This window comes from Physella acuta, unplaced genomic scaffold, assembly GCF_028476545.2.
Source record: "Physella acuta isolate Inbredline_101_S28 unplaced genomic scaffold, ASM2847654v3 ptg000989l, whole genome shotgun sequence".
Lineage (NCBI taxonomy): Eukaryota > Metazoa > Mollusca > Gastropoda > Physidae > Physella > Physella acuta.
Genome location: NW_026732506.1, coordinates 1 through 72,089, shown reverse-complemented (window position 1 = coordinate 72,089; position 72,089 = coordinate 1). Strand labels below are relative to the sequence as shown.

Below are 72,089 nucleotides of genomic sequence, written 5' to 3'. Positions count from 1 at the left end.
TTAGAAAATTGATTAATATGTAAAAGTGTGTACTTAAATATTTAAATGTGTACTTACGGTTTTTCTTGGTAGCGTTGTGACAGGCTCTACTGGGGATAAACACGGTAAGTGTTCGTGCTTGAATGTATGGTAGGCTGGGATGGTTTGGAACCCAGGACCGTAGCTGGAGCACGGGAATGTGGGAATCTGGGGGGAGTTGGGAATCTGAGGGGAGGTGGGGGCGCTGATGGACGGGACGGGCGTGGTCGAGAACACCTCGTTAGGGGAGCAGGGGGCGCTGCTGGATGCGTGACGCAGGAAACACGGTTTGGTGGTTGCGTCACGTGACCAGGGTGGGATGTGCGCCCCCTGGTGGAGGGGGCTGAGCTCTTGTACGGCCAGTCGCTCAGAGATGTCACGTGGTCTGGGGGACGGCTGGGGGGTAAGGTTTTGTTGGCTCGGGTTTGTTGGGCCGCCCCAGGCCGGGTTCATCGGGTTAATCCAATCCGGGCTAGTGTGGTTAATCCATGACGGATTAGTCGGGCTAATCCAGGGCGGGCTAGTTGACTGGAAGCCTTTAGCACCATCCTGCGATGACAAGCTCATGAAGAGTTGACTTCCGGTTGACCCCTGCCGAGTCACTGCGCATGTGTCGTGACTTTTCAATGTCAGATCCGTCGGCTGCTCATTGGACAACGCTCGCGAGTCTCGTGACGTCATGTAAACATCAGTTGACGACGGTTGAGGCAACGCGGAAGTGACGTCACCGGCTGCTGACGGAGCCTGGTGTTTCTGGTCGCCCTGCTCCAAAATCTCCAAGTCCTTGGCGATGAGCCGTCTCCGCACTCGGCTTTTGGGGTGTCGGTGTTGAGCCGACAGGACCAGACGGTTGGGGTCGGGCCTGGTCTTCCGGTCCTCGTGTTTTAAGCGTTTTGGGGTCGTGGGGACGTCCAGGGATCGCAGTCGGTCTTGTGGGGTTCTGTCTAGATCCGTATGGTGGAGCGGTGAGTCCCTCTTTAAAGTGGGGTCAGACTTGGGTAAATCTGTATGTGACTTTAAAGTGGGATCAGGCGGAGGTAGAGTTGTATGTGACTTGGTGGAGCCGCCACTTCCGGGTTGGTTCAACGTGTGAGGGTTGCCGAGTGGATGTGTGGCCGGGATGTTGAACATCCCACGAGATGTCACCATAGATGTTCGTGATGACATCTGGATGTCACCTGAAAGGTGAGCTGGTGTCACGTCAGTTCCTGCGTCAAGTCCTGGTTTCACTTTGTGCTCCGGTCTCACTTCCGTTTCTTTGTGATCTGGGCGTGGTCTGACTCGCCATTCTCCCCCACCTTCTCTCCCCGGCGCCACCACGGGCTGGCTCAGGCTGCCATCTTTTTTAAACTTTCTCGAAAGTTCCAGCGGGCCTAGACAGTTTTGTGACGTCACGACGCTCGAGTCACATGACGGGAGTCCATGACGGTGCCACAGCTGGTCACGTGACTGAATTTGATTGGTCGGGTATTTGTTGAAAGATGCAACACATGTTTCTAAATGAAGTTCCGGCGATCGGATATCCCCGTGGTCAGATCTTGCTTTAATTTCATTGGTCAAGTCTTGTCCAATCGTATTGTTGCGGGTGTAAGGCATGGCGTTGACCACGTGACCGGCAATGAGGCTACTCCCCCCAGACTTGTTACCATCGGACTCGCCTTTCACCCCGACGCTGCCCGGGCTACACTTCCGATCACCAGCTGAACACATTGAATGAACTCCCCTCTCAATGAAGGGGACGCCACCCAAGCTGTTGAAACAGTTGTCGAACATGGCCTCGCTAATCCGGCCCCATTTTCGCAATTCGTCCTCAGCTCGGTAATCCAGATCTTCCCGCCAATTTATCAATGGGGTCGAGGCTTTGTTGGAGTCGAATTCAATGGAAGCGAGTGGTCGTTTCTTCGGCAGCACGTTAGAGAATCTGTTCACGTGACGAGAGCTGCCAATCACCGCTGTTTGTTGACGTAAATCCTTGTGCTCATCTATGGCGCACCGTTTGATCATATCTGAATAATTACTTGTGATTGAGTCTGAATGTATGAAAGCCACGTCGGGTAATATGTGATCTTTTTGATCTCGTACCTGCATTAATTTTTCACCTGAAAAAAAAAAGATAAAATATATAATTCATAATATTCTATTATTTCTAAATATAATTATTTTAATTAGGCCTAAACCTTTAAATAAATAAATTTTAAAAAAATGTAGAATTTTAACAACATTCTTACAGAACATGAAATTTTTTAATGCACCGCGAGATTGCTTTAATAAAAATCTAAGCTAAAACATAACGTTGACATCTGATCCCGCGAATCTGAAACCAAGTGCTTCGATTATTTTTTTATACACGCTTACACCTACCGGAAGTCGCGAATGTGGAGAAAAAAAAACAGCAGACGACAAACTCAACCGGTGACAAAATCCAACTTTTACCAACGTCAGTGGCACACCATAAAACGTCAAGATATCCACCAGTGATCTGATCAGCTGATTATATTCATAAAGTGATTTACCAGACGTGATAATATTCTGTAACATAATCCGTACTTGTTTGTGTAACCGAAAAAAAAAAACTAAAACGAAATGACTTTCTCCGTTACATATTAAACCAGGACCTACTTTAGAGTGGTACAAATGACCAAGTTCAGGGAAAGCATACAATGACGACAGCGGTCGATAAAATGATTGCAATATATTCTGCAAGTCAGATACAATCGTAAATTTTTTAACGGGGTAATTTAAGTGGGGTGTAAATTTCGGCTATCACCGGAAATGTGGGGCGGGAAAATCAGCACGTGACCGGAAATTAGTTGTTGTTTTTCTTCAATGAGCGAGGAAGTCGTAAAGTAAATAGGTTACATGGTAGAGTCGGCGGGGGTGGGTGGTGGTGGGGGGGTAGGGGGTGCAGGGCTGCAACTGATTGTGCATTCACCGCGTTGCTTGCACCCGGGTAGAATTGAGCGAGGAGTTTGTTGGTGAATGATTTTTTTTTATCAATGGCGTGAATTTTATGAATGGTTGTTGTGGAAAACACGCGCGGATGCAGGTGTTCTGTAGAGGGGGGGGGGGTGAGTGTTATGATTGGGGTTGGGGGGGGGGCGGCGTTGCAAGTGGGGTGGCAGGTCAAGTATAGAGGTGGCATGTCGAGTGTGGGGGTCACATGTCATTTGGGGTTGGCAGGTCAAGTGTGGGGGTTGGAGGTCAAGTGTGGGGGTGGGAGGTCAGGTGTGGGGGTGGCAGGTCAGGTGTGGGGGTGGCAGGTCAAGTGTGGGGGTGGCAGGTCAAGTGTGGGGGTGGGAGGTCAAGTGTGGGGACGACAGGTCAGGTGTGGGGGTGAGTTGGCCCACTACAAAGTATCCCATACACACCTTGTAACCTTCTTCATAGTCTTTAAATTTTACGACACACAAAAGATCACGAGAAAAGATCAAGCGCTTTCATTAAAAAAAAAACTAAAAAATTTCGGCATGTCAAGCACTGTTCGCTCAATCGTCTTTAAGAATTTTTTTTCCAAATATTTTTTAAATAAACATTTATATTAAAGAATATCGTTAATTAATTTTAAAAAATTGCATGTAACAGCCATTTCCAGCCCCGCGCATGGCTAGTTCACAATGCCAGGAATCGCTGTTGGATGTGGGAACCACAGAGCCAAAAGTTGAAACCGTTCTCTCCTCGCCCACCCCTCCCCTGTCCCTAGTACTAGGTCACTTACCCCCTCTGTGCATACACTTGAGTTATATAACAAGGTTTATATCAAAGCCGATATAATTATGATGATATAAAAAATCTAGGCCTAATCAATTTTCTCACGAGAGAATGCCAACAAGTGTGTACAAAGACATTTCAGATGGTTAACCGTTAGAACGGTCGAACTTTAGCCGACTTATCCCGGGCACAAAACGGTCCTTAAGCGTCGAAAAAATGACGAGTCAGTCTCGCAACGCCTGACAGCGTCGTACGGCGTCACACCAGTTGCGTCGGCTGGGGTGGCGTAACTATCGGCGTCATGACGCGGCTGGGACTAGAATTTTTTTTAAATAGTGCCGGGTACTGGGATTAAGCTGAGCAACTTGGGTTGTACTGATAAAAAAAGTATTTCACCGTGTTTATTGGGACTGTCATGTACATCAATACAGTTAAACTACTCCACCTGCACTATCACACGTTCGATGCAGTAAGGTGAAACCTAGTGCAGTAAGGTGAAACCTATACGTGATCCTGCAGCTGTTTTGAGGTCACGTTCGTGACAGCTCATAGACTGATATGCAAATCTATATCTCACCAACACACACACACACACACACACACGCAGACACATACAGACACACACAACCGCGCTCCATATCGCCGCCACCGGATGTCAAACTGGAGCCAAAACGAAACCGCGACGACAACATCCGCTTCCGGTTTACAGCAAGCGATCGTTGCCGCTCCCCTCCCCGTAATAAAACCTTATTTGATGACGAAGTACACCAAAATTAAAGACGCTATCACTTTACGGGCAGCTAATGTCACCCTCTTATATCATAAAATCCCAACGATAAACTTATGAAAAATGTCAATTCGAGAACATGCACTCTGAAATAATAACCATATCATTTTTATACCATTTTTTTAATAACGTACAGCCGCGAACGAGAGCTTAGCAAGTTTTATGAACTGTATTATGTCCCTTGTCACAGTTGAAATAATCACATCCTGCTTGAAACCATAAAACCCACGTTGATATACAAGGATAGAATAATTACAACGTTAAATCTTTATAATCTGATGTATTCGCCGCGAAATATTTGTTTACTACTTGCTATTTAAATGCGACGATCATTGCTCAATTTCCGGTGGGTTAATCGGTATAAGCTGTTTCCAGTAGGTTAGTCAGGATAAGCTGTTTCCGGTGGGTTACTCGGGGTGAGCTGTTTCCGGTGGGTTAGTAGGGAAAAGCTGTTTCCGGTGGGTTAGTAGGGAAAAGCTGTTTCCGGTGGGTTAGTAGGGAAAAGCTGTTTCCGGTGGGTTAGTAGGGAAAAGCTGTTTCCGGTGGGTTAGTAGGGAAAAGCTGTTTCCGGTGGGTTAGTAGGGAAAAGCTGTTTCCGGTGGGTTAGTAGGGAAAAGCTGTTTCCGGTGGGTTAGTAGGGAAAAGCTGTTTCCGGTGGGTTAGTAGGGAAAAGCTGTTTCCGGTGGGTTAGTAGGGAAAAGCTGTTTCCGGTGGGTTAGTAGGGAAAAGCTGTTTCCGGTGGGTTAGTAGGGAAAAGCTGTTTCCGGTGGGTTAGTAGGGAAAAGCTGTTTCCGGTGGGTTAGTAGGAAAAAGCTGTTTCCGGTGGGTTACTCGGGGTGAGCTGTTTCCGGTGGGTTAGTAGGGAAAAGCTGTTTCCGGTGGGTTAGTAGGGAAAAGCTGTTTCCGGTGGGTTAGTAGGGAAAAGCTGTTTGCGGTAGGTTACTCGGGCTAAGCTGTTTCCGGTAGGTTAGTCAGGATAAGCTGTTTCCGGTAGGTAAGCCGGGATAAGCTGTTTCCGGTAGGTTAGTAGGGATAAGCTGTTTCCGTTGGGGTTACTCGGGCTAAGCTGTTTCCGATAGGTTACCCGGGGTAACCTGTTTACACGACGATAGATTTGGCTACTAAAATTTTAATTAGGCACCTAGTGTTGTGTGGGGTGTTTGGAGACGAACACAGGAAGCTGATTATGGTCACGATCACTAATTAATTGGTGCATAAAACAATAGCTCCCTGAAGCTGTAGTTGCATGAATTAATAGTTGCATGAATCAATAGTTTCTTGAATCAATCGTTGTATGAATGAATAGTTGCATAAATGGATTGTTGCATAAACTAATAGTTGCGTGAATTAATGGTTGTTTAAATGAATAACGAATTAGAAGCACGAACTAATAATCACGTGAACTAATAGTTCCGTGAATTACAGCATGAACTAAGATTTGCATGAAGTAATAATTTTTGTAGGACCTATATAATGTGCATAAGTTAATAATAGTTGCACGTACGCAAGAACTAATTGTTCAATATCGTCGCGAAAGCATTGCTCTGTAGCACAACGAGAAAGTGTTTTGATCTTGAAAAAAAAAACGTACTTTCCAATTTACATTATGAGCTAAGTGCAGCCACATGAAATAAAGGGTTAATCCTAACTATGAATTGGGCTACAGACTTCTATGAAATAAAGGGCTATACCCAGCTATGTAATAAAGGGCTACATGTAACTATGGACAAACACAGCTACAGACTGCTATGAAATAAAGGGCTATACCCAGCTATGTAATAAAGGGCTACATGTAACTATGGACAAACACAGCTACAGACTGCTATGAAATAAAGGGCTATACCCAGCTATGTAATAAAGGGCTACATGTAACTATGGACAAACACAGCTACAGACTGCTATGAAATAAAGGGCTATACCCAGCTATGTAATAAAGGGCTACATATAACTATGGACAAACACAGCTACAGACTGCTATGAAATAAAGGGCTATACCCAGCTATGTAATAAAGGGCTACATGTAACTATGGACAAACACAGCTACAGACTGCTATGAAATAAAGGGCTATACCCAGCTATGTAATAAAGGGCTACATATAACTATGGACAAACACAGCTACAGACTGCTATGAAATAAAGGGCTATACCCAGCTATGTAATAAAGGGCTACATGTAACTATGGACAAACACAGCTACAGACTGCTATGAAATAAAGGGCTATACCCAGCTATGTAATAAAGGGCTACATGTAACTATGGACAAACACAGCTACAGACTGCTATGAAATAAAGGGCTATACCCAGCTATGTAATAAAGGGCTACATGTAACTATGGACAAACACAGCTACAGACTGCTATGAAATAAAGGGCTATACCCAGCTATGTAATAAAGGGCTACATGTAACTATGGACAAACACAGCTACAGACTGCTATGAAATAAAGGGCTATACCCAGCTATGTAATAAAGGGCTACATGTAACTATGGACAAACACAGCTACAGACTGCTATGAAATAAATGGCTGTACCCAGCTATGTAATAAAGGGCTACATGTAGCTATGGACAAACACAGCTACAGACTGCTGTAAAATAAAGTCCTACGGAATGAAATAAAGGTTTGGGGTCCCCTTAAAATCGTTTGATGTGCATGTTGGAATTCCCGCACAAAGAAATGAACCAATGCGATTGATTTGAATGACTGAAACGACTCTGAACTTTTGAACCTGTATCTACAGTATGGGATAAAGTATCTCAGGTGGTCTCCCCCTTCGCAACACTTGAACAGGAGTTGCGGCCCGTTGGTCGCGAGGGGACGCTATCAAAAGACTTCCCTAACTGTTTTTTGTGACCTACAATCAGGCGCAGTTACGCGTTCATTCACAAAAAAAGTCGTTTTTTTTTTATAAATGTAAAAAAAAAAAATTAAAATTAAGCAGACGTGGCGAATCAGGTTTTTTTTTTTCTTCAGGAAGCGGCGGCCTGGTTTGTTTTGTTTTTTTCTCTCAAGAGCAGACGACAGAGCCTGAATATGCGCGTCTCGGCTAAAAGAATGATAGACTTCCAAACGAGGCTGGTTTTTGTGGCGCGCAGAGCGATCGAGGCCCTGGCAGGAACAATACCAATCGGGCCTGAATGGCTTGAAATGACCCTGACCTATGTTATGCTGTTCCTCCACATGTTTTTACTCCCGCCCGATGATGTTTTATGTTCGGTACACGACAATGGCGTGGTGGATTCTGGTCGCCAGGTCAGAAGTGCATTGACCTCTTGTTGGTGTTGTACCACGTGATCTACCCGACTAAGGTGGAAATTTCTTTGACGCAAAAAAAGGCGAAAAACCCCATAAATTCTTTAAAATTTTTGGGTTTTTTTTCCCCGCGTAATTGAAGACAGCGAAACTAACTATTTTATAAGAGAGGTATGTAAGGTTCATAGTTAGGATTGGAGTGGGTGTGTGCTTGAGAGTTAAAGGTAGAGTTAGGGTCAAATTTTGCTTAGGTATCGAAACTTTCAATGCCCAGGTCAATTTTAAAGCTCCGACTAACATTGAAGTATCAAACTTAAAACATCAACGCCGTGGAAAGTTTTTGTATAAAATAAGGCTCCTAACGGGCTTAGTATTCTCCTATTAATTAATTTTTTTTTAATCGAGAAAAATCAACGTTGAAACTTCAACTTTTAACGAAATGCATGGAGTCATAAAAAAAAAAGGTTCTAACAGTTTGTCTCCTACAAACAACGTGAAAATTTAAATGGTAATCCGACTCCCCCCACCCCACCAACTCCCCCCCCCCCACCCCACCGACTCCCCCACCCCACATCCGCTTCCTTCCCCCGCCAAAATCTAGATATGAATGCCGGGACAAAACATCAGACATTAACCAGACTTTACGGTGTCAAGGTTTTCTTGTACCCCGTTATAAGTTTGACACACAAACTGACGTCCCGGAGTTTGAGGGTCTGGGTAGGAAATTGTTTTAATTTTAGGGGCGTTTTGGGGGGGGGGGGTGAGTGGAAGAATGGAGATCGATTGATTACAGGAGATCGATTGAAGACAGGAGATCGATTTCTTGTATCAATGGGGTTGGAATAGTGTAATCAAGGGGTACCAAAGATAATTATTTGATTAGGTGGGAAGGTCGGGGTGGGTATAGGTGGGGTTGGGGGAGGGTGTTGGAGGTCAGAGGTGGGTATGGTTGGAGGTTAGGGGTGGCCTAGTGGTAGAGAGCTAGACTGCTAATCCGAAAGCCTCGAGTTCGAATCCGGGTTAAAGTCGATCGTCCCTGAGTCCACCCAGTTCTGATCGGTACCCCCCCTAACTCACGCATGATAGGCATAGTGCTGACTCTATTCACTTGCTCCATAGACCGTCAGGTTTGAAAGGGAACTTTACTATTGGAGGTCAGAGGTGGTTATGGGTGGCAACAGGAAGTGGAGGTTAGGGGTGAGTGTGGGAGTTGAGAGGTTGGTATGGGTGAGGAGATAAATGAGGGTATAGAAGGTGAGGTGAAAAGGGGTGATGATGCTGTATTATTCTAATGTAGCCCAGGTAAAGTTGTATCACGCAACCAATGAAGCGCTAACATGACCTACAAGTGGTTTGGTTTATGATCAGTTTAAAACAAAACTCGTTGAAAACGCTCACAAGGGCCATTAGTGACCCTTGTTTAACGGTCAGGAAATAGCCGGTTGAGAGTCGGAAAAGAGCCAACAAGAGCCAGATAAAAAAGAGCCAAAAAGAGCCAGATAAAAAGAGCCAACAAGAGCCAGATAAAAAAGAGCCAAAAAGAGCCCAATAAAAAAGAGCCCAATAAAAAAGAGCCAACAAGAGCCAGATAAAAAAGAGCCCAATAAAAAAGAGCCAACAAGAGCCAGATAAAAAAGAGCCCAATAAAAAAGAGCCAACAAGAGCAATGTAAAAAAACAAGCCAACCTCCAGCAAGTGTTGGTAAAAGAAAAAAGTACGCCAGCGGCTAGCTAACAACACAAGAAACAAAAACAGCTTCAACGCAGGCTTTGTGTAACGGAAATCGTATTTAAACCTGTGATTTATTTTTTAATCTTGTTTCTTTTTAAATGGTCTAAATTTTGTAAAAAAAAAAAAACAAAAGTTAAGAAGTGGGGACGTGTAATGTTTTTGAATACCCAGCAAAAGTACGTGAGAAACGGAGATAGATTCGTGGCAGTGGGGGGAAAAACACTTTGAAAAGACGCCACAGCGCGTCCCCGCGATCCTTTCCCGTGTGATATCTCTCTGCCCCCCCCCCCCCCTGGAACATCCCCCTCGTGCGGATGAATAGAACATAGATCAGTTGACAGACGGATGGGAACGTAGGTATTACCCCCCTCATCACGTCTTTACATCTGTTTGTATTGTTGCGCACAGAATCTGTAACATAACGCACCTCCCCATACTTCACCCCCCCCCCCCCTCCCCCTAGCTCCGCCCCCCAATATTCTACCTTTGTAAAGCTTGACAAAAAAACGTTTCACCTTAACGTTCTATGCAAACTAAATCCACTTAATAGAAAATATATAATTTTTTTTTAGAAATTTGCCGACTTAACAGACATATGATAATATGTCGAATCTAACATTTTCCCAGGCTTTGATATATTGTCGCTTCCCTGTGCGCAAGGAATATCTTTACCTTAAGTGATATGGTTTACTAAGTATTTGGTTTCTTTGTGGGGGTAGTTTAAATAAAGATGGGGTTTTTTTTAAGCTGGTTTGGGAAATTTTAGTACAGACGTTTTGAAACCTGGTTCTTAATTTATGTTTAGAGGTCACGTGATTTCCGTTAAAAATCAAAACATTGTTTAGTATTTTGAAATACATCTTTGTGTTCTAGGTGCTAGGCCAGATATTAAGTAATACGTTTAGTTAAGCGGTAAGTAATGTAGATGTAGTAGAGTTTACATATAACCTCGGCATATGAAGAGAGAGTGTGGTCAGCATTATGCCCAGCCGCCTTTAGTTTCACGAACAAAAGTACCATTAGAGCTAAGTGGACTAGAGTCCGGGATTCGAACTCTGGACATGCAGGTTAGAAGTCGTACGCTCTACCACCCAACCGTCCCGTTCCACATCGTTTAGTATTTTACTAGTCCCATGTCCTACACCGTGTGGGTCCATGTCCTACGCCTTGTGGGTCCATGTCCTAAACCCTGGATTCACTCCTACACCCTGGGTCCATGTCCTACACCCTAGGTCCATGTCCTACACCCTGGGTCCATGTCCTACACCCTGGGTCCATGTCCTACACCCTGGATTCACTCCTACACCCTGGGTCCATGTCCTACACCCTGGGTCCATGTCCTACACCCTGGGTCCATGTCCTACACCCTGGGTCCATGTCCTACACCCTGGGTCCATGTCCTACACCCTGGATTCACTCCTACACCCTAGGTCCATGTCCTACACCCTGGGTCCATGTCCTAAACCCTGGATTCACTCCTACACCCTAGGTCCATGTCCTACACCCTGGGTCCATGTCCTAAACCCTGGATTCACTCCTACACCCTAGGTCCATGTCCTACACCCTGGGTCCATGTCCTACACCCTGGGTCCATGTCCTACACCCTGGGTCCATGTCCTACACCCTGGATTCACTCCTACACCCTAGGTCCATGTCCTACACCCTGGGTCCATGTCCTAAACCCTGGATTCACTCCTACACCCTAGGTCCATGTCCTACACCCTGGGTCCATGTCCTAAACCCTGGATTCACTCCTACACCCTAGGTCCATGTCCTACACCCTGGGTCCATGTCCTACACCCTGGGTCCATGTCCTATACTCTGGGTCCATGCCCTACACCCTGGGTCCTACTTTACCCATAAGCTAACAAACCAGTATTACATAACATTATAAGATACCCTTAAATTGAATTTGCGCTACTTTAGATCGTAAAACAAGTTTCTGCTCAAATATTTACCCAGCATTTTATTTCCGTCTCTTCTATCACTGTATTCTACTGGGCCTTTCTATCGGAACAGTTCATCTTTCTTACATTCCGGTCTAGCCAGGGAAAAAAAAATCGTTTATAAAAAAAAAAATATAACGGGTCGTCAAATGTCCTGCTATCTCTGTCACTTTAAGCACTGTCTCTTCCCCGCCCCTACGGTAGATTGTCTTTGGCGTAACTCTCTTAGTCCTGACAACCCCCCCCCCCCCCCCAACATCGCCGCCACATGGAACAGCCACTTACGTTGACACTGTAGAGCCGGAGTCTTTATATGTCCGGGATGTTCAAGTGGTGTCTATCTGTTATACAAACATCTTTCTCCGTCTATCTGTCTGTTTTTCTATCTGTCTGTTTGTCTATTTATCTGTCTGCTTTCTATCTGTCTGTTTGTCCGTCTATCTGTCTGTTTGTCCGTCTATCTGTCTGTTTGTCTGTCTGTCAGCCAGCGACAAACTAAGACAGACACCGGAGACTAGGCAAACGACAGGCATTGGCCGAGTGATGGTCGAGTCCTGGGACAGAGGTGGTGCAGCGGTAAGCTCTCATCTGGTTTATAAAACCTACAGGGTTCAGATCCCGGTGTTGTGTACCAGAGATAGAGAACAATGGCCAACGAGCTACCGACTTGACCAGTCGAACTTTTTATATAATTAACAGTGGGTTGTTATTGTGTTTTACAAAGCGAAACATATCCGACTTATATCTCTGTACAACCATGCAGTACCAAGCGAAGAACACCGTCTTCTTTTAATTATAATATTGGGGGGGTGGGAGGGATATCCTCAAACAAAATTAAGTATTACGAGTCAACATGTTATATGCCACATAGCCCGACCACTCCATTTCAGCCTGCTTTTCTTTCTGGATTTGCTTCCATAGTTTTCGTCCACCAAGTTCAATCTTCAAGGCAGACTTTTTTCTCTTTATTCTGAAGGTTTCTCTCCTAGATTGGTTATTCCCCAGCTAACAAACCTTATGAGAAAGAGGGTCTGAACTTTTTTTTAGCAATCATACGCTCTACCGTCCGACCACGCCTTCCCCAGCTTCTAAATGACACCACATTTAAAAAAAAATTATAACAATCGGCTTCTAATTTCAATATGTGTTCCCCACACCAATAAACAGCATGTAAACTAATTCTAAAATTCTTCGCGACATTGATATATCTCCTTTAATGCTAATAAAAAAAATTCATAAAATTACCGAAACAATTGTAGAAATTCAATGTTTAAAAAAAAAAGATTCTTTGGTTTAACAGTCATGCCCGATGCCCTATACCGTTTCTTTTTCTCAACGCCCAGCGATGCTGCACTGACTCCACCAAGCACTTGATCAAACTTAAAAAACGTAAACATCGATGTCTAACTGATAACTGGGGGATCTCTCAAAGTAAACATACCCAGGAGGAGGCTTTGTCGTCATCAGATAACGGGAGACACGTGACAAGGCGGGGACGACTGACTTAGCTCTGGGGACGAGTCATGAAGTGGATGGTTAAATAAATAAAAGTTCCGGGGTGTGTTTTTTTTAAAGGAGGTTCACATTAAGGATGATTCAACCTTAGGCTAGGTCAGAATTAAAGACAAAATTTTAAATATTGAAATATTGTCATTTCCTTGATTTGGGTTTTATTTTTTAAAATATGATACAATAAATAACGTATGAATTTTAGGATTTTTAAAATATTCACAGCAGAATTCTTTAATAAACCGCATAATGATTAGCGACTTGTGGCTATTTAAGTCTATAGGGTTGTGCGATTCTACGTAATCCATGGTCAGAACATATTGTAAGAAAAAGTTGGATTTTGTAAAGAGCTGAACAACATTGGACAGTTTGAAAAATTGGAAGATTAACAGGAAAAAAATTCGAATAAAGAATGCTGGGCAATTAAAAATACCAATATAAAAAGAAACATGGGATTTCTAGATATTCCAAAATGACCAACAAGTGGTTTTCTCTTAAATGAAAGTAAAACGAAAGATTGGCCTCGTATAAATTAACGACAACTGCGATGTGGAATTCTTGAAAGAGGAAGATGCTTTAAAAACAACCAAAGCTGAAGACGACGAAGTTTACAGAAAGCCGAAGCAGAGGCGTAGCGAGGTGGGGGGGGCGGGGGACATAAGTCCCCGGGCGCCGACCTTGGGGGGGGGGGGGCGCCAAAATGGGTTGGAAAAAACAAATCGAAAGTTTGAGGGGGGGGGGGAGTGCAAATCAAAAGTTCGAGGAGGGGTGCAAATCTAAAGTTCGAGGGGGGGTGCAAATCAAAAGTTTGTCCCCCGGGCGCCGGGAAGGGTCGCTATGCCTCTGAGCCGAAGGGAAAACACCTCAATAAAGCCTATTAGTTCGGGGGGGGGGGGGGGAGCATATTCTATTGTTTATTTGAAATAAAAGCCTAAAGAATTGTTTGATGGGTTGAAATCAAACAAACGAACCAGAGTGTATAGGGGAGGTTGAGTTTGTTTGATAGAAAGAGACAATGTTTCTTTAATTTCTTCTTATTGACCTATTCAACAGAATTTGATATACGGAAGATTTGTTTACCCTAGCAACCACGTCAATTTTTCCTGTTATTGTTTTTTTAATGAATAAAACCCTAGCAACGACGTCTTGTTTTGTGTTTCACCTGTTGGGGAATAATCCAGTGGGGTCGGACTTTCCAAGCAGATAAAAAACCTAATCCAACAACGTCAAAAAAAATGTGTATGGGGATTAAAATGTAAAACACGGACAGGAAATGAGATTTTTTTAAATTAAAAAAATATTATTAAAACAAAATGCCGAAATTTTTCTTTCAGACAAGGTTTTGGAGATTTTCAGAACGAGGTTTATCAGTCTCTCCTCCTCCTCCCCCCCCCCCCCCCTCCACGACTTAGACATCCACATACCTCCCCGCACAGTGCTACGAACATGACGACATTGGCTACAGCGGCCAAGCTATTTCTTTATGAGGATCTTAATCTTAATCTCTTTGAAATAATCCCCCTGAACCCATAGCATAATTTTTATATACTAGCATTTACCCGTCAAATATGACGGGCAGATTTTAAAATTGTTCTTTTATTACTTTTTATCTTGCTATTGTTTGTTTTTATTCTTCTATTGTTGTTTCTTTTTTTTTTAATATAATTGTTAAATCTAATTCCAATTTCCTATGTGTCATCTTATATATATATCGTACACGTTAGTTTATAAGCACCATATTATTTAAAAAATATAATTGTTATATCTAATTCCAATTTCCTATGCGTCATCTCATATGTATGATACACGGGAGTTTATAAGCACCGTATGATTATGCTCTAGGGGTTGGCGAGGCTGGGAAGGTAAATCTCATGGTTGCTCAACTGTAAAGTTCCGAGTTCGGGCAGTGAGGCTCAATAGCTGGGGACAGCAACCCACCTAGGAGAGACAACTCAAAAAACAAACAACTGCTGCCTTTTGTTCTTGGTTAGACAAAGGCTATGGAAGCAAATCCAAAAAGAAAAGCAGGCTGAAATCGGAGTCAATTGCCTGTACGGCGCATAACAAGTTGACATATAGTTCTTGTGTTGAAGAAAATCCCGTCCAATATTACAACTAAGAACGAGGAAGAAGAAGAAATGTTGTTGTAAAGTTTCAATCGGTTCTGTTTTTCGCAATCCGATAAAAAAAAGTTGCTCTACGTCAAGATGTGATGTCTTTATAACCGGCATGCTGTACTTGAACATTCGAAACCGGACGTTCAAAAAACACATCCGGTTACAAAAGCCGGCTAAAATTGCCGGCTAAAGTTTCCAACAAGATTCGCACGTTACAAAACCTAATCCGGCAGGACGCCGACGCAACACTGCAAGACGCTGCGTCTATCTGTTTGCGTCACGTGACTCGGGTCACATTTGAAGCACTGATTTCACAATTTCACGAGCAGATGAAATGGAAACTCGCCCCCCACCCCGGGTAGGATGACGGGTGAACGTGCCCGAGGGACGGGTGGGAGTAGTGGGGGGGGGGGGGTACGGGGTTTTTTAGGTAGATCTGTCGTTTGTTTATGTGATGTTATACTCTCATTGTTTGCAATAGCTGGGGTATTGGGTTAGTTAGGGTTCTGGGAAAGATAGGATAATGGTATATAGATGTTGGGATATATGGGTATTTGGTTGGCTGGGGTTTGTGAAAGATAGGATAATGGTATATAGATGTTGGGATAGCTGGGGTATTGGGTTAGCTAGAGTTCTTGGGGGAATAGGTTAATGGTATATATAAGATGTTGGCATAGATGAGTATTGGGGTAGCTAGGGTTTGTGAAAGATAGGATAATGGTATGCTTAGTGTATTTGGGATAGTGTGGTACCTGGTTCGTTATGGTTCTGGGAAAAATAAGATAATGGTATATATAAAGTGTAGGGATAGATGTCTATTTTTTTAGCTAGCGTTCTAGAGAAAATAGGATAATTGCATACGTAGTGTGTTGGGATAGGTGGGTATTGGGTTAGCTAGGGTTCTGGGGAAAATAGGATAATGGTATTGTAAAGAATTAGGATAGCGAAAATATCCCAAAAATATTTAAGATATTTCAGGGTAACCAGATTAATGGAGCGAACGTGGCACTAGGATATGCATGTGATGTATTGGGATAGCCTGGGATAAACTGGATAATAGTATTTTTGATGTATTAGTATAACAGGGGTTTTGGGATAAGTTAATGATATATAGGGAAAGGATAGCTATTTAAGTGAGGTGTGAGAAAAATTAGAGTTATGATAATCTGGTTGAGTATTTGAACTGGTCCATGCAAACCATCGAGATTGTTCTACAATAGACGTCTCTGGATCAGGTGTTAGACTAGACGTCTTAAGTTAAAATGTTAGACGTTTTAGAATAAAATGTTAGGCTAGACGTCTTAAATTAAAATGTTAGACGTCTTAGATTAAAATGTTAGACGTCTTAAATTTAAATGTTAGTTTTGACGTCTTAAATTAAAATGTTAGACTAGACGTCTTAAATTAAAATGTTAGACGTCTTAGAATAAAATGTTAGGCTAGACGTCTTAAATTAAAATGTTAGACGTCTTAGAATAAAATGTTAGGCTAGACGTCTTAAATTAAAATGTTAGACGTCTTAGATTAAAATGTTAGACGTCTTAAATTTAAATGTTAGTTTTGACGTCTTAAATTAAAATGTTAGACGTCTTAGTATAAAATGTTAGGTTAGACGTCTTAAATTAAAATGTTAGACGTCTTAGAATAAAATGTTAGGCTAGTCGTCTTAAATTAAAATGTTAGGCTAGACGTCTTAAAGCTGATGATTACATGATTACACTTTGGCGCAGTGTTGTGTAAGGCTTTAAGACAATTCACAAAACGACAAAAGAGATTTTCTGTACGGCTAAGCCTTTAGCATGATACATGATTCTAAACGGCTTAAAAATCTGCGCGTTTATTTTTTCCCCTTCGATATTACAGAACAAAAAAAGCTCATTCGATCTAACTAGATCTATTCATGCACATTTTTTTTTTTAAAATCGGGTTTAATTTTTTTAGCAGCAAGCTTGTGGGGCTTTTGTCTGAAATTCGTCTAGGGCTCGTCTGTGATTCGTCTGGGATTCGTCTGATCTCCCGTTCGAGTCTAGGTCGACACGGCCCTGACATAGATTTCAAACTTTTGTCCTGACCTGATCACCTTTTTTTTTTAAACGACCTCGAAATCTTGGCCTTTCCCCCGCCGACCTCGACAAAAAAAAAAAAAAAAATTAAAAAAATTAAAATTCCTTCGTCGTGTGAGTGAAGAGACCTCGATCAACCTCCCCCCCCCCCGCCCCCCTTAAAAAAATAACCTTAAATTTTAAGGAAAAAAAAACTCAAAAATTCCAAACGCTTAATCTTCCTGTCTCCAACGAATCTGCCACCCCTCCCCCCGCAGCTTAGACTCGCCTATTGTTTGCTCACCTATGCTCGCAGAGTTTTTTATCTGGCCACTGTTTGATCAGCGGGGGAAAGTCGTCTCGTGTTTCACACCTTAATCCCGCCCCACTTGCCCTAATCAAGCGGATCTAACTTAAGCAGCAATTAACATGTCACTAGCCAATGTGCCCAGTGCCCTTCATAGCGGTGCCCAGTCCCCTTGACAAGCACGCTGCCATAAATCAACGTCTATACCGTTCAAGATTTTTCTTTATCTATCATCAATTTTATGCTCAAATTCTGGTAGTATCAAGATTACTCGGGGTAGTATTGGACGTTTTATAAGTTTGGATATCATAAACTCTCCTGTAATATACGTCTAGTGTATCATATTCAATTTTATCTTCAGGTCTTGTCTTACACCTGTACTTGACCATGTGCTTGTACAAGTTAGACCTAGAACTTCACTTAAAGTCCTCCTCTCAACAATATCTACAGATCCTCCCACAACTTGACCTAAAGGTCATCCCACAACTTGACCTAAAGGTCATCCTCCCCACAACTTGACCTAAAGGTCATCCTCCCCACAACTTGACCTAAAGGTCATCCCACAACTTGACCTAAAGGTCTTCCCACAACTTGACCAGGTCCTCCCCACAACTTGACCTAAAAGTCATCCCCACAACTTGACCAAAAGGTCCTCCCCACAACTTAACCAGGTCCTCCCCACAACTTGACCAGGTCCTCCCCACAACTTGACCTAAAAGTCATCCCCACAACTTGACCAAAAGGTCATCCCACAACTTGACATGCTTCGACAAAGACAAACCTTCTAGACTACTACTGGTCCCCGTTAAATAAAGACAAGCAACTTAAGCAACAAGAGATCAAACGGATATGACGTCACTCACCTTCTCTTAACGGAAGTGTTTGATCGATGACGTCATCACACCGCGTCACGTGACGTTCCCCAGCAACTTGACTGGTCCGTCCTGGGCCCGTGACGCTCTCATGTGACAGCTCGTGACGGCCTGGCTCATTTTCTGCGCCATTGTTGTGAGCCGACAGCTGGCTCTCGGCGCCAGGGTCAAGAGCTTCAAACCTCTTTTCAAACTCGTCGTCTGCTGATTCTTGTGGTTCGTCTGCTGATTCGTGTGGTTCGCCGCGGCGCTGGATGCTCGGGTTAGATACAAGCCGCAGGTCATGAAGTGACCCAACCGCACTTAACGGTTGGTGCGACGCATTAAGTGGTTGGTGCGCAGTCGACGGTGCGCAAACCGAGTCTATTTTTAGGCTGGGTCGGGGTTGAGGGGTGAACTGGAACGCGTCGTTGTAGATGTTTAACTCCTGGACGCTGAGGTTGAGTTTGTTGTTGTTGTGGTGGTTTCCAGGGGGTAGGGCTTCCACGTTGTTGCTAGGCAACCGCAGACTGGCCCCCGCGGGAAGACAAATGAGCGGCGCCCGGTAGAGTTTTGGCCAGAGAAACTTGGCGGTGTCGCCCTGGCGCCCGGCACCATTGTCACGTGACATCTGAGAATTGTTGTTCCTGTCACGTGACTTGACGTCCTCTCTGACGTCATCCTGCGTCATTAGATCTGCGTGCGCCGGCGGCCGGAAATAGCTCTGGTACAACGGCTCGTACTTCCGGCTGCAGCTGTTGACGTTTTCTTTGGCCTGCTCCGGGCTGGTGGCGTCATGGTCCGGCTGCGTGGAGCCGTAAGCGTCATCGACGCCGTCGCTGTCTGACTCTGAGAGTTTTCGCTTGACCATAAAGCCGCGCGGCATGATGGTGGTGGTCTCTTACATCTGTAAGCTGCTGATGGCTGTAATCAGTTACATCTGTAAGCTCATGCTCGTACCCTTTTGCAGACAATTACATCTGTAATCAGTCTTTTGTTTACCGTGAGTTGCTTGTGGTGTCCTGCTATTCTAGTCTATCTGTAATCAAGTGTATCTGTAATCAAGTATATCTGAAAATTAAAAACACATTGAATATAAATGTGTGCTGTTTCAACATTAAAAATAGCATCACTCGATGGGTTTCTGCGACCTGTCGAGGGCTGTTAACAGTAAACGGGGTACTCCGTACTCCGGCCAAAATAGTACTCAGTACTTCGGCCAACAAAGTACTCAGTACCTCGGTATTCTCACTATCCTGGCTAACAACTCGGTACCACCAACAAACAAGTACCCTGTCCCTATGCCAATAAAGTACTCAGTACCCCTGCGTACTCAGTACTTCTGCATTTTCAGTATTCTGTGTAGCGAATTCAGTATCCTGGCTAACAACTCAGTACCACCAGTACTCTGTCCCTAGGCTAATAAAGTACTCAGTACCCCGGCTAATAAAGTACTCAGTACCCCGGCTAATAAAGTACTCAGTACCCCGGCTAATAAAGTACTCAGTACCCCGGCTAATAAAGTACTCAGTACCCCGGCTAATAAAGTACTCAGTACCCCGGCTAATAAAGTACTCAGTACCCCGGCTAATAAAGTACTCAGTACCCCGGCTAATAAAGTACTCAGTACCCTGGCTAATAAAGTACTCAGTACCCCGGCTAATAAAGTACTCAGTACCCCGGGCTAATAAAGTACTCAGTACCCGGGCTAATAAAGTACTCAGTACCCCGGCTAATAAAGTACTCAGTACCCCGGCTAATAAAGTACTCAGTACCCTGGCTAATAAAGTACTCAGTACCCCGGCGAATAAAGTTCGCTGTTTTCCTAAGGCCATATGCTCCAACAACCCAACGAAACACTGGAATAGAAAATCTTTTTCCACTTTCACTTGGGTTTTCCAAATTTTCCTCCATTCATTTACTTTACAAAACAACACACACGCACACACAGACAGACAGACACACACACACACACACACACACATACACACACACGATACTTGTTGCATTTATCGATGACTGAACAGAGAAGTAGCCAGGCCGGAAATGACGTCCCCCCCCCCTAGCGGCAGGTGAATGAGTGTTTTGAACCCAACCCCACCAGGCCCACAATCATGTTCAGCGGCCGCAAGCACCTGATTCATTGCATGTCCACAAACCAAAGATTGGCCACACCTGATATGGGAAAATGGGAATCGAAAGTTGGCCCTGATTTCTGATTGAAGAAATAGTATCGGGTGGCCTGACTTGCAAAAAGAATCGAAAGATGGCTATGCAGTAGCGTAGCCAGGATCGTCTCATGGGGGGGGGGGGGGGTTCAAATTTTTACGGGGACAAACTTTCGATTTGCACCCCCCCCCCCTCAAACTTTCGATTTGCATCCCCACCTCATACTTTATACATATACCGAGGGGTCTATGGGGGGGGGGGGGGGGGGTTATGACCCCCTAACCCCCCTGCCTACGCCACTGTGGCCATGGTTTCCTATTGAATCAAACTCTTTGATGGCCGCACCCGCAATGTTAATCAAAAAATGGCCCTGGTTTCTGACTGAAAAATAACAATACACAGATGGCCCCGACTTATAATAAGAATCGAAATATGGTCCATGTTTCTGATGAAAAAAAATTGCAACAAAAACGCAATTTTTTTTTCGGTTGCCGGTTGAAGTAGTTGAGTTGTGAAGAACTATCTGACAACGTATTCACTATCTGCGTCAATTTTCAAACAGATAAACCTACTGCATGTGTGTAAGTTTAGCTTTGTTTCTGTATTTAGACCAACCAGTATCACTTCTGCGATCAGGGGTAGGACAAACTCAGGTTGGTCTAAACCAAAACAAAACACCAAATGCCTTTTCAAGCCGGATACAAATACCTAAGCAAAAATGCCGGGTGAAATGTTTGTTTTTAATTTTATAAGAAGCGGCGCAGACATGATCAAAAGATTCAGTGACAGTCTACCGAAATTAACGAATAAAAACATTTTTTTTAAATGTGTAATTACAAAAGAAACAAACACAATTGGATTAAAACTTCACCGGGATAATTTGTTCAATAATAAAAAATTTACAGACGCTTATGTCAAGACTTTTTTCTCCGGGGGGGGGGGGGGGGGGGGAAGGGGGCACTTGATATTTTCGGGGGAGGGGGGCACTTGATATTTTCGGGGGAGGGAGCAGGGGGCGGTCAACATTTCCCGGGGGGGGGGGGGGGCTGACACTGGTAAAAGTATATGTTTTTTATATAAATTACATGACTTTCTCCGGGGGGGGGGGGGTAGACTCTGAGTGACGTACCGTTTCCTCATGACTTAAATTCTAGCGCTAAAAAAATTACTTTGTTCAACTCCCCCCTCCCAACTCCCCCCCCCCCCCCCCCCACCCCCAACACACCCCTTCTTCCCCGGGTCTAGTTCACCCTTTTCACCATGTTCTACTTCTGCCGTGTCTTGCACTGACCTCTAGAACCCTAGCCACTTACTTCCGCCAACTTGGACATGCGCTGTTAGGTCCACGACACAAAAGGTAAATAACCGGTGTCCTTTTCACGGTGTTGTGATAAGTAGCGACCGGTGTCGTGGTAGATAAAGTCACCGTGTCAGTTAGCCGTCCGACAGAAGAAGTCACTAATCGGAGGTGACATTCGTGTGTCACGAGTCACGTGACGGCCCGTGTGACACGATAATGACAGCAGACGATGCTCACACTGAAGGTCTTGATCATCTTTGTCAGTGGGCATTAGCTTTGGGCTGTTGGGGATGGGGTGGGGGGCTGACCGGGCAGTAGTCAGGGCCCCCAATACTAGGGTCTTGATTATTTTTTGTCAGTGGGCATTATCTTTGGGCTGTTGGTGATGGGGTGGGGGGCTGACCGGGCAGTAGTCAGGGCCCCCAATACTAGGGTCTTGATCATTTTTTGTCAGTGGGCATTATCTTTGGGCTGTTGGTGATGGGGTGGGGGGCTGACCGGGCAGTAGTCAGGGCCCCCAATACTAGGGTCTTGATTATTTTTTGTCAGTGGGCATTATCTTTGGGCTATTGGTGATGGGGTTGGGGGCTGACCGGGCAGTAGTCAGGGCCCCCAATACTAGGGTCTTGATTATTTTTTGTCAGTGGGCATTATCTTTGGGCTGTTGGTGATGGGGTGGGGGGCTGACCGGGCAGTAGTCAGGGCCCCCAATACTAGGGTCTTGATCATTTTTTGTCAGTGGGCATTATCTTTAGGATGTGGGGGATGAAGGGGGGTGGGGCTGCCGGCTGGTAGTCAGGGAACCCAAGTCTAGGCCCCCAAAATAATGAATTCAATGCTGCAGCAAGCCAGGGCTATCATTGTGCTAACGACACCGGAACTACAGCACAAGACAACGACGGATAGTTTCAGTCAGGGTTATAGGAATCTCACGTACAGGGACTGGACCGCCGATACAACGGGAAAATTCTCAGTGGGCCGCCAGGAAAACTGTTGTAATTGGTCTATTAGTGCTTTGCTTTTTAGTTAAATCTCTTTATTTAATGTGTCTTTTTTTTAATTGTATATTGCAAATTTGACCCGTGGCGATTACAAATTAAATCTAGAAAGGCCGCGGTTATAAATACCCGGGCCGCTGTGACATAGCCAGTCCACACCCCAGTTCAAGTGTGTGCTAAATATCGTATCATCTTTCCACCATCAGCTGATGGAGATGAAATTAATTAGCTCGAAAAAAAATTGCGTCAAGCGTGAGTGGGATTTTAACTTCTCATCAACGTAAATGTTAAACAGATGTGAGTTATGCATAAAATGGTAATGGGGGGGGGAGAGAGAGAGAGAGACAGCGCATCTTTAATGTCTTTATCGTTAACAGATTAAAGATAAACTGTTACTAAACCATGGCAATAAAACTTAAATTACTGCTGTTAGTCAGGTCTTATTTATAGGTTAAAAAAATCATGCTGTATTATATCATGTAAATAATAATACGCTTTTGAAAAAATTACTAAACTTTTTAAAAAAAAATTAAAGTTTAGATATTAAAAATTAAACAATGTCTAAATGGTGAAATGGAGAAGACAAATAAAAACAATTACTAAACTTAAAAAAAAATTAAGTTTAGAAGACAAATAAAAACAATTACTAAACTTAAAAAAAAATTAAGTTTAGAAGACAAATAAAACATTTACGAAACTTTAAAAAAAATAAAGTTTAAAAGATAAATAAAAACAATTACTAAACTTTTAAAAATAAAGTTTAGAAGACAAATAAAAACTTACTTGAGCAAGAGGCGCGCATCCCAGTCCGTTGTTTACATCCCGCGCGGTGAATGATGAGAGAAGTCCGCCACGAATGATGGCGCACAGGTTTTCATTCACAACCACACGACCCCCGCTTTTTCCCCGGGTCTAACGGGACAGTGGGATGACATCCCATCCTGGTGTTATTGGGGCAAAATATTTTCATCGCTAGGGTGGATTACCCCCCCCCCCCCCCCTCTCTACCTACCACTCCCCCCTCCCACCCCGGTAAAATTGTGTTACCGTTGGGAACTTAAATCTCCCTTCTTCTCGTTAGAGTTCGCGTCGCGCCAACCGTTGACAACGCTTGAAGTGAACCTCCACCCCCCTCCTCCTCTTAAGAGCCCGGATAACGCGTCCCTAGCAACGCCGCATAACTCCAGACACGTGAACCGCTTCACCAAAACCATAAACTTGTTGCGATTCTCTCCCCTGGTTTAAAAAAACCCGAATTGTCTCCCTTGATTGTAAACTTTTAAAAATTATTTCGTAGATTGATTTATTCGTCTAGATGAGATACACGAATCGCCTTAACACCTGTTGATGTTGTTAACATTGTTTCAACATTCCTGAATCGTGACAGGACATATACAGGACATCAGGACATATACAGGACATAACAGAGGACATATCAGCTGATCAGAGGGACATTTGTAAGATACGGGTGGAAATTTCAACTTCCGGGTACAGTGTTGATGTATCACTCTTACACTGTGAAGTGTATCACTAAAGTCTCCTTAACATGACGGTCCATGGGGCAAGTGAAGTAGAGTTCACCTGTTTCTGTGTCCTCAGCCTTTACTTTCCCTAACTTGAGTTAGGTACCTATTAGAGCTGGGTGGACATTATACGAACTCAATACTTTCGGGTTAGCACTCTACCGCTAGACCACACATGTCTAATGTATCAGGAGCGTGGTTGTAGCGTTGCTGTAGCTGTTGCTGTTGGGATGTTGGACACCACCCTGTTAGACTCAAGACAGAAAGCTCTACGACAAAAGCAGAACTGTGCACGGACTCGCTAATGCGGACAGTGAGAACTATCCTAAAATCAAAACTCATTCATTGAATCATTCGCTCATCACAATATTGCATTTTTTTTCCATATCGATGATGTGATGTTTATTTGTTTTTATTATTTTAAATTGACATTTGCTATAAATAGTTATTTTCTTGATTAAATGGTTAGAAATAGCAGTGTTTCTTCCAGACTTTTTTCTCCGGGGGGGCACTTGAAATGTTCGGGGGGGCGGTAGACTTTCTTCGGGGGGGGCGGACACTGTTAAAAGTATATATTTTCTATATAAATTATATAAATTTTATTTCGTTCGGGGGGGGCGGTAAAAAATTTTCGGGGGGGCTTCGCCCCCCCCAAAGAGATGCCTGGAAGAAACTCTGAGAAATAGGCGTAGGTGTGATGTGCAAATGGTAATTGTAATGACACGTGGTAGTGTTTTGGTGTTGTCTATTGGTTGGAATATTCAGGGATTGAAGCATGAAAAAAATTGCAACTAGTCGCCTGTGAGTTTAAAGCAAACGGCGCCGTTAATCGAGTGAATGTGAAGATATTCGATATTTGAAGATGGTGAGCTGAGATGAAACGCCCCTTCCCCACCACCCCACCCCCACAGCAAATAGCGACCCTTCACATAAAGACCCCAAATAAATGCGCCTCACTGCAAAAAGATACTTATCCCTGAAAGCGACCCACTACAGAAAGCCCCCTCCCACCCCCACCCCTCCCACATCAATGAAGACTCCTTAATTCAGAAAGCTCCCCCTCCCACCATCCTATCCCATCACAGAAGGCGCCCCACTGTAGAATGCCTCCCATCTCAGAAGGATCTATAGCTCTATAGTAAGACCCCGCCCCTTTCCCAGAAGGTTCCCTAGTGCAGATAGTCCCCCCCCCCCCAATGTAGTAAGACTCCCTAATTCAGAAAGTCCCCCATCACTGATGGCGCCCCACTGCAGAAAGTCCCCCGTTTCACAACTCGTAGATGATGACGCACATAAAACCAAATCGACACATTTTAAATTCTTTCAGTTCCCGGTTTTTGAAAGCTGCACTGGTTTACAACACTCATAAACCACAGTTTAATAAAGTAACCTGTCGTAAATTTTAAATCCAATCAAAAAGGCCTTGAAAAATACACTCATACCCCCCCCCCCCCCTCTTTTTATAGATCTCCCGCAAGCGATTTCTTTCTTTTCTTTAGCGCCTTAAAAACATGGCGGACAATTTTGATAGAAGGTCACGTGTGGGAGTGGCCCTCCTTGACCTTGTGTATAAATTATTCCTTAACCTCGCCCCCCTGCACGTGCGATGACGGGGTCACGTGACGGGCCCGTTCAGCAGACGACCCGGTGCCAGCCACTTGTTGATCGTCAGCTGACCTGCGCACACCTGCCCGCAGCAGACGATCTACCTGCTGCTGAGCCTTCATTTTCTCCTACCTGTAGCGTGATTTCGCGCGCCTTCCGCTCCATGTCATTTCTGCAATGTTTACTAAAAAAAAAAAAAAAAAAAAGTGGCCCTTCGTTTTAAAAGTTTTAAACCTCACACTTGTTGTGACCTCTGGTACCCCACCCCCCACCTCAACCTCACCCCCCCCCCCCCTCCAGTCTCTCACATTCTTCGAACAGGCGCGATCCAAGCCTCAAGGCCATAGTGACGGCTTTGTATGCTAGTGCTCAATGGACCAGGACGTGATGAATGGGGCTAATACAGGGGAGGGAGGGGGACCATTTTCCTGCAGTACTTGGTATACAATGGTCTAGTCATTAATGGTATAATGAGTCATTAATGGCATTCGAGTTAACAAAGGTAAGTGTTTAAAGGTATACAGTGTGTCACCAGCGGTATTTTAGTCACCAAAAGTATAGGCCTACTGTGTTACCAGCAAAAGTACTTTTTGTCACTAATAGTATATTATGTGACTAACGGAATGTGAGTCAATAAAAGAAATAGCAAATCTATACATGTGCTCAGTGAGATACTATCTTAATCAGAGATTTAATTAAACGCAGGTGTATAATTTTGTGGAACGTCCAAAGCATTTGGTGTTGATTGAATGAAAAAGTGATGTGTAGAAACATGTTTTGATGGCGAAAGGATGACAAAACAATGTGCAAAAACAGCGTTGACGAACGTATGAGCAATCCGCGAGCAGTGTTTCTTCCAGACTTTTTTCTTCGGGAGGGGGGGGGGGGGGGGCACTTGAAATTTTCGGGGGCGGTAGACTTTCTTCAGGGGGGGGGGGGCGGACACTGTTAAAAGTATATATTTTCTATATAGTAGTAGTAGAATTTCCCTTTCAAACCTGACGGTCTATGGGGAAAGTGAAGTAGAGTTCACTTGTTTCTGTGACCTCGGCATATGAAGAGATAGTGTGGTCAGCACTATGCCCAGCCGCCTTTACTTTCCCTAATGTGATTTAGGTACCCATCAGAGTTGGGTGGACTCAGGCACGGTCTATATTTTCTATATAAATTATATACATTTCATTTCGTTCGGGGAGGCGGTAAATTTTTTCGGGGAGATGCCTGGAAGAAACTCTGATCCGCGAGCTACCATAACTAGAGTATAAGACAGGTGTTTGCAATTGTGTTGGCCCGAGGGCCACTATGTGGTATTGGACTGTAGCAGAGGGCCGCACCGTTTAAAATTATTGTATGAAATACTAGACGAACATTCGGTCGCGGACATGAAGCAAATCTCAGATCATGTTGGGGTTTTCTGAATGTATGGAGGGCTACAAAAAACTCTATGGCGGGCTGATTAGTGATTAGTGCGCTCCCACCTTATTACAAACACATTTGGTTCTCAACACGCTAAAGTATTTGGTGAAGACATGGAAAGAATTGGAAAGAATTGGAAAGAAATTAATGAAATAGTAAAGGACAGAAAAGAAAGAAACGATGTTGTAAATAGCTTATGATGCTCCGCTGGGAGCTCAAGAAAGGTGAAGAAGAATTAGACCTCTCAGTTTCATTCCTTTACCAAGTGAAAAACGGAAATTCTAAAAGGTAAATTTCGCATTAATCTTTCTAATTCTTCTCTTCGTCCTCAGAAATCGAGCTTTCCCCCCCCCCCCCCCCTCTCCTCCAGCCTCAAGTGTTCTACCGTCCACATCCCGCCCTTTGTGAGAATGAGAACTGAGCAATTTTTGTATAATTTGTAATTATCTCCCCACATTTAGATATAGATCTACACGCACCCTACCCCCTGGAGGTCTCACCCCCCCCCCCCCCCCCAAAAAAGAAGGTAGATATTCCTCGTCACGCCCCCCCCCCCCACCCCTTGGGGGAGACACCTCTCCGTCCCCCAACAAAAGAAGGTAGATATCCCTCGTCACGCCCCTCCCCCCACCCCACCCCTGGGGACACACCTCTCCCTCCCCCAACAAAAGAAGGTAGATATTCCTCGTCATGTTCTCACCCAGCCTTCCCCCGGGTGTCACGTGTCAGGTGAGGTGTGAAAATGATGATCCCTCGGGATGATCTTCCATTGTTGACCTCCGCTACCCTCGAATAACCCCGATCCCCTCCCCCCGTGGTCAGCGCTCGGCATTTCTCCCCTCGGGACAAGGGGCATAACTCGACCGTAATCCGCGACCCTGTATCCACTTTTGATATGTTTTTAATGTCTCCCCAGTCCACAAAACAACTCAACGAACCTGGAAACTGTACGCTTGCTGCGGATTTATAGATAGCTTAAAACTTATTATGCTATGGCTTGTCGGTCGGACATTTGTACATATCTTAAAACTCATGTTAGGGAAAATAAATCAGCCGGGATGCGGAGATAGAATCTACTTACAACAACTACAAATTATGATAACCGTCTTTATTTTATTCTTTGATTTAAATAATAAAAACAAATTATCCCAACCTCGTATTAATAGATCTCACTATCTCTATGTATGTCGGATGAGAAAGGGACATTACTCTTTTTATCTCTTTTCAAAATGAAAAAAAAAAAAAACCTGCAATACACTCGTTGAAATAACCACCGCATACGAATACGAGAGATTAATTTTAAGTGCCGCTGCCTGCAATTAACTAAGCGAGATGCATTCCTAAAATACGGATGCTATGGGAGATAATCGCCTGGCAACATAAAGCTTAATCCCTTTCCACGAGAGTTCTTCCCCCCCTGTTCTTATCTCCCTTCATACTGTGAAGAGCCCGGGGTTGGGCGGGGTTAATCCGTCGGATGAGGTCAACTTGAAATACTTTCAAACACCGAGTTAATCCATCAGATAGGCTGTTATTTATTCCCCAACACCGATGCCATTCTTTTCGAATGTTTTTTTTTTCAAACTTTTCCCGGCGGTCCCCGTTTTTTCATCATTGTCAACGGGAGGGAACTCGTGTTTGAACTCGGCCGAGTGTTGTAAGGTATCCTCCCTTTGTTTGGGGCGTCATAGCATGGTAGTCAGGCAAGACATCCAACACGTTTTGTAAGTTGTACAACAAAGATCCAACAACTGTTAGAGTGTACAACATCATGATACAACAAAAACCAAGCAATAGTCCTTTAACAGATTTCAACCCCATTCAGGTTGTTGTAAGTTATGGAAAAACATTTTTTTACGGGATTAAAGCTACAACTATCTTTGTTGGGTGGGTTACTGATGTATCTATCTGTGTTGGTGGATTAATGATGTGGGCCTATCTATCATTAATGGAGGGATTAATGATATATCTATCTATTTTGTGTGGATTAATGATGTATCTAGCTGTGATGTATGGATTAATAATGTATCTGTGTTGTGGATTAATGAAGTATCTATCTGTTGTGGTTGGATTATTGATGTATCTATCTGTATTGTGGGTGTTTTAATGATGTATCTATCTATATTGTGGGTGTTTTAATGATGTGTCTATCTGTGTTGTGGGTGTTTTAATGATGTATCTATCTGTGTTGTGGATTAATGATGTATCTATATGTGTTGTGGATTAATGATGTATTTATCTGTGTTGTGTGGCGATTAATTATGTATCTATCTGTGTTGTGGGTGTTTTAATGATGTATCTATCTGTGTTGTGGATTAATGATGTATCTATCTGTGTTGTGGATTAATGATGTATCTATCTGTGTTGTGGATAAATGATGTATCTATCCGTGTTATGTGGATTAATGATATATCTATCTGTGTTGTGGATTAATGATGTATCTATCGCCAGCCGGAAGGTAAATGCGGTTATCTGAGATAAACTGAGATAGTTTCTCGCTGGGGGCAGCAAAAGTCAGATCGTCAGTGTTTAAATAACGTGGGAGGATTTATGGCCAGGTATTTGGTCTGGGATTATAAATGGCAGCTTAGAATTGGTGGGTGGTTTACGCTGGACAAGGTAATGGGTGTGGAAAGTGACGGTTGGGGAACGTGATGGTTGGGGAAAGTGACGGTTGGGCAATGTGATGGTTGGGGAATGTGACGGTTGGGGAATGTGATGGTTGGGGAAAGTGACGGTTGGGGAAAGTGACGGTTGGGGAATGTGATGGTTGGGGAATGTGATGGTTGGGGAAAGTGACGGTTGGGGAATGTGATGGTTGGGGAATGTGACGCTTGAGAAATGTGACGGTTTGGGGAAGTTATGGTTGGGGAATGTGACGCTTGAGAAATGTGACGGTTTGGAGAAGTTATGGTTGGGGAATGTGACGGTTTGGGGAAGTTATGGTTGGGGAATGTGACGCTTGAGAAATGTGACGGTTTGGGGAAGTTAAGGATGGGGAATGTGACGCTTGAGAAATGTGACGGTTTGGAGAAGTTATGGTTGGGGAATGTGACGGTTTGGGGAAGTGATGGTTGGGGAATGTGACGGTTTGGGGAAGTGATGGTTGGGGAATGTGACGCTTGAGAAATGTGACGGTTTGGGGAAGTTATGGTTGGGGAATGTGACGCTTGAGAAATGTGACGGTTTGGAGAAGTTATGGTTGGGGAATGTGACGGTTTGGGGAAGTGATGGTTGGGGAATGTGACGGTTTGGGGAAGTGATGGTTGGGGAATGTGACGCTTGAGAAATGTGACGGTTTGGAGAAGTTATGGTTGGGGAATGTGACGGTTTGGGGAAGTGATGGTTGGGGAATGTGACGGTTTGGGGAAGTGATGGTTGGGGAATGTGACGGTTTGGGGAAGTGATGGTTGGGGAATGTGACGCTTGAGAAATGTGACGGTTTGGAGAAGTTATGGTTGGGGTATGTGACGATTTGGGTAAATGACGGTTAGGGTAAGTGAGGGTTGGGGTAAGTCAATGTTGGGGAATATGACGGTTAAGTATGTGACAGTTGTGGAAAGTAACGGTTGAGGAAAGTGACGGATGGGGAATATGACAATTTGTGACAGTTTAAATGTAGGTTGGTAAAACAACAATTGAAATTAGTAACAGCTGAAGTTAACAGAATTTCAGGACGCAGTTTTCAATTTCATAAACTGCTATGTCATCAAAAAATGAAGCTACGATAATACAGGCCATCATTTTCTCATTTATCTTTTTTTTCCCCGTTCACGAAAATAAACAAATTGTCCGTACGTTCAAGACTTAGCCATGCCAAGAAAAAGGAAGAATATTTATGACGCAAACATCAACGGAGACAAGAATACCCCGACCAATTTATTGTTCTCGCGGCAGTCGGCGATGTTCTCGCGAGAGCTGGGGATTTATCGGGCAGCAGATAACTATGGTAAGCTGTGTCTTTTCGCGCCATTGAGCCGGTGACTTAGTAGATCAAAGTCAACACGACACACAAGCGGAACGAAAGAAAAATGGGTTGGGAAGAAACGAAACAAAATTTTGTTGCTACGAAAAGATGAAATATTGAAACCGTTTTACAAAACAGCGGGAAGTAAACGGACATCTGCCGCCTCGAACGATTAAATTTTTTACATTTTTGATGTGTAATCTTTATTAACTACATTTTAAATATCAGTTCATGTTGTTTATGAGTTAAATGTTTTCTTATAAAGACTTTGGTTAAAATATCATTTTTTGTATCCATTATTATTCAAATGCTCTTCTAAAAACAAATAAAAACATATTTAAATTAATTATTATGACAAAATGAAAATTGAAGCGTATTAAAGTCTGTAATATATTTGCAATTATAAACACTAACAAACACTGCATAGTCGGTTGGTAGAGCACACAGCCGCTAACCCAAAAGTCTCGAGTTCAGATACCGGGCTTCAGTCCGTACAACGTCCCTGAGTCCACCCAGCTATAATGGGTACCCGACTCATGTTAGGTACGACGTCCCTGAGTCCACCCAGCTCTAATGGGTACCTGACTCATGTGCGGGAACTTAGAGACAACTGGGCTTAGTGTTGGCTACATTATCCCTTCACATATCGGGATAACTAAAACGCTAAGGATAAATAGCAACTAATTGTACGATGATTATAAAACAGTGCACACGTTAACAAAACAAAACCTACTATATCTGTGTGTCAAATAAAATCCTCATCACGACTGTGTTAACCAACTGTACACTGTTGGGCCGCTTGTTACACATATTACACTTGTTTAGACAATGATTCAATACGTCATAGGCGGATGTAAAATGTAAGGGGTCCACATTTTAGACCAATGGGTTTAAATTATTAAGGGTCCATGGAACCCCGGGCAAGCTGAACCACTGCATATTGGGGGGTTATTGGGCTGCTTGTTGTGATTTGAGCAGAGGCGAAGCGGGGGGGGGGGGGTGCAGACCGCACCGGGTGACACCATTAAGTGGGGTGACACCAAGGCAAAAAATAGCAAAATATATAGAGAAAAATGATAATTCCACCTTATTGGAGTGTCAAATAGTCTTTTAAGAAATCGAAAGTTTGAGGGAGGGGGGTTTGCAAATCGAAAAATTGTCCCCGGGAAGGGTCGTTACGCCTCTGGGGCTGATACCATTAAGTGCCGCACCGGGTGACACCCGACCTCGCTACGCCACTGGATTTGAGTAGGGGAGGGGGTGGCGCCGAAATGGCTGTTTTATAACTTTAACAATAAAATAAAAACAGCCCTTGTGGAAAAACAACCGGACCAGTGACGTCACTTGCCTACACTGGTGCCGGACGCTTGACGTCACTAGCCGGCAGTGCCGGAGAGCCTACTTGACACAGCTCAGTGGTGCCGGGCCCGTGATCGCGTGACGTCACGAGTCACCTGATGCCACGCTCGGCTAAACCTGGACGTGATGTTTGGCACGGCATGACGGGTGACGCGTCATCTCCGGTCACGTGGTATCACAAGTGATGTTTTCCCCGTCCACTCTCACACGTATCATACCTCTCCCGTCCACCCCACCCCCACCATCCATCCCACACCTCTCCCATCCACCCTACCCGTCACCCATCCATCCCACCCGTCACCCATCCACTTCCTCCCTAAAATTTCAAAATTTCCCACACCTCTCCCATCCACCCCAGAACTATCCCATCCACCCCCACCCTTTTATCTACATAGAATCTACCAGGTGTACCGTTACACGACGCAATATCTCACGCTCCAGTGATTATCTCATCGTTTGCATCTCATTATCTCACCTACGTATGGCGAATCCTGAAAACAAATTTCGATGAAACTTTTCCCGCAGCCAAACAATAAACTCTACTCGCTTCATTCTGTGTCTAAAACTGCTAAAATCTTTATCCATATTAATTAACCTGAGTTTAATAAATTAAAATATACATTGCTTTGTCAAAAAATATTGTCTTGACGAAAAAAAAAAGAAAACAAACTTTTGTTTCGCTTCTTTTCTTTCTAATTCAAGAAAACTCCAACATTTATATTAACCGGTACATTTTCTGAAATCTATCAACACTCCTTCAAGGCGTCATCAAGCCGAACCTCTTTTTGAAATCCTAGATCCACGTCATCATGTCTTTAAATTGGCCACTACTGTCATGATGAGGGTAACCGTTTGACGTGATATCTAGCAGGATATCAGCCATTGGATCATTTCATTCAAGCAGAACACCTATGGCTTTGGATTAATATAGTTGACAAACATTTCCTTTCACCAAACTAACCGCAAAGATTTTTCATAATGCAATCGGTCTGCGCAGTTGCTATTTATAGTTTCAGACTAGCTCAAGATGTTTTGCTGTATAATAAAATTCAACTAGAACTAGATCTAGAACTATTAGTATTAGATCTATGTATCTATTAGTTTCTTACAGATTTTTTTTCTGCGAAAGGGGGAGGGGGGATTTGAAACATTCGAACTATATATGTGGCGGGGAGGGGGGAGTGGGGCGGACACTGCTAACAGTATATATTTTCTATGTACATTCTGTTTCGTTGCGTGGGGGTTGCCCCGAAGAGATGCTTGTGTATTTATTTCGAATATGAACTCGTTAGGAATGTTGTCGCTTCTTGGGGAAAGAAAATTGTGTGGGGCCACCTCTTGCAGAGGATGAAATTTTCGGTGATCTGAAACTCAGCTTCTCTAGTATGGCCATGTTTCAAACTAAATTAGCGTCAAGTATCTGGTACCGAGTTTCTTCCAGGCATCTCTTCGAGGGGTGGAAGGGGGGTGGGGGCAAACTCTCCCCCCCCCCCCCCCCGAAATAAAAGTCTACCGCCCCCCCCCCCGAACAAAATGGAATTTATATAGAAAATATATACATTAAACGGTGTCCGCCCCCCCCCCCGAAGAAAGTGTACCCCCCCCCACCCGAAAATTTCAAGTGCCCCCCAGAGAAAAAAGTCTGGAAGAAACACTGATCTGGTATTAGTGTTAGTGTTTATATTTAGATTAGACCTGCCCAACCATTCTACCCATATACTGTGGGTTCGGGTTAGTCTCTAAACAATTACCAAAATGATGGCATGGATTTAATTGAACTGATCGTTACCGATTGTTGAACCCTAAATTCCGAAACTTAAAACAAGATTTGAACACATATTAGGGTTCAGTACTAAGGATATTAATCTGTTGGTACGGCCAGAGTTTCTTTCAGGTATCTCGTTGGGGGAAGTAAAAAAAAAGTATATAAAAAATATATTTTTTAACCAGTGTCAGCACCCCCCCCCCTTATTACCTGAAATTTTCGTGTGCCCCCTATACTGTATTTGATATATGTGGAGGGGGGGGGGGGAGTTGGTGTTTTAATTGTATGTAATCAAGGTATTGCTAACATCTATAAATAAACAGATTGTAAATCATTATAAATTCTTATAATTTTTATCTTTGGGAATTTCTGAAATAGCAAACAGCACGAGTAAACTATACTTCTATATGCGGCGTAAGACGGGGGAAGGGAGGGGGGGGTTACTTAATTGTATGTAAACAAGACATTGCTACCATCTATAAATAAAACAAAGTCAGCTTTCAGGATTTTAAATCACCGTTGACCTACAATCCGTCAAGCGAGACTAGCATGCCCGGGCATGCAACAACATAGACTGGAATCTTCTTCGCTGAAGGGACAGCATCGTTCGGCCATGACTCATCTCTGTCAAACTCTTTCGTCTGCCGATTGTTGGCCAGTTTTCTCACGCTCCCGGTGTCGTTTTTTTTTTCTCCATCCTATTAAATGTTCCATCCATGATTGCGTTTCACCGCGTCACGCTTGAGTTGCTCTCAATGCGGGGGGGGGCATAAAAATATAGATCCCACCTGACGACATACACGGCGGGTTTAAAGGTTATTTATTTAACCGTTAGTCGCAATGTCAGATCTATTTTTAGCACGACGCTTATCAACCGTTATTAAGTTTATACAATTTCAAATATTTACAGGAACATTTTAACCGTTTCTGTCCGAGGTTGGGGGAGGAGGGCCCAACCACCACCATCAACACGTCTAACAGCGCCCCCCCCCCCTCCTCCCGGATGAAATAATAAAATAAAAATAATAAAAATATGCTATTAAACATAAAGTATACATCTCTGTCCGCTCCCCCCCCCCCCCCTCCACCACTCGGAGCAAAATGTCTGAAACAAAACCCAGATTTTTAGCTTCAGTGAAAAAAATTGCTCAGATTTACTATACGGACATACATTTATTGTTGATATTATTACATTTTAGGTTGGTTCATTTAAACATACAGCCAGAATAAGTCTTAGCCGCCCTGAGGCTTTTGCCGTCACTGTACAATCTGTACACTTTAGACTAGACCTTAGCTGTCCTGAAAATCTGTACACTCTAGACCAGGGGTCTCCAAACTACGGCCCGCGGGCCAGATGCGGCCCGCGATGTCCTCTCATCCGGCCCGCGGAGATCTTTTTGTCCACGGAAAAAACCGTTTGTTGGTGATGGCCGAGGAACTTTGCCCAGAAAAATCAAAGACATGCCTGGAAGAAACTGGCCCCCAACTGAAATTTGATAGCTAATGCGGCCCTCGGACTGAAAAGTTTGGAGACCCCTGCTCTAGACCTTAGCTGTCCTGACAATCTGTACACTTTAGACCTTAGACCAGGGGTTCCCAACCTTTTTTTACTCTAGAGCACATTCTAAAAGATCGGTAGGGTGGCGGGAACCACCTATTTTAAATCGACAAACTCCTTCCATAACTTGTCATTTTCCCATAATTTATTTTCTTATTTTCTTATAGTCATAATGTATTAATAAATAATAAACAAAAATGTTTCAAAATAATAAAATTATTTGGCATTTTTTTTTTCAAATTGCATACACACAGAGAAATGTATTTACAAAACGTAAATAAACCGGTAGTGATCTCCCCCAAACTTTCTCGAATATTCTTATATAAAACAACAGGGGATGGTAACTGGGGATATAGTTATGATTTTTAATCCATTTTAAATACTTAAACTTTTAAAAATAGAATAGAATCTCATAAAAAAAACATTGCGCACCAAGCAAACGCCGAATAAAAACGCGTATAATAGTGCGCAATATTATTAGTACTTTAAAAATTTACATTAGTTTTTTGAGAAATCGGAAGTAGCGTAAATTACTACTTCCAGTCAACGGAAATTACTCAAAATTTAACAGAAGGTAGAGAATTAGATCTTTTACTTACATGTGAAATTTCATTTATCTATCTGATATAGTACTCAAGTTATAGGCTTTTGAAAAATTCAAAGTAGGAAAAGTACCACTTCCGGTTATCGGAAATCGCTCAAAAGTTGATACGGATCTACGATTTTGATAAAATACTTATATATGAAATTTCATCAACCTAGCTGTAACGGTACTCAAGTTATCGTGTTTACACACGGACAGACACACAGACACACACACACACAGACATACGGACAAGATTGCAAAATTATGTTTTTCCGTATCAGTGAGGTGTAAAACGTCGAGATTTGTAAAAATCTCGATTTTTTTTTTTTTGCACGATTACAATACTTTCTCTATACTACGTATATACGAGAAAGTAAAAAGTAAACAAAACACATAAATACAAAGAAAACATTTGATTAAAAAATATAATAAAGTCAATGTGATCTTTGGCATTGCATTTCATTGGCCAGAGCTTTCTAAATTAGGAGCGTATTAAAAATTAAAACTGTAACACATGAATAAAAATAAATCATATTTTAAAGCAATGTTTATGAAAAAAAATTCTGTCACTGTCGAACCGTGAGAGGCGGGCACATAAGAATCGTTCAGCGGGCGCCCGCGGTCACAGGTTGGGAACCCCTGCCTTAGACTCTAGATCTGTACACATCAATAAGTAGACGTACAGCCGGATTAGGAGTATAGTGGTCACCATCAGGGTTGGACTGTAGTGGTCACCATCAGGGTTGGACTGGAGTCACCATCATGGTTAGACTGTAGTGGTCACCATCAGGGTTGGACTGGAGTCACCATCAGGGTTGGACTGGAGTGGTCACCATCATGGTTGGACTGTAGTGGTCACCATCATGGTTAGACTGTAGTGGTCACCATCAGGGTTGGACTGAAGTCACCATCAGGGTTGGACTAGAGTCACCATCAGGGTTGGACTGTAGTGGTCACCATCATGGTTAGACTGTAGTGGTCACCATCAGGGTTGGACTGTAGTGGTCACCATCATGGTTGGACTGGAGTCACCATCATGGTTAGACTGTAGTGGTCACCATCAGGGTTGGACTGTAGTCACCATCAAGGTTGGACTGTAGTGGTCACCATCAGGGTTGGACTGGAGTCACCATCATGGTTAGACTGTAGTGGTCACCATCAGGGTTGGACTGGAGTCACCATCAGGGTTGGACTAGAGTCACCATCAGGGTTGGACTGTAGTGGTCACCATCAGGGTTGGGCTGGAGTCACCATCAGGGTTTGGACTGGAGTCACCATCAGGGTTGGACTGTAGTGGTCACCATCAGGGTTGGACTGGAGTGGTCACCATCATGGTTGGGTTAGAGTCACCATCAGGGTTGGACTGGAGTGGTCACCATCAGGGTAGGACTGTAGTGGTTACCATCAGGGTAGGACTGTAGTGGTTACCATCAGGGTAGGACTGTAGTGGTTACCATCAGGGTAGGACTGTAGTGGTTACCATCAGGGTTGGACTGTAGTGGTCACCACCATGGTTGGACTGTAGTGGTCACCATCTAGGATGGACTGTAGTGGTCACCATCATGGTTGGACTGTAGTCACCATCAGGGTTGGATTGTAGTGGTCACCATCAGGGTAGGACTGTAGTGGTCACCATCAGGGTTGGACTGGAGTCACCATCAGGGTTGGACTGTAGTGGTCACCATCAGGGTTGGACTGTAGTGGTCACCACCATGGTTGGACTGGAGTCACCATCAGGGTTGGACTGTAGTGGTCACCATCAGGGTTGGACTGGAGTGGTCACCATCATGGTTGGACTGTAGTGGTCACCATCAGGGTTGGACTGGAGTCAACATCAGGGTTGGACTGTAGTGGTCACCATCAGGGTTGGACTGGAGTGGTCACCATCAGGGTTGGACTGGAGTGGTCACCATCAGGGTTGGACTGTAGTGGTCACCATCAAGGTTGGACTTGAGTGGTCACCATCAGGGTTGGACTGGAGTGGTCATCATCAGGGTTGGACTGGAGTGGTCACCATCAGGGTTGGACTGTAGTGGTCACCATCAGGGTTGGACTTGAGTGGTCACCATCAGGGTTGGACTGGAGTGGTCACCATCAGGGTTGGACTAGAGTGGTCACCATCAGGGTTGGACTGGAGTGGTCACCATCAGGGTTGGACTGGTGTCACCATCAGGGTTGGACTGGAGTGGTCACCATCAGGGTTGGACTGGAGTGGTCACCATCATGGTTGGACTGGAGTCACCATCAGGGTTGGACTGGAGTGGTCACCATCAGGGTTGGACTGTAGTCACCATCAGGGTTGGACTTGAGTGGTCACCATCAGGATTGGACTGTAGTGGCCACCATCAGGGTTGCACTGGAGAGGTCACCATCAGGGTTGGACTATAGTCACCATCAGGGTTGGACTGTAGTCACCATCAGGGTTGGACTGTAGTGGTCACCATCACGGTTGGACTGGAGTGGTCACCATCAGGGTTGCACTGGAGTCACCATCAGGGTTGGACTGTAGTGGTCACCATCAGGGTTGGACTGTAGTCACCATCAAGGTTGGACTGTAGTGGTCACCATCATGGTTGGACTGTAGTGGTCACCATCAGGGTTGGACTTGAGTGGTCACCATCAGGGTTGGACTGTAGTGGCCACCATCAGGGTTGGACTATAGTCACCATCAGGGTTGGACTTGAGTGGTCACCATCAGGGTTGGACTGTAGTGGCCACCATCAGGGTTGGACTGGAGTCACCATCAGGGTTGGACTGTAGTGGTCACCATCAGGGTTGGACTGGAGTGGTCACCATCAGGGTTGGACTGTAGTCACCATCAAGGTTGGACTGTAGTGGTCACCATCAGGGTTGGACTGTAGTGGCCACCATCAGGGTTGGACTGGAGTCACCATCAGGGTTGGACTGGAGTGGTCACCACCATGGTTGGACTTGAGTTGTCACCATCAGGGTTGGACTTGAGTGGTCACCATCAGGGTTGGACTGTAGTGGCCACCATCAGGGTTGGACTGGAGTCACCATCAGGGTTGGACTGGAGTGGTCACAATCAGGGTTGGACTGTAGTCACCATCAGGGTTGGACTGGAGTCACCATCAGGGTTGGACTGGAGTGGTCACCATCAGGGTTGGACTGTAGTGGCCACCATCAGGGTTGGACTGGAGTCACCATCATGGTTAGACTGTAGTGGTCACCATCAGGGTTGGACTGGAGTCACCATCAGGGTTGGACTGGAGTCACCATCAGGGTTGGACTGGAGTGGTCACCATCATGGTTGGACTGTAGTGGTCACCATCATGGTTAGACTGTAGTGGTCACCATCAGGGTTGGACTGAAGTCACCATCAGGGTTGGACTAGAGTCACCATCAGGGTTGGACTGTAGTGGTCACCATCATGGTTAGACTGTAGTGGTCACCATCAGGGTTGGACTGTAGTGGTCACCATCATGGTTGGACTGGAGTCACCATCATGGTTAGACTGTAGTGGTCACCATCAGGGTTGGACTGTAGTCACCATCAAGGTTGGACTGTAGTGGTCACCATCAGGGTTGGACTGGAGTTACCATCATGGTTAGACTGTAGTGGTCACCATCAGGGTTGGACTGGAGTCACCATCAGGGTTGGACTAGAGTCACCATCAGGGTTGGACTGTAGTGGTCACCATCAGGGTTGGGCTGGAGTCACCATCAGGGTTTGGACTGGAGTCACCATCAGGGTTGGACTGTAGTGGTCACCATCAGGGTTGGACTGGAGTGGTCACCATCATGGTTGGGTTAGAGTCACCATCAGGGTTGGACTGGAGTGGTCACCATCAGGGTAGGACTGTAGTGGTTACCATCAGGGTAGGACTGTAGTGGTTACCATCAGGGTTGGACTGTAGTGGTTACCATCAGGGTAGGACTGTAGTGGTTACCATCAGGGTTGGACTGTAGTGGTCACCACCATGGTTGGACTGTAGTGGTCACCATCTGGGTTGGACTGTAGTGGTCACCATCATGGTTGGACTGTAGTCACCATCAGGGTTGGATTGTAGTGGTCACCATCAGGGTAGGACTGTAGTGGTCACCATCAGGGTTGGACTGGAGTCACCATCAGGGTTGGACTGTAGTGGTCACCATCAGGGTTGGACTGTAGTGGTCACCACCATGGTTGGACTGGAGTCACCATCAGGGTTGGACTGTAGTGGTCACCATCAGGGTTGGACTGGAGTGGTCACCATCATGGTTGGACTGTAGTGGTCACCATCAGGGTTGGACTGGAGTCAACATCAGGGTTGGACTGTAGTGGTCACCATCAGGGTTGGACTGGAGTGGTCACCATCAGGGTTGGACTGGAGTGGTCACCATCAGGGTTGGACTGTAGTGGTCACCATCAAGGTTGGACTTGAGTGGTCACCATCAGGGTTGGACTGGAGTGGTCATCATCAGGGTTGGACTGGAGTGGTCACCATCAGGGTTGGACTGTAGTGGTCACCATCAGGGTTGGACTTGAGTGGTCACCATCAGGGTTGGACTGGAGTGGTCACCATCAGGGTTGGACTAGAGTGGTCACCATCAGGGTTGGACTGGAGTGGTCACCATCAGGGTTGGACTGGTGTCACCATCAGGGTTGGACTGGAGTGGTCACCATCAGGGTTGGACTGGAGTGGTCACCATCATGGTTGGACTGGAGTCACCATCAGGGTTGGACTGGAGTGGTCACCATCAGGGTTGGACTGTAGTCACCATCAGGGTTGGACTTGAGTGGTCACCATCAGGATTGGACTGTAGTGGCCACCATCAGGGTTGCACTGGAGAGGTCACCATCAGGGTTGGACTATAGTCACCATCAGGGTTGGACTGTAGTCACCATCAGGGTTGGACTGTAGTGGTCACCATCACGGTTGGACTGGAGTGGTCACCATCAGGGTTGGACTGGAGTCACCATCAGGGTTGGACTGTAGTGGTCACCATCAGGGTTGGACTGTAGTCACCATCAAGGTTGGACTGTAGTGGTCACCATCATGGTTAGACTGTAGTGGTCACCATCAGGGTTGGACTTGAGTGGTCACCATCAGGGTTGGACTGTAGTGGCCACCATCAGGGTTGGACTATAGTCACCATCAGGGTTGGACTTGAGTGGTCACCATCAGGGTTGGACTGTAGTGGCCACCATCAGGGTTGGACTGGAGTCACCATCAGGGTTGGACTGTAGTGGTCACCATCAGGGTTGGACTGTAGTCACCATCATGGTTGGACTGTAGTGGTCACCATCAGGGTTGGACTGTAGTCACCATCAAGGTTGGACTGTAGTGGTCACCATCAGGGTTGGACTGTAGTGGCCACCATCAGGGTTGGACTGGAGTCACCATCAGGGTTGGACTGGAGTGGTCACCACCATGGTTGGACTTGAGTTGTCACCATCAGGGTTGGACTTGAGTGGTCACCATCAGGGTTGGACTGTAGTGGCCACCATCAGGGTTGGACTGGAGTCACCATCAGGGTTGGACTGGAGTGGTCACAATCAGGGTTGGACTGTAGTCACCATCAGGGTTGGACTGGAGTCACCATCAGGGTTGGACTGGAGTGGTCACCATCAGGGTTGGACTGTAGTGGCCACCATCAGGGTTGGACTGGAGTCACCATCAGGGTTGGACTGTAGTCACCATCAGGGTTGGACTGTAGTCACCATCAGGGTTAGACTTGAGTGGTCACCATCAGGGTTGGACTGTAGTGGCCACCATCAGGGTTGGACTGGAGTCACCATCATGGTTGGACTGTAGTGGTCACCATCATGGTTGGACTGTAGTGGCCACCATCAGGGTTGGACTGTAGTCACCATCAGGGTTGGACTTGAGTGGTCACCATCAGGGTTGGACTGTAGTGGCCACCATCAGGGTTGGACTGTAGTGGTCACCATCAGGGTTGGACTGGAGTGGTCATCATTCACCATCAGGGTTAGACTGGAGTCACCATCAGGGTTGGGCTGTAGTCAACATCAGGGTTGGACTGTTCTCCATCCCATAGTTTTTTTTTACTATAGCGAAGCGACACAAATAAAAAATGTGGACAGGAAGAAAATTTGTGGTCGGGTGGGCTTAATTTCCAAATTTATTTTTTAAAACGGTAACCAACACAAGGGAGATAATCGATGATTTTTTAAATAAAAGAATTTTTAGAAAGAACTGTTAATCATGTTAAATGTTAGCATTTAATCCTAACCCCTTGATCTAATTCTTATTCTATCCCTATGCTTATTCATAATAAATTTTTTTTAAACCTAATTTACCTCTATATTTTGTTAAGCGCGTTTGTGTAAGAACCCAAATATGAAAGGTCTCTTCACTTTTCAACATTTGAAATTTTTTTAAACTTTATTGATAAGTTATAACAATCGCCGCCTATCGCTGTACATAGTATTAATTTTAAAACATTTTCTTTTTATATAATGTTTAGGCAAAATATATAACTCTTGATTAACAAATGTCTAAGTTTGTGTTAGTATGTTATTTCCCTTTATAAAGTAGGATCTGCTAAAAACAATCTAGAAAATATAGAAAGAAACGGTTTTATATATATATATATATATATATATATATATATATATATATATATATATATATATATATATATATATATATATATATATATATATATATATATATACATATATATATATATACAGGCCTATGGGCTATATTAATAATATATAGGCCTTTATACTATTATTATAGTCATATAGGTTATATTTGGTGAGGATGCTTTTAGCCCCACAACACTATGTCGTTTTAGATTATTACTAATTAAATATTATACTATAAAGATCTACCTGCATAGTGGTGTATTGTTTTATTTAAACAAAAAGAACTGGGTTTTTTTTTTTTTTGTTAGTTTTTATTTTATTTATTTTGGGGGTGGGGTTAAGTGCAATAAAATAAAATCTGTTTTTAAAATCGTATTTAGATCTCTAAGTAGGCCCTCTATTTATTTATTTTTATTTATGTATTTATTTGTTAATGCCTATTTATTTTATATTTGCTAAATAAATAAAAAATGTATTGTTTTGTACAGTTTGATTAAACGTTTTACTACGCCTAAGGCCCGCTACTCTATAAACAATTTTCTCGGGAAGACCGGTGTCAAAAAACCAAACATGAACTCCTTTACATCTCGATTAAATTCGTTATTTGCCTTCACGCTTAGCGTGATGGCAGCTTTAACTTTTGGCTGCTTTTTAACAACAGTATTCAATGATCATTTGCGACCAGTAGAGTTAAACGTCGCTAAGGTTTCTGTGTAAGTAATTTGAAAAAAGTCTTCCATCTGCTGTGTTTTCATGGGGAAAGATGACGTGTCGGTAGAAGTTGGTGGGGTAGGTCTTCCCTGTTCTAGATGTCTGGATTCAAATTATATTAAAAAGAAATTAAATTGCTAATCACAAGCACTAGATCTAGATCTAAGTGTTAAACATCTTACTCCTAGAATCTATACTTATAGGCTAAAGTTTAGCCTATTTTCAATTTGCTTGAAGGGGGGGGGGGGGGGAGAAGTAAAGTGAAGACACTTGTGTTCTTTCTATAATGTATACTATAATTAGTATAATATAGGCCTGCTGAACTGAACGTGACCTGGTCACAATTATTTACATGTCATTTAGATGAAACAAATTTGGGAGAATATTTACACTGGTGTCCGATAATGGAATCTTCTTTAAAAAAGAGATATTAGGTTACTAGTGGTAGTTAACTAAAAACACACATGGCTGGCTAATGTCAATGCTAACCCTGTCCCTATAATGTCAATGCTAACCCTGTCCCTAACCCCCAACCCTGGTCCTACCATATGCCTAACCCTAATTTCTAACCATAAAATTAGTCGAGATTACAATACTACTAACAACCCAACACGCCCATTCTATGGAAGTGTCTATTATCTGACACAGGTATTTATAATCATCCACAAAAAATTTTTGCATTTCATCATCTAGGTGGCCTGACACTTTGTGAAATATTTTAAAATTTAAACTTAATAAAGATTAGAATTTTAATATTTTAAGAAAGTATGTAGTTACATTTGCACATCAAAGAAACTGAAAAAAAATGTTAACTTCGAAACTACATTTGTTTTTACTTTTAAACACTTTCCATGACATTTTAGTCATATCGCCTTTGAAATATTAAATAACTTTAATTGGCTATGATTTAGTCAAGATCGACATTACCAACCCCACTTCACTTGCAGTAGATAATTTTTCTAAACTGTTTATGACAGAGTTAAGGCTCATTAATTTACATTTAATTTATATTATGCTGTGGTGCTGAGAAATAAATGACATTGTTTTAGCCGTTTTCAAATATTGTTTAGTTAGTGACCTTTGATATTAATAACCAAAGCTACACCAGATTTGTACAAAAGTGATTAAAAAAATTCACAGAATTTTTAAATGATTTGATGCCCTTTAAGAGTCCAACACATTTCTGCCATTGAGGTTTCAAAAAAGAAAAATTGCTTATTGAGTGGAATGGTCTGAGTGTTAAATTTTTAGTATAATATAGTTAAAGGACCAATATCAAGTGAGAGTACCAGAGGCGTAGCGACCCTTCCCGGCGCCCGGGGACAAACTTTTCGATTTGCACACCCCCACCCCTCAAGATTTCGATTTGCACCCCCCCCCCCTCAACCTTTCAATTTATTTTTCCAACCTATTTTGGCGCCCCCTAAGGTCGGCGCCCGGGGACATATGCCCCCCCCCCCCCCTCGCTACGCTAATGGAGAGTACTATTCTGCAGTTGTTGATATTCCACAACTGATTATAATAATTATATCAATGTTTTGTTCACAGCAAAAATGTCCCAGATTACTCAGCTGACAGAGAGAAAAGTGACCTTGGATTCATCACCTTTGACCTGTTTACAGATATCCTTTTTAAAACTGACACAACTAACTTGTATTTTATCTCGATTCCTTCTACCATAATGTCATTTATTTGTTCCTGGGAAATCTGATCAAAATAATTGCTATTTTTAAGTTTTTAGAAATTATTTGTTTTCAGCAAAGATGTTTATTTTAATAAAAATTAATATATAAAGATTTTTCTATGGTGTAATAACTTTTTTAATGATCTAGTAAATATTTTACGTCCATTTCAAATGAATTTTCAGGAGTTCTTGAAAGGACAACTGACCTGGTACTCTGAAAACATCCATACAACTTGTAATTTTAAAAAGTACTTTCAGATAAATATTCATAGTGTAATCATACTACATAGTCCTTATTGTATATTGCACAGGATTTTTACTTACCAATTGGTCTAAAATATTGTAGTCCAAGTCAAGGTTTATTTTTTATTTTTACCTAGGCTGGTTTTTTTAAATATTTCCTTGACTCTTGCAACATCTTGGCCCAATTTTTAACTGGAATGTCAAGCAGCTGTTTTTGTATTTAACTGCTGAATACAAGACCAAGGGCCATGTAAGTATGCTCATACTGCTGCCCTTTTATATCATGAGAAAAAGTTTGATGTTTCTAATTATAAACCCGCATACAAAATTTCAGTGAAATTCGCAGCTTAGAACTTATAAAAGTAAAATGGATAACAAACTTTGAATATATACAGCTTTTTTATTTCTTGAATGGTGGTGCAAATTTAAATACATTAAGAATTCATCCATGCATGTCTAGCTAGAACCTGCATTTAGTATTTGTATAGGGGGTATGTTTACAAGATGGTTTGAATATTTTCAGGTACTCAACCAAGTTGTATTGTGGGATAAAATTGTGGAAAGGGGAGACAACACCATCTTAGATCTTCGGAATGCCAACACCAAGTATTATTTCTGGGACTTTGGCAATGGACTCAAGTAAGTAACATAAATAATTTTCTAGAAAACCTATTAATGTTTAGAATTTTAAATGTATCTGATTTTGAGACTGTCTTGTAAAATGTACTCAACAGGGGCAATGATAATGTCACTTTGACCCTGTCATGGAACGTTATCCCAAATGCCGGAACACTTCCAAAGATTCAAGGTCAGGGCAGCCACAAAATTGTTTTTCCTGACCAGTACACAGCCGGTCGGTTCTAGACTAAGTCGAGTCATTTGTTAAAATTTTCATTCACGTTCTGTTCAGTTTTGAAACATAGGTGATATTGTTTAATGAGTCATCCATAAATAACAATGCAATGTTGGCATCATCTTAACCCCTACACCTCTATTCTCATTTGATGTAAAAAAAAAAAAAAAATTTTTAAAAGTCACCCCCCACCCCCTTGCTCTATATAAACATTCAACTAGTCAACCCCCTCCCCTTCCTGATTTTTATTGACATTAAAAGGTTCCAACCTCCTTAATTAACCATTTGTTTTATGGATGACCCCTTATACAAAAATCAGACCATTTTTTTAAAAATATGGAATAAGTGCTCATGTTGTAAATGATTAAAGTTTGAAAGTTTAATAAGTCCTTACATACGGATTGATTTACTGATAGCATTTTTTGTGTGCTAGATCTATATATACAATCCAACTTTGAAATTTTGCATTGTTTGTTTATAATAGATTTAAATTGTTGTTTGTTTGTATCAAGTTTTTTAAAAAGACCTGATTCATTCTGTTTCTTAACATCAAAGTAATTATTTTAATTTCCACAGTATTGTGAAATATTGTTTTGTTTTAATTTTAAACATCCTTTCCTTTCATATTACTGTTATTGTATTTGTATATTCTGGTTTTGTTTTGAAAAATATCAAGCAGTGTGCATCAATCAAAATGTTTGTTCCTGGAGAAAACATTGGTTGTTTTTTTTTAACAAACCCCATTAAACAAATGTCAGATTCACAGTTTTGCACATCAATTATTATACTGACAGCCTACCTGCTCTCACTAGCTGTAGCTTCATTCATTTTCATTATTTGGTGTCTTGGGTTATAAATGTATTTATACATGACCATTTTTTCGGTGGAATTGTTTTTATTAAACCTAAATTATCACTCAATATTCAGTTTGTACTCTTTTAATCCTAGAGGCCTTGAGTTGACACTGTTGTAAAGCAGGTGTTAAAAAAGAACACAAGAAAATTTTTTTTAACAAAAGCTTTATTAGGTATTCTCCGATCTAACAGTTTGAGTGAATTTGAAAAAATGGATCTAGCTGGACAGGTCACCTTAATTAGACATGAAGATATTATTTACACAGATCAACTAAGTTCAACAGAAACCAACAGCATAAAACAGCACATACATCAAAATTATGTGAGCCTACAGGTCATGTTACAATATCAGACGGCAAAAAAGTTGCTGTCACCATGTAAGACAGTCGACAAAAATGTCAGTTATGTCAGACGGTCAATACTAATATATCTCTCAATATGTAAAACAATCTACAAAAAAAACTAACAGTAAAAAGAATTCTAGAAGAAAATAGTTATAAAAAAAACTATACTTTTGAACAGCTACTGCTTGTGTAGTTTAAAAGTAGAAAAAAGCTACTAGCAGACATGCTACGTACAAAACTAAAAAATCTAAAACAAAGAACAAGTGGGATTTTAAAAATTGAGTACCAGTATCTATTGCACTGTTTTAATTTTTTGTAATGCATTTATAAGGGGTTTTAACATCTGCAGTATCTAGTACATTATTGAGTTTGCTTATTTGACTACCTACATATATATGCAATAATGATACATTTAGTAATAAGAAATAAAGGTATCTTTAGCCCTAGTTAGAAAACAAAATATGATTGTCAAATCTTGGATACAATTATGAACTCCTATTTTAACGTGATTTATGCGGATATTAATGGGGAAAAACAATCAGGTTTATATGCTTGATTAAAAGAAGGTATGCCTATATCTAGATTGAAAAGGCACTTGGATATTTTTACAGTAAGAATTTCTAAGACTGATTTATATATTTACATAATCATTTTGCTATTTTCACTGTAAATATAGTCCCACTAAACTGGCCCCTCACTGAAGTTTGACTGCCTTAGTTAAGAAGGCTTGTGTGGAAGTGAAAACTAAACAATAAAAAACTTGGACTGAAATTTTTCTATGATCTGGGTAACTGGTTTTGAACAGTGATTATGACAATATCAGACGTGACGACAAACTGTTGTGACAAAGGTGCAAATATCATTACAGTTAATTCTTTACAAAATTATATACACAAGACATCATCATTTAGTCATTGGAGTTTGGTTTTTTTGTCTAAAAGCTAATAATAAAAAAATGAGAATGTATAAATAATTCTCCCATTGCGTAATTTCTTTTAAAAAAATCTAATGTAACAAATGTTTTAACTTTAAAAGTAACATTTATGAAAATTGCTCCAATGGACAGATGTAATGATTGGTCAATTAAAAAAAAAACAACAAAGAATGTTATAACACAACTCAAACATATCAGAGATACTTGACAATATTCTACATTTGGGGCAGTTCAATATAAGATTAAATAGAAACAGCCCACCATTCTATATACAACATAATCAAGTGAGGAAAAAATGTTTGCATTAGTAAATAATGCAAAAACACAACCAATTTTTTTATTTCAAAGATAGACTTGATTGAACTCTGAGGGGGGTGGGGGTGGAACAATCCATAACAAGTTGACATAGGAATATAATATTACAATATATTTACATGTCTGTAAGCAGCTGTTTACGCAAACATACAAGGAAGGTGTAAGGAAGGGCTGTAGCTATCAGATACAAAATTTGTTACATTAAGGACTAAAGTGCTTCACCAGAGAAAGATATTTTGGCCTTCAACAGCATTCATACAAGGAAGCTTTGAAGAAGGGCTGAAGATATCAGTGACAAAATATGTTACATTTTGTTTAGACTAAAGTGCCTCACCAGAGAAAGATATTTTTCACCTTTAACATGGAGATCAAGGTTTTAGTGTTTTTTGACAGGTTTGAAAATATTTATTTTACAAATAGTAAATATAAATCTACTATGATCAGAGTCAATATAAATTGTTTTTTTTTTAAGCAGTACTCTCTGTTTAAAATAATTGTTAAAACTTGTGTTGTGGGTACAATCAGTGCAAAACTTCAAAATATTTTTAACTAACCTAAATAACTTAATTTAAAAATGTGAAAAACTACTCAGTGAAAATCGTTTAACATTAGTCTGATTTTTAAATCATCCATCTAAATATACAGTTATTTAAATTTAACAGGGATAAAATGTTCCAGCTCAGTACAGATTATAGCTGAGTACAACTGGCAATAGCTTAAAAAACTTAGTGAAAAGGTAAACACATCTTGGAGACAGGAACAAGCTTTGACTATTTTATAACACTGGAAAGGACTGATGTCCGTAACAAAAGAACATAATAAAATTAAATAGTTCGATTTGCAATAAAACAAACAAAAAATATCTACCAACAGCTGATAGAGTTTGATTATAAAAATACAAATTGTTTTGAACTTGCTGTATTTATAGTCATAAATAAACTTCTGTTTTAAAACCTAATGTAATTAATGAACATCTTTGTACAATTTGTTTTAAAAATATTCTACCTCATTTCTTATTTAGAATCTTTGAGGGGTTAATTAAGTAAATGTGAAGTTTTTAAGTTTGGATAAGTTGATCTCTGTATCATACAATTGGTCAAGCCTTGTCTTTTGCACCTACCAATTTATCAAATTATGGCAAAAAGACACAAAATAAGCCAACATTTCTGAAGGTGTAGAATGACAAAGGTGCTGATAAAACACTGGAAAAAAGATTTTAAGAAACTGTATAAACAAAAACAGCCAAACTTAATTACAATATGACTGACCAAACAGGAAGGTTCTGAAACTCATTAGCTTCAATTATGTTACCCTATTTTACAACAGTTTGTACACCTGTCACAAACATGAATAGGTTTGGAGTACAACAAACTAACAGAAGAGACTTAATATCACAAGATAAGTTGGGAGTTATCACAGGCCTTAAGTCACAAACTTCTACTAGCCAGTAAGGGCGTGCTAGATGTTGGATACTTTATGTGGACCGGATGCAAATCCTAGAGAAATTATACAAAGACTGTTCACAATCTGTAGCTTTTAAAACCACATGGTAAATCACGGCTTCAAAATTTTTAGATAATGGCATCGTAAGAAATTATACATTAAAAAATGTATACTGATAATAAAAAAAATTTCTTTTCAGATGAACTTTTAGAAAAGCTATAAAAATACTATAATATTCTGCTTACTTTTTTAAACTATTTTTTCTAAAGAAAACAAAATGTGTAGCTTAAAACTAACAGCAGTAAAATAAAAAACCAAAAAACGGGTGCCTAAAGAATCATCCTACGAAACATACTTTAAATAGATTATATAAATGAATAGAAAGCTGTAATGAGCCCAAATGCAGACTTACCCCCTAAACTCCAAATAAACACATCAGTAATCTACCCTGCTACTCTTGTAAGTGTCAAACAAAACAAAAAACTTAACACTGAACACATTTCATTCCCTGGACTGGTAAAATAAAATGTAACCAGATTCTGAAGAGTTCTTTTGCAAATCGGATGGCACTCCATAAAATTCTTCTATTTGGCTGGCATCAATTTTCTGATTAGAAAAAAAAAAAATCTGCATGAGAAATCAGACAACACAGCCATTACAAACTAATACTTTTAAAAAATAATCACACAATTCAAAATTTAGGATACTATTTAAGCGTTAGTTTGCAATTTGAGTTAATCCCATGGTATATCTCTAACTGTGGTTAAAAGACTGATATTTAAGATTTACAAGTGGGTTTTAGGATTACAACTGAAAGCAGGTGTAAAAATGTGCAGGTATGTTTGTGTCTAGTGAATGTAAGACTTAGTTCAGCTAAAAAAACAAATTCTGAACATTGAACGTTGTATTCTACCTTACTATCGGAAATTTTGCTTTATTAATGTCTCTTGTAATGAACGGAAGTGCTCATGGTTTGAGTGTGTCTAAACAAGACATAGAAGAGTAAATGGCACAACAACTGTTATAGATGCCACTGTGGACTGTAACTAAAAAGACTTACATCTACAATATCATCATCAAAGAGAAGCCAAAAGCCATGACTTTTGACTATGCTGATATAGTGCCCCCTGTTAGGCCCGGAGCCGCAATGCACAACTACAGCCACTAAATCGTACAGTCTTTCTGGGTTAAAGGCGTCATCAGACTGCAAAAGCAATGCATCAAATAGTAAACACAGGTTTTTGGAAAAATCCTTTCAAAATAGCACTAAATAATCATTTTAAAATTTGACACCCAAAATTACTGTAAAATTGTTTAAAAAACAAATTACCTTTATAAAGGTAAACATAATATACTGTGTTAAAGAGGGTAAAACAAATACTATTAAAATGATAAAAATGAACTTTTTGTTTTTTACAACTGTAAAACCCTGTTGGAGCAGTGAAAATGCCAGTGTTTATAAGGTAAAACTTCCTGTGTTAAAAAGGTAAAAATAACTTACTTTGGTAAAAGAATTTTTTTTTTAAATTACCCTTAAAAGGTAACAGTAATACACTGTGTTAAAATGTAAGAAAAAATTACTATTAGAGAGACAAAAATAACTTATTACGTAAAAAAAAGAAAAGAATAATAAGTCAAAAAAAGTAAATTTTAAAAAGATTATGGTTAAAAAAAGTAAACTGAACTTACTGTATTAAAAAGGCGAAGTTCAAGAGGAAACACAACTCTATAGGAAACTTTAATATAGCGATTCAGATGCTCCATGTATTTGAAACGCTTTAAGTGTAGCGCTAAGATCTGTGGTAGTTTCTTCACACGCATCCTACAAGGGATTCAATAAATTGTGTAAATTACCAAAAAATCGAAAAATAGAACACCGCATTCGCCAATAGGTAGTATGGCAGATAGTGGAAATATTTTGGCCCATTAAGGCTCAATTTAGAAGGAAATATGGGTTGATGTACTATTATGAAAATGCCTGGATAAATGAATTTTATGTACTCAAATAATAAAAATATAAAACATCACCGGCTAGATTTGAAATAATTTGCATAAGTGAGATTCCTACCTTTTTTGAGCCTCCTGCTTGCTGCAACAAACCTCACAGTAATATTTATGCTCTGAGCACAGGGTCTCTGTGTTGCTGAAGCCTCTAAGGCAGTGTGTTATAGACGTGTTCTGCTCCACATCCACACTTAAATCCAAAAAGTCCTCATCTTTACTACTCACCTGGAGGGAAGAGGGGAAAACAACACAAATTTAGTTTATTAGTTTTGTTAAAAAAGTTAGAGTAAACAACATTCTTAATGTATTTTAAGTAAGAAAATAAACCATGTTTTAACCAGTAATAAGATAGTTACAACATGAAAAGTAAAGTACCATTATGAATTTTACAGTCTGTGGTGCAAGTGAAGAAGAGTTCACATTTTTCAGTGATGTTGAAATATAAAAGCATAGTGTGGTGAACACTATGCTATGCTGCTATTACTTTCCCTGAAGTGAATCAGGTACCAACCAGAGCCAGGTGAACTCAGGGACATCATACAGAGTCAGGGATCCATAATCCAGGTTTCGGGTTAGCAATCGGAGGCTCTACCACTCGATCACACCATCCCTCAATTATGCACCATCGTTGTAATTTATAACAGCACATGTAACGCGTCTAAGACCCACAAAAAAATAACTTACAGTCTCACAGTTCAGACATCTGGTTTCATTGGTTAGTGTTCCCTGAAAGATTTCATGGACCCAAGTAGGATCTGGCTTTATGTTCGGGTTTGTTTCTGGAGTTTTCTGGTTACCTTTCTTCTCAGCTGAAACAAATGATATCAAGGATGAAAAAAACTAGTTACTGATATGCAATGAGTAAAAGCTATTTATGTTAAATTAGTTACATTACATTATCAATTATAATATGGTACAACATGGAATGTCGAAACAATTAAGATAAAATTAAAGTTTGTTTAAAAATATAGCTTTGATGACCTAGTTGATGCAACATTCACTCTCACTCAGTTTTTTCCTACAGTATAGCCAGTGTGGTTGATCAGAACAACGTTCACCTAATCTATTAACCAGTGGTACAGACACCTAACACAATCATGAATGGGGTTAGAATCACAAACAGCAGACAGACCAGATTAGTTGAGTTATTCCAGGCCTCTAATGAGGTGATGTAATTGATTGGTAGAACATACAAGTCATAACCCAAAAGAATTAAAATCCAGGTTAAAGTCTGTAGAATGTCCTTGACTCTACTCAACTCTGATGGGTACCTGACTCACATTAGAGAAAGTGAACTAGTAAAGATGGCTGGGCATAGTGCTGACCACACTATCCTTTCATACGCCGAGGTCACAGAAACAGATTTACTCTACTTCTCTTGTCCCATGGACCATCAGGTTTGAAAGGGAACTTTACTATTATAGGCTTCAAGTCACAAACTTTACCTAACCTATGAGCCATTTGATGCAAGTATCTCAGTAATCAGCTTACCAGTAAGTCAGCCACTCTAATGAGAGCTAACACAGGCACAAACTTCAACTAGCCAGTAACTTTGAGTAACCACATGCTAGATGTTTACCTAACCTATGAACCATTTCTCAGTAATCAACATACCAGTGAGTAAGTCAGCCACTGTATTGAGTAGATAGTTGAGGAACTCATGAGCATCTTGCTGCATGTAGTTGTCAAATAATTCTATAAAAAAAGGTTTTCAAAATGTTTAATTGTCATCAATATATTCATTTTATGCAGGACTGAGCTTATCAAGAATATTTTCAAAGCAGAAACAATGAAGTAACAACATACCATTTTCCTTTCGTAACCTTGTGATGAACTTCTTAGGAGCTAAAGTCCCAACTTTTTTCTTCTGCGTGGCAACACTGTAGAACAGGTCAGCCAAACAAGTGAGGAGCGTCTCTTTTTTAATACTTTTCACTTGGTGCTTGTACTGAAGTACCTTTTCACGAAATGGCCGACAAAAATAAAGCGCCTGCAGCACTGAATTACAATAACATGTGTTCCCGAACTGAAACAAGAAAAACATTATTTTTACAAATCAATACCACAGAATGAAGACATCCTTTTGTGAATGCCATACTGTAAAGCCACTTATATTTTACTTATTTTTTTCATAGACAAATAAAAATGTCCAACCACATATGATTATTACTGTTATGTTATGTAGAAGGTAATATGACAAGATGTGAAGTTGGATAGTTTCCAAAAAGTAATGATAGGGATATACTTACATTTACCAAACCAAAGTAATGTTCATTGGTTGGGAACTGCTCAGAACCAATTTCCTTTTCTAACTGGGAAGCATTTGCTCCCTGTAAGTACAATGGTGAGTTTGATGACAAATATGTTAATGTATTGTGTAGGTGTACATAATATGTAGTCTTATGACAATCAACAGCTTCATGGCATTTTACACATTAAGTTTCTTTTCCTTATCGTGAAATGACTTGCAGAGTAGGCCTATATTGATACTATTTAAATACTGAATTTGAATTATTTCAGTCCTAGAATATCAATTAGAGCCTTAAATTTGCTGCTTTGTTAACTTTTAGGCCTAATATAAATAACTGATATGGGCTAGGCCATTTGGCTCACAACTTCTGGGTTTGTTTGTGACTCCATCTCACTGCCCTAGCGCTACAAGTGCAGATGGTGTTGATTTTAAAGCCATCGCCAATTTTAGATACAAGAACTACTCGTTTCTATTTAAGTCTGTTAATTAAGAACTGTTGAATGTACTTTTGACCTCATTTCTTTGTTTTGCAAGCAGTGCTTTAGTGAAAGTAGCTCTCTTAGTCTTTCAATTCAAATCAAGTAACTCCTAAACAATACTAATATTAGCAATATAAAACCAGCAAATAGATGCTTGAAAGCATTAGTTTTATATAGATAGCAATGTCTAGTAATATTTCTAAGGTAAAAATATCAAACCCTATAATGCAATTTTATAATAAAATCTTTTTTTCTGAAAATGAAGCAAAGGAAAAGGTGTACTGCCCAAAATCCAATCATTCAGCTTAAGCTAGATGTATGACTATTTTTTATACCATACCTAAAATAGAATGCATTTGTGATATGCCACACCCCATAAAGAAAGCATGAGTTTACTCAGCTATTTATCACACTTTAAAGCTGTAATTTAAATTTTCAACATATGTTGATAAGATTAAGCACATTTTTTAAATTAAAAGCAAACAAGAGTATAAGAGTTTTTATGAAGGTCACATTCTAAGAACTAGAACTACTTGCCAAGTTGTTTTTTTTTTACAAAAGTTATGAAGGAAATCCGACCCTGTCTTTGGATTATTTTTCCAGTAATAATGACTTAGGACAAAAAGTTAATATATGTCGAATAAACTTTTGTTTAGTATTGTGATGCAGATTATTGATAGCCTACTTTTTTAATAAATAGTTTAGCTAGGCTAATTAATTTTGATATTTTTATCAAAATCTGAAAGAGAGTGAAAATTAGGAAATAATTTAATTTAAAATGTAGTGAGACAAGCTAAATAAAAAACAACAGCAGCATTTCAGTCATCTGAAATTTAAATCAATTAAAAATGGACATGAATGAGTTGACAAGAATCCTTCCATCAATATAGTTGATGTGGATAGATTTTTGCAATCAAAGCGACAGTAAAACTTTTTTTAGGCCTAAGCCTCAAAATAATTCAGGAATTTAATATTTTTAAAATCAATATTATAAAACTATGATCAATATCCTGAAAACCCACACTTCATAAAAAGAAATCAATAATTTGGACTCAAAACTTTGCTAATACAATTTTTATGCCTAAATAAAAAAAAAAAATTTTTAAACCCCATGACCTAGTTCAGCCCCCCCCCCCCCCCCCCGAAGAGATGCCTGGAAGAAACTCTGCTTACAAAATTCATAAACCTACTTACTACTAGCATAAACATTGGGCATAAATATAAATTTATGTTATATATCTATAACTTAACTATATCTTGTGCAAGTTTTTAAACAAATATTTTCCTCCAAAGTTTATTTAATTGACATTGTAAAAATTATTAACTTTAATATGGGTAATAATATTACGTAATTACCATAAAGCACACTCTGATTCTGATCAGACACATTTGTAACTAGACTAATTCTATAGCAAAAAGGATTAAGATATTTAAAATAACAAGAAATATAATTATAATGAGATAGGCCTTTATTTTTGGAACAGAGTAGGCCTATAGTATTGCACATAGATTGCATAACATCTTTTAAAAAGTTACATAATCACAAATTTACTATAGCATTCTCTTTGTATTGAAAAGCTTGATTAGTTATATTTTCTTCTAGTAGGCTATTAACTTGAAGTTAACTGACAATGAGCAAAAGTGATTTTAAAACAAATTCATGGTATATTTTGAGCAAAGGGTGGGATTACATAACCTTAACATTTGATAGTTATGTAACAATGTTGGACCATTTTAAATCTACCATTAGCTTGAGCATATACAAATATCATATTTTAGATTAAAACAGCGTTACATTTAAAGAATGGCTTATCACATTGATTATTAGATGTTTAAAAAAAATTGAAAGGGGGTATTACATAATCTATGAGATTAGTAGGTTGAGTAATCGAAGGACACTTTTTAAAATAGCATCATTGGATTCAGCATACAAAAATCTATAAAATGTCTTAAAATTACATCAATTGATAAAGTATTGTGGCTTTTATACCACTTTTAGTGAAAAACGCTTAAAAATTTGGTCCATACCCTCCCAGTATTTTTCCTCTTTCAGAGTCTACCCCGGTTGTCTGAAAAAACTGCTGTTTTTTAATGACTAAAAAATTCATAACTTTTTTGTTTATGGTCAGATTTTGAAAATTCAAACTGATCTGTAATCAGATTGACAGCCCCTATCCAAATATGTAACTATTATATTGTTTTACTGAAATTAAATTTTTGCATTGGCCTAGCTAAATCTAGACTAGATCTATCTACGTCCAATCTTTACTTTTAAGTTTTAGTCAAGTCCAACAAAAATCAGTCTGATTTTCATAGCCATATTTATTTTGAAGTGACTACTCTAAAGAAGATTTTTCTCCCCAACGTTTCCACTTAGTTGGCAAAATATAGCTCTGCGCAGTGACCTATGGCTAGGGTTAGAATTAGGGAAAGGATTAGGGCTAGGATTAGGGTTGGTGTTAGGGTTCTGCGGTTGTAAACACACGCATGCGCAGTACCATCGAAAACATCGCCGCGATGGCAAGTCGTAGTTTCTCTCCATTGCGCATGCGTATCATTTTCCGGCTAGCATCGGCCTAGATATTTTAATATCGTACATTATTTTTTTAAATATGTAGCGGGCCTGGCAAATAACTTTGAGTCAGTTTGAGACTATTCTCAGTTGTGTCCATTTGAAAATCATTCATCATTCGATTCCAAACAAATCATTTTTTTTTAAATTAAAAAATCTATCATCGATTTTACAATTTAAGGTATTGCAGTATATATAGAACATATCTAACCATCTCTCCAACAGCGCAGCAGGCGCTAAACGTAGGTTTCAAAGTAGTTATGTTTGCGACTTAGTATTTGCTTGATCCAATAACAGACACATACATTATTCTGTTGTTAAATAAGGAAGTATACTTTGCAAGTAAGCAGCCATATTGTTTTCATTGGTGCATTATGGGCATCGATAGCTAAAACCAAAAACTAATGAATTTTTTTTTAAGGATGCGTCGGTAAGCCATTCTTTATTTTAAAATTGTATATTGTTGTATACAGCTTATTTAAAACACTGCTAAATATGTTTAATTTTAAACTAATTAAATGTTTTTGAAATGATTTAGTAGTTATTGAATTATTTGCTAATTAAGTACATTTTGAGGTTCACATTTTAATTGATGCTTCTATTTTTTGTCACATTCAATTTGGCAAGTTAACATTACGGTGTAAAGATAATAATAGTTTTCATTTTATTTTTATTGAAGTGCGGAGCAACGTCATTTAATTTTCAACTTTCCTACAAAAAATTGGTTAATTATTTTACTAACCAGTGACAGCATCCGTACAAATATTTAAATTACTTAACTCTTAATAATAGTAATAGTTGAATTGAATTCTTATTATTCCATCTAATACTGTTCTATATAGCCCTACCGTATGCTTATACATTAAAAGTAACTCATGGAATAGGCCCATGACTCAGTAATTTTCGAAAATTACGGAACGTATATCCATAATATAGCTGACACATCGTTATAAGGTGCATAAATGCCGTTTCCTGGAAGTGTTATATAATTTCAGGTGTGGTGATATGCGATATGCAATAATGTTAAATCAGAGGTGTAGCGACCCTTTCCATCGCCCGGGGACAAACTTTCAATTTGGCGCCCCCCCCCTCGGGATCAACCTTTCAATTTTAGATTTGCACCCCCCTCAAACTTTCTATTTGCACCCCCCTCGAACTTTCGATTTGCACAGCCCCCCCCCCCCTATATATTTTTGTATACTTAAAAAGCAAAAATGCAGCTAAAATGAGATTTTAATTTGTTTTTCCAACCCATTTTGGCGCCTCCTAAGGTCGGCACCCGGGGACATATGTACCCCCTGCCCCCCTTCGCTACGCCTCTGTGTTATAGGTGGTTGTGGTGGGTAAAAAAAACTGTTTACAAAACATGTCTTTCTTGGATTAAGTTTCCGAGAATTTCAGATTTTTTTTTAAAAGTCCCAAATGAAGTCTCCTATTGTGATTGTTAAAAATAACAAAGAAGTCTTTTCCTTAAATAAAGACGTAGACCACTAGAATAGTATGTGGAAAAAATGCATTACGCCTTTCGGGCTCGTGCACATATTATACCACACAAGGGATCGCCCATAAATTATGTCAAGCTGTTTTGTCAAAGGGTAGGTCGGCGTTAGGGCATATGTGTAGTGTAGAACAATAGCACGGCACCTGTGTAATTGTAATGTAGTGGATGTGGGCCTCATGTTAAAAGACAGCATCAAATGCATACATTTTTACGTAGCCGTTTACAATTATTACTAATTTAGAATCATCGAAAAATTACGAAGATTTTTAAAAATATTTAACAGTGGAATATCCCAATGCTCTACGTAGATCTTTTATATTTGCTATGTCGAAAATTATCACGCTCTGTTATTCTTTGTTTCATATTTCAATTGGCTTGGGCTAATTCATTGGGGAAATTTTTTAGCCATATCCGCTTCCTTTTCACCGGTCCTTTTCCTCTTCCAAAAGCCGTGTGGGTGACAGGGCAAACTTATTGGTACTTCGTTTTTTCTTTTATTCCATCAGAATAATTATTTCTTTTAATTATTAGGCATACGTTTTTGGTATGTAAAATTATTCTATGTTTAAATTTTAGATTTTGAGCTTTAGCGCTCGCTAGTAACACACTGTTGTCTGATTTACCACATCAAGTTAAAAGTACACCTGTTATCGATAACCAACGTGATACTAGTGTAGACTAGATCTAGACTTAGACGGGTTAGCACTAGATTCTAGACCATTTCTTTTAGGAAATACTACCATCAGATTACAGTTAAGAATTTAAATGTTATGGTTATTGACGTTACGTAATATTTAGATATAGATCTATTTAAACACTGAAAGACTAGCTATTTTTTCAATACAAACTTAAGAAAAATTGTTTCCAAAGAGAAAATTTCAACAAATGACCAAGTCCAAAGCACTAACTAATCATAGCTGGCATAACTTGTACATCACCTATTTTGTAGATAATAAAACCTGATGTAGTAGGCCTACTTAAAACATTTAGATCTAGTTAGAATCTGAATACAGACTTTCTCAGGGATGGATTTTTTAGGGATTCATAAAATAGGGGTGTGGAGGTGCAGCTTGGCAGAAGTGTAGATACACAGTGATTGGACCTGCTTTTATTGCCTTTTATGCTTTTCTTTTAAGAGATTATTCTTGCTAAATCTACTCAGTTTAAACATGACCGCTGAATAAGAGACATTCATATTTTTTTCTTTAGGCTCTAATTTTGAGTTTTAGCTCATAGCACTGCACACGTTTCCATTACAGTCATATTTAGGCCTATATTATATAACCCTCGTGTTTGAAACCACAGCAAGCCACAAATTGGGTTTGACTTTTTAACTGGCTATGCACATGAGTTTCTCACAAGTGATCACCAACTTGTGGTCACATGGTTTTTTAAATTTCATTAGGCCTAGCATAATTTTAGTCTCTAAATTAGGCCTTTTAAAGTGAGATAGAAAATACAACAATTTTAAATACCCTGTGTGGCTTAATTTGTCTTAACACCTTTTTTTTTAACTCATTGTTTAGCATCATTCAAGAAATCTTCTATTTGAAGATAGTGAGCAAAGTTACTTGTTAATTTTCCTTACCTTGGTCAAACCCCTTTATGACACTGGCGGAACAAAATGCCTTCCTCTTGGGCTGAATACAAATTTTAGACCCCAGTATAAGTATGTGGTTAAGAAGAGTATGGGGTACTTGGCCAGCACCTTACTTCCACAAAACTCCAATAAAATTAATAATCTACTTGAGAGGCAGCATAATGCCCCAAAAGAACGTTAATCATTAAATTCTTCATAGGGGTAAACAAAAACTACCCCTGCCTTAACCCGTTTTCAAGCCCCAAACTTAACACCCCATCACTGTATAGGTAACAGATAGCCCTGTTTTTTTAAATCTTGGTCAAGCAGTATGTCATAAAAGTTGTTGAATTGTTTTTCTTCCTAGTGATTGAAAATGACAAATCCAAAAGGTTATCGCCGCGGCACGCGGTACATGTTCTCACGTAGATTCAGAAACAAAGGTGTGACCAAGCTGTCACGTTATATGTCAGTTTACAAACGTGGGGACATCGTTGACATTAAGGTCAGTAATTCTGTTATAAAATTTTATTCCCTTATCTTTGTATCTATTAGCTTTTTTTATGTCTAACAATAAATGATCCATTTAATTGGTGGTTGGGTAAAACAGCAATACCTGCAGTTATTAGCTATTTCTTTTTACACAAGAAACTATCCATTCCAGGGTGATGGTGCCATTCAAAAAGGTATGCCACACAAGTTCTATCACGGAAAGACTGGTCGTGTTTTCAATGTAACCCCTCATGCTGTTGGTGTGGTTGTCAATAAACAGTTGGGGTGAGTAGTTATATTTTTGTGATGTTAACTATATATCAATCGCACATGATTTAACCTGTTGAAAACGGATAGCTAATTTGTCTTGATTTTGTTTCAGCAACCGTATTATCCCCAAACAGATCAATGTCAGAATTGAGCATGTTAAGCACAGTAACTGCCGTCTTGATTTCTTGAAACGCGTCAAGAAAAATGAAGAGCTGAAGAAACAAGCTAAGGAGACAGGTGTTAAAGCTAACACTAAGAGAGTTGTGAGTACATTGTTTTTATGACCCTGAATTTTATTTGTTCAAAACCAACACAGTTAAGTAACTGGTATTGTTTTTTTTTCTTTAGCCCGCTCAGCCAAGGAAAGCCCATTTTGTCAGCACTAAGAGAGTCAAGCCTGAATTCTTGACACCTATTCCTTATGAGATCATTGCTTAAACTATTAATAAAGGAAGTCTGTTAGCCATTTGTTTTGTCTCTCATTTAATCTTGATGTGTTTGTGAGGTCTGATGGCTAAAAGAATTAAATAGGTGGGGTGCTTTACACATAATAGTTTGAGTGATGACTTGCAATACAAATACGCTTGTTTAGCTGTACAAGTTGAGGAAAGTTTCTCCTGTTAATTTTTGTATTTGATAGTGATCAAGTTACATTTTTATTTTAAATACAGGGGATACAATGCCATGGAAAATATTTTATCTAAGCTTAATTTTCCAGGAATTATTTATGTACCTGGTTTTGAAAAGCTATGTGGTTAACTTTATGGACACCACTTGTAGTTTGCTTTATATTTATATGGATCCTAAAAATTTAGCAACTTGGACAGTAGTCAAAAGACCCATTTCACCTGATGGGAGCAAGGTTAACTATTATTAGTAGCTATTTCAAGTTATGAAGATTCAAAATATAAACGTAATTTTCTAACTGATCTGGATACCTGAATGTTGAGCCTCACACCAGATTTTCATGTTATTGCCATATTCAAAGCTACCCTCTAAAAATCCATATGTCCTGAAAATATTTATTATCAAATCGAGAACATCCGCTGCCATAATTTTGGTTCTTTTAATTTGTACAAAAGAACACATTGAGAATTGGGTTAATTTTAGTGAAGCCTTTAATTTTTTGTGTAACATGACTTGAAACAAACTATTGCATTCCAATCCTACCATACCTCTAACTTACACCCTAGTAAAATTTATTACACTACATTATGCAAATCTGACACGGCTTCAGATACAAGTTGTCCTTTCTTTTTGTATGGTGGACCTTGATGAACTGACCAGAGAATAAAATTGCCGCTCACCCGGGATTATGGATTTGATATATTACAACAATTATGACAAAGAATGACACAACAAGCATTCAAACATGTCATTCGTACTGTGAAAGTTGTGCATAAGTTAAAACCTTTCAAACCACCAGAAACATCTTATAATTTATGCGGATGGTCACTCGTGTTTTGGTAGGCAGGTCAGATTACACTCTTCAATGGACTGGAAATTGTTTTGGTTGCCCTGGCAACCCCCGTAAAAGAATGTGTGGCACTCCATGGTGATCTGGTTGAAGTAGAACCGTTTGAACAAGGCTCTACATGGGCCTGCCTCAGGCTTGGGCTTGCACTGTTCTGGGACTTGTTCCAGTTCTTCAGCTGTTGGTTCTGAAAGTTGACAGTAAATGTTACCAGTACAGGCCAATAAGTGCTGCAGTTAGGTCGCCTAATTTCTGTTTTCAACATGTTAAATTCTAATATATTGCCTTTTAAAACGTCAATTTACATTTCACCCCCACCTCTTGACTAGGTGGTCAGTTACCCTATGTACTATCTGTATATGAACGGAGGGTTTATTCAAGACTGTAATTAAGTGCACATAATTGATAACATCGATATGTTCCTCTGCCCGCACTAGGCTCATTAATTGGATCCAGCGAGAATTTTTTTTTTTTTTCAATTTTATTTTTCTACTAATACTAATGATTATCTCCCTTATGTTGTAAACTTCAGTATGGTAATTCTGCATGGTCCGTCTACTCTTACACTTACACATTTTAAAAAAAGCAAGTCGTATCGTGTAAGCGAACTTCTATCTGTTTTCATTATAAAATATAATAGATTTTATATACCAAATGTGGATGGAAGGGCAAACGTGAGGCGCACTATCATTCTATCATCTATGGCAGAGGCGTAGCGACCAACCCGGGGACAAACTTTCGAATTGCACCCCCCCCCCCCAATCAAACTTTCACTTTGTTTTTCCAGCCAATTTTGGCGCCCCCTAAGGTCGGCGCCAGGGGACATATGCCCCCCCCCCCCACTCGTTACGCCTCTGTACTATGGTAAAATGTCACCTTGTGCAAGACTAGAACGATTTAATGAAAGGAAATAAGATTCTACATTGTGCTAGAAGTACCTAACACTCAACATTCCTTGGTTCATGTGTTGTTGTTTTTTCTAATTTAAATAGGTACTCCAAACTGCCGAAAATCGAGGTTTCTGCTCATTTTTTTTACTTTTTTACTACTTTCCATCACAAAGTTCTCCCATAAAAATTAAGCGTATACTAATAAAAATGGTATGGTTAGAACGTTTAACTTAAGCTCTACAATAATGTGTTGTTTGTTTTTATATTGGTAAAGGAAGAATATATGTTTTTGTAGCTTGAAAAACATCACCGCAACGATTTTTATCGGCAAAATGACAGACCCGTTTTTACCCCTATCGCATTCTGACGCTTTGCGCTTCGGCGCCACGTGACGTATGAATTCTAAACATAGCTTATCGTACGCAGGATTGAATGACCTTTAGTCTCGTATAAAATGTTAACAAATTATTTTAGTAAAAACGGTTTAATTCTCAAATTTTCTACGAAAAATTGAATTTTCACCAAAATCCACTAAAAATTCAAATTTTCTACTAGCATGGTTAGAAAGATCGTCCATTTTTCTATTTAAATGCGAAACTATCTTTACAATATCAAAGATGGCGCGAATGGCAAAGCGCGATAACGAAACCATGTGTAACTCCCGTTCGCCGACGCGATCACGAAATTTTTTACAAAGAAAATATAAGCCCGGCCCGGATCAGACCCCTGACGTGTTTAAATAGAAATCTATTTTTTCTTACGCATTATATCACAATAAAAACAGTTCAATATTAAAAAGAATACAATAAAATATGAAAATATTTAAGTATTTATAATTTAAATCTAAACTTTATCTGTAAAATTTGAATATATTTAGTAAAAGGTCACGCTGACCTAGTTTTTCGACCGGCAACGTTTCGAGAGAAAACTACAGAAAATTGCGATAAAAACGCTAATAAGAACTGATTATCCGATTTAAAATGTCCAAACTATCTGCTAAATATATAATTCGATTAGTCTTTACAGTTATGGGTATACTTTATCACCCTGTGTTTCTTTTTTCTTCATTTACGGGTCGTAATTTGCTAAAAATAAGTCTAAAATAGGTTGTCTACTTTTAATCTCGGCCCGATTTTAATCCTGAAATCGTGCATTTTTATTAACGTTTTTCAGCGATCTAACACTAAATTATTTCACTGAGAATGTTTCTTTTTAAAAGTAGATTAACTGTAGTTACAAATAAATAACTTTTTCTATATATCTGTTAAGTTTTGGTATTCTTTGTCAATTTAAAAAAAACTGACTTAAAGCCGTGTTGAGGTATAAAATGTTCACCCCCACCTTATTTTCTCAAATCTGGACATTTAACTGCATGATTTATAGCACTCAATTTAATTTACATAATTAGGTAACATTTTCCCCTTTAAATCGATATAAAGGAGATTATTGTGCATGCAATAGAAGAATTTTAGTGGTTTTGTAAAAGTTGGTGATTTTTTAGTTTTTTTTCGCCCTGTCAAATTTTTGGTAAATATGGTGTAGTACGATTTTTAAGACACAAAACGTTTATCTTTAACTTGTTATACTAGTTTGAAAAAAATTGAGACTACAATCTATCTACTCTTTTATTGGAATTAAGTTAGAGAATGGGTATAGCTGCTATAGATTTTGAGATAATCGGTGCTAAAGTCGGGTCCTCATGAGGCCGAAAAAGGTAAAAAAAAACGCGTGTTTCTTAAGCGCATAACTTTTTTTCTAATTGTCCTACAGACATAAAGTTGGTATTCACGTTCTTAGAATTATTAGTACTATGCAGAAAAACCAAAGCCATTATTGTGTGACTGATTTGAAAAATTGGTTTGGAGTACCTAATTTAAAAAAAAAATATTTTTCTGAATTGTGTAAAACAGCTTTTGTTTCAAAGTGTGACTAGAAGGTTGGGGGATGTGAAATTAGCGCCGTAGCGGGATTTTCAGTTGAATCAAGCTAAACACCGAAAACACACTAAACACCGTGCCTGCATCTCTGTAGATATGGTGGATACCCAATGTTGCTGTGGGTTGTTTTTTTTTTACCCGTGGTTCTTTAATCTTAACCTGGGTTCGATCAAACCCCAGGGGTTCGATGAGTCAAGGGTCCGGCGGAGATCAAGACACACGTCAGGTTTATAATTCACGGTCTGATTATTATTTTTTTTGTCAATAAGGACGATAACACAGTTAAGGAGGGTTCGGTGAATGAGCGTATGAATCTGGTGGGGTTCGGTACCTCCAAAAGTTTAAGAACCACTGTTGTGTAAATGAATGGTGTGGTACGTTCTTGGCTGTCTAACAAACCTGAGATAACCAACGTTATCTTTTGATTATCATTAATATCATATCGATATACCGTGTGTAGAGACTATGTTATATCACACACAGATCTACCAGTGTGATTTAACACGGTTAAAGGAAGTTGTCCATAAATGATCGTAAGTGTTCATGTCGATCACCCCCCCCCCCCCCCCCTCCACACAGACACACCCATCGTCCAATTGTCGGACACCATCTAAAATGATGTAACAAATCATAATATTCTCCACCCCAAGAGCTTTTTAAAAAATTGTTTTGGAACACCAGATTATGTATATATAGATTTCTAAATCGATTCAACTACAATTACAATATACAAAAATGGGAAATAATTATTACTAAAAATTTACTATGTAAAATGTCTCACTTGTAAATATGTTAATAAATATCCACCTCTTACCCATAGGAGCGTGACATGGTTATATAGACGACCAGTGTTTCTTTCAGACATTTTTCTCCAAGGGAGGGGGCACTTTTATTTCTGGTGGGTGGACACTGGTTGAAGGATAGGGGCGTAGGGCTGTTGACGTGTTTCGAAAGGGGGGGGGGAGGTGTCGGACGACAGCCACGAAGAAATGCCTGAAAGAAACTCTGGCATGACCCCTAAAGTCTAAAATTGTGTTTAAGTTCGACCAACCTCCTTCCTCGCGAACCGCCTCAGTGAACTCCGTTCTATGCTTCTTGGATGGGTGCGCTTTAGATTTGATGAAAGATGGCTGACTGTTGACTGCTGCTCTGTTGATTTGTTTGGGTGCTGTCCCCTGAGCCGCGCTCTCCGCCATGTTGAGGTTCTGTTGCGTGTCTTCATCAAAGTCTGTGCTGCCTTCTATTGCAGGAATTTTAAAAATTTAGTCAATAGAGGCAACGCCTTTTTGGAATATTATGCAATTGTAATGTTACCAGACATTAAATTAAATTCGGTGATGCGTTGAGATTACAGTGAATTTGATAAAGGAATTGTTTTTCAATGATGGCTAATCTAAGCTACTTTGTAGGTGCTAACCCAGGCTAAGATAGATTGTAGGTGCTCGAGGGTGCTACATGAGACTGTAGGTGCCTACGAGTGCTACACTAGTGTGTAGGTGCCCGCGGGTGTACACTAGTGTGTGAGTACTTACCCACGCAAACTCTCCTAACCTCAGGGTCCCACTGGGCCCCCTCGTCCGTGACGATGCAGGCCATTGGCGTGGGGCCCTCTAGTCTGTAGCCCTGATGACACTGGACATACACCACCGACCCCACGCTCGTCTCCACCCCCACGATGAAGCCGTTCTCTGGGGGTTCGGGTTCCGGACATTTTATACCCAGATCTGGAAACAAAAGGCGCATATATCACGTGACGCCCGTACATGTACAAACACGATCATTGAGAAACAAAAATGTTGACAAGAGAAAAAGACGACAGCGGTTTGGTATATCTTAAATTATAGCGAGCTACTTGTAGTTTTTCGCATCTACCAACTTAACATAATAATATTGATACGATAACGTTCACTAGATTGTTGCTATACCGATCAGAGGCGTAGCGACCCTTCCCGGGGACAAACTTTCGATTTTCACCCCCCCCCCCCCCTCAAACTTTCGATTTGCACCCCCCTCAGACTTTTGATTTGCACCCCCCCCCCTTAAACTTTCGATTTGCACCCCCCTTCAAGCTTTCAATTTATTTTTCAAACCCATTTTGGCGCCCCCTAAGGTCGGCGCCCGGGGACATATGTCCGTCGCCCCCCCCCCCCCCCCCGCTCTACCCTCGCTACGCCTCTGACACCGATAGTGTTGTTTTATTATTAAGGCTGGATTCTTCTCCTTTTTCTTTGTTCTTATTTGTGATCAGAGTTTCTTCTAGGCATCTCTTCCTAGATTGGTTGCTGTTCCCTGGTATCGAGCCTTATTTGCTCGGGGGTTCGAACTTGGGACAATGCGGTTTAGCAACAATGAGTTTACCGACTCGACCACGCCGATCCCAAAGCTTCCTAATTGGCTAGATATAAAATAGATTAGGATACAGGTTTTGTCACACTATGCACACTGATATAACCATAACATCCATACTCAACCACTCCCCCCCCCCCTCTCCAGCTGTGATGGGTACCTGACCGTAGGGCGTCAATGAGTCCACCCTGTTCTAGTGAGTACCTGACTCGAGTTGGTGAAAGTAAAAGCTTCTGGAATTGGCATTTATTATTACACTCTACTTTCACTTAGTCAGATACACTACTTTGGGATTAGTCAGTCACCCTAGTTTAGGATTAGTCAATCCCCTCTAGCTCTGAGATTTAGTTGGACAAATTAGCCCTGTAATATAGCCACAAACAATCTCGCAACAAAATGACGCAAGTTTCGCAAGTGGGAGGGTGATTCGATGATCTAACACTTGTTTATCAATAAATTATTAGCGTATTATCTTCATGCAATCACACATTTATTTATTACACACTACATTTATTTATAACTCAAATTTCATGTAAAAAATGTTGTTTGATTGTATCTTGTTGTAAATCACCCCTCCCTCACCATCACAAAGCAACCCCCCCCCCCCCCCCCTATAATCTTATCACCCGTCACTGCCCTCTGAAAGTGCATAAATCAAACACTGGTAACTAAGTAGACTAATAGTAGGCACATTCACGGTGCACTGTTACGCTCTGCCCCATGTAAACATGGCAGATCAAAGGCGAACAACTCTATCATCAAATATAACAACAAGGGCGGTGTTCTCCCATCTTACATTATTTACAACTAACTCATTGATTCGTTGTTGCCTCGGATAACGCTTTTGATGTAAAAAAAAAAATTAAATTATATTTAACTGTATGTCTTAAACACACACAAACGAACTTCATATGCAGCATATTTTCAAATAAAAAGATATGTGTTTATTCGGCATAGCTAAGAGGTGGTATAAACACACTCAATGTTATTTTTTATTTATTTTAATTTGGGCCTAACTTATAGTTTTCAAATAACAGGCAGACCTAGAGTCTAAATTACAGTGTTATTATTGTAAATAAAATGACTAATTGCAGCCTTGTTTCTCGTCACCATAACTAAAACATGTTATATACATGTTATATACATCATGAAGAGGTAGCGATCTAAAGGCATGTTATACAATGTTATAAGGGATAGTTGGTCCAGGTTGGTTGAAGTGATCATGGGTGGGGAGGGGGGGAATAAAAAGGTTGAATTTAATACATTCTTTTCTATTTCAGTTCAGGTGGGATAGGCGGGGGGGGGGGGGGTGAAGGGCGGTTGAAGTGATCATGGGTGGTGAGGGGGGAATAAAAAGGTTGAATTTAATACATTCTTTTCTATTTCATTTCAGGTGGGATAGGGGGGGGGGTGTGAAGGGCGGTTGAAGTGATCATGGGTGGGGTGTGGGAATGCCTCCGAAGACATGCCTACAACAAGATGTAACATTTATGTTATATAAGACGTGCACGAACCCTCCTGGCCAAGCTAGCGGCAGTGCTACTCATATTTATTTGATTTGATTTTTTTAAAGGAAAACTTTTTGGTTTTTAAGATCAGTATTAGGTAATGTATGTACAATTCTTGCTAAAATTAGCGGACCTTTTTAGTTTAGTTTATTTTAAATAATTCTTTTTTTTTTTTACAGTTGGAAAGAAAAACACAGTTTATTGTGATTTTTATTTTTTATTGGCCGCACTATGTCATGGTGTGAAATATTTACAAAGAGGTCTAGAAGTAGAAAATATTGTCTTAGAATAATGTTCCGGTGAATTTAGCGTTGAGCGCGCAAATTGGGTTCTGTAACAGTGCGATGTACAATGGCCATCGGTGTACAGTGGCCACTGGCGCCAATGACGGGCCATCGGTGTACAGTGGCCAATGACGGGCCACCGGTGTACAGTGGCCACTGGCGCCAATGACGGGCCATCGGTGTACAGTGGCCACTGGCGCCAATGACGGGCCATCGGTGTACAGTGGCCACATACACCAATAACGGGCCATCGGTGTACAGTGGCCACAGACACCAATGACGGGCCATCGGTGTACAGTGGCCAATGACGGGCCATTGGTGTACAGTGGCCAATGACGGGCCATCGGTGTACAGTGGCCACTGGCACCAATGACGGGCCATTGGTGTACAGTGGCCAATGACGGGCCATCGGTGTACAGTGGCCACAGACACCAATGACGGGCCACCGGTGTACAGTGGCCAATGACGGGCCATCGGTGTACAGTGGCCACAGACACCAATGACGGGCCACCGGTGTACAGTGGCCACAGACACCAATGACGGGCCATAAGTGGCCGCGATATCGGCCCTGATCCCGCGGTGTTGATCGTGCGGCGGCCCATAGGTCACGTGCCACTGTGGGATATCTCCCCTGCTACACGTCTGCTTATCGCCTGGCGCGGACTGCCGCCCGACTATTGACGTCTGCTCCTGCGTTAACTGGGGTCAGGTTTTGGTGTCGACGGGCCGAGAGTGTCAACACAATTGTTGCACGGGGGATTACATCTACATTAGAATTTTAAATAGATTGGGTTCTTCTATAAGAACTATATTCAACTTTTTAAAACACTCAAACTTCAGGTTTTATAATATTTCTATTCAACTTTTAAATACATCAATGGTTTTACTTTCATAAGATTTAGATTCAACATTTAAATACACTAAAATTTCAGGTTTTATGTTTATATTCAACTTTAAAAAATCCGCTTTTTTTTCATTTTTAGTAAGTTTTGACTTTTAAAATCCATTAATTAATACAATAAAATAAAACGTATGTTGTTTAATATTTTTTCTTATAATACGTTTAAAAATCCATACATATTTAATGATTTAGTTCAATAACATCCGTTACAATGTTAAAGCATTGTTTGAAAGAATAATAGGTCCAAAATATTATTTAAAAACATATTAAACTTTAAATCCTGCGTTTTTAAACAGAAAAAAATTCATAAAAAAGTTTTAATAACAAGCTTTTATGTAATAATGCACTAAAAAGTAGAAAATAAATTATAGACTACTATTTAAATAACTAGAAAAAAACAGCGTGGGTCACTGTAGTATCCATTTGATACCTTTATAATATTTAGGAAGAGACCCACGCTTTTCTTTTAGTTATTTAAATAGTAGTGTACAATTTATTTCTTCTACTTTTTAATGCATTATTACACAAAACGCTTTTTATGAAAAAAAAAATTCAGTACTTAAAATTTTTTAAAATTTACAATACAGTTGCGATGACTAAAAACCATTGCGCACCTAATGAACATGATGACGTGTGAATAATAAAGCGGAGTAGTTGGATGAGACAGGGGCGTAGCGAGGGGGGGGCGGGGGCGTGCGGACCGCACCGGGTGACACCATTTAGGGGGGTGACACCAAGGCAAAAAACAGCAAAATATATAGAGAAAAACTCGAGGGGGGGGGTGCAAATCGAAAACTTGAGGGGGGGGGGTGCAAATTGAAAACTTGAGGGGGGGGGTGCAAATCGAAAATTTGAAAGTTTGTCCCTGGGAAGGGTCTCTATGCCTCTGGGGGGGGGGGGGTGGAACACCATTAAGTGCCGCACCGGGTGACACCGACCTCGCTACGCCACTGGGATGAGACAGCCTACTATTTTGGACAAAATTTTAATCAATTCATAAAAAATTAATTAGGCATCTAATGAAATCAAATTTAATGTCACGTTGCATTGTCTTCCCGTCTTGACCAACGTGGCAACTTTGAACCGTTTCTGTCAGTTAGAAGTGCCCGAATTTTCGCTCGGGCGTTTCGATGTAGATAGACAGACTGACGAC

General features: G+C 40.6%; 4 protein-coding genes across 4 annotated transcripts; 2 read left to right on the top strand and 2 right to left on the bottom strand.

Annotated features, from left to right (window-relative positions):
• Window positions 1-43,591: 43,591 nt before the first annotated feature.
• On the top strand, window positions 43,592-47,478 carry LOC131954327 (signal peptidase complex subunit 3-like). Its single transcript, XM_059317925.1, has 5 exons — window positions 43,592-43,780; window positions 45,327-45,402; window positions 45,881-45,955; window positions 46,229-46,344; window positions 46,440-47,478. The coding sequence occupies exons 1-5, from the start codon at window positions 43,638-43,640 to the stop codon at window positions 46,567-46,569; spliced, it is 540 nt and encodes a 179-aa protein (XP_059173908.1). The 5' UTR covers window positions 43,592-43,637; the 3' UTR covers window positions 46,570-47,478.
• A 1,947-nt stretch (window positions 47,479-49,425) lies between these two features.
• On the bottom strand, window positions 49,426-58,114 carry LOC131954326 (ubiquitin carboxyl-terminal hydrolase 46). The gene is made up of 9 exons (XM_059317924.1): window positions 57,966-58,114; window positions 54,702-54,782; window positions 54,259-54,478; window positions 54,067-54,147; window positions 53,137-53,261; window positions 52,517-52,677; window positions 52,138-52,270; window positions 51,509-51,652; window positions 49,426-51,054 (listed from the first exon to the last, which is right to left on the bottom strand). The coding sequence occupies exons 1-9, from the start codon at window positions 57,966-57,968 to the stop codon at window positions 50,950-50,952; spliced, it is 1,053 nt and encodes a 350-aa protein (XP_059173907.1). The 5' UTR covers window positions 57,969-58,114; the 3' UTR covers window positions 49,426-50,949.
• A 1,508-nt stretch (window positions 58,115-59,622) lies between these two features.
• On the top strand, window positions 59,623-62,062 carry LOC131954328 (large ribosomal subunit protein eL21). Its single transcript, XM_059317926.1, has 5 exons — window positions 59,623-59,732; window positions 61,202-61,339; window positions 61,499-61,611; window positions 61,709-61,859; window positions 61,945-62,062. The coding sequence occupies exons 2-5, from the start codon at window positions 61,211-61,213 to the stop codon at window positions 62,032-62,034; spliced, it is 483 nt and encodes a 160-aa protein (XP_059173909.1). The 5' UTR covers window positions 59,623-59,732; window positions 61,202-61,210; the 3' UTR covers window positions 62,035-62,062.
• Window positions 62,063-62,681: 619 nt separating this feature from the next.
• LOC131954325 (WAP four-disulfide core domain protein 6A-like) lies at window positions 62,682-67,640 on the bottom strand. The gene is made up of 3 exons (XM_059317922.1): window positions 67,430-67,640; window positions 66,949-67,137; window positions 62,682-63,257 (listed from the first exon to the last, which is right to left on the bottom strand). The coding sequence occupies exons 1-3, from the start codon at window positions 67,638-67,640 to the stop codon at window positions 63,049-63,051; spliced, it is 609 nt and encodes a 202-aa protein (XP_059173905.1). The 3' UTR covers window positions 62,682-63,048.
• Between the last annotated feature and the right edge of the window lie 4,449 nt (window positions 67,641-72,089).

Bases quoted from the DNA above. Each gene is read 5' to 3' on its own strand.
- LOC131954327 (XM_059317925.1), top strand. From the start codon at position 43,638: ATGAACTCCTTTACATCTCGATTAAATTCGTTATTTGCCTTCACGCTT. The intron at 43,781-45,326 runs GTAAGTAATTTG...TTTTGTTCACAG, and splicing joins AACGTCGCTAAGGTTTCTGT to CAAAAATGTCCCAGATTACT. The intron at 46,345-46,439 runs GTAAGTAACATA...TGTACTCAACAG, and splicing joins GACTTTGGCAATGGACTCAA to GGGCAATGATAATGTCACTT.
- LOC131954326 (XM_059317924.1), bottom strand. The intron at 54,479-54,701 runs GTAAGTATATCC...TTCTTGTTTCAG, and splicing joins ATTACTTTGGTTTGGTAAAT to TTCGGGAACACATGTTATTG. The intron at 51,653-52,137 runs GTAAGTTCAGTT...TTGCTTTTGCAG, and splicing joins AACTTCGCCTTTTTAATACA to TCTGATGACGCCTTTAACCC.
- LOC131954328 (XM_059317926.1), top strand. From the start codon at position 61,211: ATGACAAATCCAAAAGGTTATCGCCGCGGCACGCGGTACATGTTCTCA. The intron at 61,612-61,708 runs GTGAGTAGTTAT...ATTTTGTTTCAG, and splicing joins GTTGTCAATAAACAGTTGGG to CAACCGTATTATCCCCAAAC. The intron at 61,860-61,944 runs GTGAGTACATTG...TTTTTTCTTTAG, and splicing joins AAGCTAACACTAAGAGAGTT to CCCGCTCAGCCAAGGAAAGC.
- LOC131954325 (XM_059317922.1), bottom strand. From the start codon at position 67,640: ATGCGCCTTTTGTTTCCAGATCTGGGTATAAAATGTCCGGAACCCGAA. The intron at 67,138-67,429 runs GTAAGTACTCAC...TTCCTGCAATAG, and splicing joins GGTTAGGAGAGTTTGCGTGG to AAGGCAGCACAGACTTTGAT. The intron at 63,258-66,948 runs GTTGGTCGAACT...GTCAACTTTCAG, and splicing joins GGCGGTTCGCGAGGAAGGAG to AACCAACAGCTGAAGAACTG.